Source organism: Lipophrys pholis (genome assembly GCF_963383615.2).
Source record: "Lipophrys pholis genome assembly, chromosome: 15".
Lineage (NCBI taxonomy): Eukaryota > Metazoa > Chordata > Actinopteri > Blenniiformes > Blenniidae > Lipophrys > Lipophrys pholis.
This window is the reverse complement of record NC_137642.1, coordinates 6,724,612-6,796,700: the sequence shown is the minus strand read 5'-3', so window position 1 is coordinate 6,796,700 and position 72,089 is coordinate 6,724,612. Positions and strand designations below refer to the sequence as shown.

Here is a 72,089-nt window from a genome sequence, read left to right as displayed (position 1 = left end):
ATACAGAGAATAGAAAAAGTCTAAGATGAAGGTCTCTGACTGCGTGAATAAGAGGGAGCTGATGCAAGAAGGAGCTCAGATATCAATTATCTACATGTTGGGAAATGCTGTTGATTTCAGGCTGTAAAAGACTCTCAGATGAATGTAGATAATAATAGTGGAGCTGGGGGAATAAAAGACTGGAAGGAAAGATTTCCCACTGAAAAGGAAAAGGATTCCGTAAAGGCAAACACACACAAAAACAAAAAAAAAGGCAAGGAGATGCAAATGAGCAAAAGTCACTCAAGCCCAATGTTCTATATGCTGTGAGTGTAAAGGCTCAATACTAAGCCTCTGGATGCTCTGGATTTAATGTCTATGGTGAACAGCAAGTAAACAATCACACTCAGGATTATATATTGAATAATTTTTTCTTTCATACCCTATGAAGAAATATCATTTTCTTTCCTTTTTACTGAAGATTTCTGCTGCATTTTGTATCGTGATGTGCTTAGTGTTGATCACCAAGTTGAACCTGGAGACTCCCACTCATTTCTCTTTAAGTATATCCTCTAAATGAAGTAGAAAAATTATCTGTGTTGAGCAAGGCTTTACATCCAGCATCACTTGTATATCTTTTTTTTTTTCTTTCTTTTTATTCTTCTTTCTTTCTTTTGCCTTGTATATCACTTGTATATCTGACATAATGTTTATTGGAATTCCAATGACTCGAGTCAAAACGGCTACTGAGTAGTATTTGTTCAGTGTTTCACTTTTCAGGGCAGGTTTGGGGCTTCTTTGTCCCTCAAGTTTGTTTGAACATATCTCTTGACCCCCAACTGCTCTTTAAGAACGGTTTGAATGCAGGGAAGAAATATTGTTGATCATTGTGTGCTTGACTAATAAAGCAGAATGATTCATTTATTCTGCCAAAACAAAGCAAATAATTCTCTGGTTGTGAAATATCTATTCTATTGGCATGTATATGCCTGAATGTTGTGCAGTACATACAGTTCCTATAGACAGAGTCTGCTGATATTTTCATTCAGAATTTAAGAATCTAAGGAGCCTGAACAAAATAGTTTAGGCTTGGTCAAAAATCATTGGTGCAGTAATGTGATATTAAACTATATGTGGAAGAATAGATTAGTCCAAAATGCAAAAAATATCAACAACCATCTAATGAGTGCCCAGCACAAGGACAAATGTTGTCATCTTTTATTCCTTTAAGCTACCTTATCATAAAGTATCTCCTCTTTGAAGGGGGATTTTACACCAATTTGTATACTTGCAGTGTCTTTATGTCTGAATTTATTGGGTTATGGACGTGTCTGATGGACTTTTGGGATAATTAAGGTCGTTTTTACTTCTGACGACTCAGTTCAGGCACTTTAATCCCTCAGGTGAAACCAAAAACTCCTGATGATGGAGGTTTGGACCATTCACTAGTAAATATCTGCATCTTTTGACAATTACTGCCTCTTGCCACAGCTACAGAAGTCACTGCTGCAGCTGAGTGCAAAAGCCTGCAGCCCATCTAAAGATGCATCTTTCCATCAGCATTTTGTAACTTCAGTGTGTATCTTCTTTTTTCTGATATTTTACCGATTGTCTCCTTTTTTCTTTTACTCTAAAGAAATCAATCACTTAGATCTACTCATAATTCAATATCTGGACAAACCACATGACAGGAAGGCTGGGTTTTGTAATGATTCTGAACCACAGCCACAAAACAGGGAGACACACATTGGACTTAATCATGATAAAAGGAGCTGAATATCTGCCAAGGTTGATTAAATTCATGGTCATCCAGATCGAACCTGGTCTCTGCTCACTGCTTTTATGGTTTAAACACCAAATTATTCTGGAAAAATCTCCCACAGAAATCATTTACAACAAGTCTGGTGACTTTTCTGTTTTCTGCTGCCCTTCAGGAAAGCAAGTATTTCTATTTTATGTAAAACTGTATCGTCTACTTCAGCTACTACTTTAATCTTTAAATTTTCATTTAAATTGCTTTGATATTTTTGTATCTGTGCTTTTCCTGTTTTAATGCGTGCATCTTTTTATCTCTTCTAGTTTTTAGGTTTTCGCTCCTGCAGCTGCTTGTTCATGGAAAGCTACTTGAATTGTATTGTTGTTGAAATGTGCTATACAAACAAACAGACAGTTGAAAACCTCTGAGAAGGACCTTTGAGATCAGACTTGGATCTGCATAGAAACCTCCTTGTGCTCCAGTGCATTGTGGTGGAATTAATGCACGGCTGCAATCCTCTGGATTCAACGCAGTGTGACCTCTTAACTTCAGCTGCGACGCAACAGCCTGTCAATGCAAATGCAGAAATACGACTGGAGAGCGTGTTGTTTATTTCCATGCATAGTTGTGATCTCTTGGCTGGTCGGGTTCGATGCCAATGACTCACGCTGAGAGTTGAGCTCCAACTCCACTTAACGCCGATAATGATCGTGAACACACGCCCAGAAGGTCAATAACCACATTAACAGTTGCACTAATGGTGGTAAGAGTGGAAGTAATCAAGAAAATATAAACAACAGTGGACAAAACTATCATTAACTTCAGTCTCAGCACGTAACACATTTATTTTTCCATTCTGTTCCGTCGTTGCTACTGATGTTGTTTCACACTAGAAAAATCCTTTTGAATAATGAATATGTCCAACTTTCTTGAGGAGTGAAAGTAAATGAGGAGGCTCATATCAGTTAAATAAATTATGCAAGTGGATCGCATGCACGTCACTCTACCTGCAATTACATTGTTTCCACATTGTCAGAGACGCTGTGAGATTTGAAACTCTGGCTCAAAGTGCAGAATTGTTTTTCAACACACAAAATAACCTTCCTAAAGCCAAACCTGTGGGGTGACAAATCTGTGTTTTCAACAAACATCTGAGGTAATACGTCAGCACTGGAAATCACTGAAATGATAGCAAATAAAAAAAAAAAAAGATGTGCGGTATATAAATTCATTTTAAAGAGACTTAAAATGTGATGTAGTTTACGCTCCTCGCTAGAATTGTTCTTTCTGATATTCAAAGCTGCTGATCCGGCATGTTTTTTTCCCTGTTAATAAAAGAAAAGAGGTGTGCGCACGTACTATTCATCAGCTTCACATCCACATTTCATTAAAGTAGCAGCAGTGTTTCAATTCCACTTTCTCCTGAAAAGACAAGATACCGTAGCCATAGTGTCTTTCAACTCCTCTCTCTGGCTGTAATATCACTACCAGTGTGGGAAGTATTTCAACTAGGTCATTTACCTATATATGTTCTGCATGTCGCTAGAAACAAACATTAACCCTCATAGAGTTTGATGGAAGGTAATTATTATTGCACTTTTGGCAAAAAAAAGATTATTCTTAGATTTACATGCAACAACAAACATGTTTTTTGGAGATGGCTAGAAACATGAAACAGAAAAGAAAGAGAGTGAGATGAGGGCCAACAGGTAATGGACGGGGGGGGGGGGGGGGGGGGGGGGGGGCATTGTTTTTTATTGACGTATTTCATCCTTGGAGAGACAGACATGAGTGTAACCAAGGAAACCAATAACGGTATGAGGTATGAGTCATGAATAGTAACACTGTGGCAGGAGAATGTATGACGTTCCAGTTATTATCAAATGCAACATAAAACCAGCCGGGGGGAGTGATTGTCATATGAACCGCTGACGCAGGCTGAATTATTTTTTTCGTGATTGTGTCATTAGAATTAATTATGTTTTGCTTGTGGTTACTTGAGAGATAAATGTGATTCGGTAAAAAGTTGTGTCGCATGAAGGACTCCTCCTGGTGAAGTGAAGGGGTCTGGAGCTCCGCTTACTGTGGACAAAACAGATGATAACCTCCTCAAATACACAATTTAAAGAAACTATGTAAATATCAACTCTACAATTTTACCAGTGAGAGAAATAACTTGTGCCAATAACATACAAAGTTAAATAACTATTTGGATCAAGTCTGTTACAGACTTCATAAAAATCATGGTGCGCAAACTACTATATCGCATACCATATATATTATATATCATATAATATATGGTATTTAACAGTCGTGGCAAGCAAGCCATTTGTTTTTATTGGCATAATCAAATATCATGAATCATAAATCTGTTACAAAAAACTTAAATCTACACTTACAAATCAAGAATATATGATATAACAATATTAGTATTTAATATTATATTCTTATAAATATTAGTAAGTATTCAGATTTAAGGAGACGACATAAGTCTGTGGCAGTACAAACATATACTATCATTATTGCCTGTATTTGAGTCTGTTTATTGTGCATCAAAAAAATAAATAAATAAATAAATAAATAAATAAATAAATAAGTAAATAAATAAATAAATAAATGCTGGTAAATAAAATGCAACTGCAGTTATTGATTTAATTCTCTCACATTTAAAAAAAAAAACTACAAAAAACAACATCTTAGAAACAATATGTATCTGGCATCTTTTTGTAGATTGATGCCCTCAGATCCTCTTTTTTAAGGAAACAGTGATAAAAGGTTTTTCTACAATCTATAACGTCACAGCAGACAGTTCAAGCGCAGCATATTGAGCAAAGATTGACTCTCATGTCGTTGCTATGACGGGTTTGTAAGTGTCGGTCGTGGCACACACTTGCTCAATGTTGAGCTGACATTTAAGATAAAAAGGATGAAGGAAATGTCACCGATAAACACATGCACAGCCACAACAAAGTTGAATATTATATTTGTCATGATAAAAACATGCAGCAAGCACATGTACACTTCTCCATTTTGTCTCTGACAAAGATATTGTATTGTATTCTATTCTATTCTATTTCAGATCAATGACCCTGTTTCTGCATCATGCAGCTGAAATACATATATGATAAGGAAGGCTTTACTGCTGATTCTATCAGCAGTAAAGTCATTCTAACACCAGAACTGACTGTTTTGCAGAGGTAAAGACCTCAACATCAATGCTCCTTCAGTAATTTCTGATGACAAAATGTTACACATGAACCCTTAAATAACTCTTGTTCCTCCTAGTGAAGCTCACGTTGCTGAATTTCAAATACAAACTGGCAGCATTGCTGATTTTTCATGCACTGTATATTTTTTTCAGCATTCACTCGAATCAAAAAAAATAATAAACATCCATATGCTGAAAGACGACCTTTCACATTGTGTACTTTAGCGGGAAGGTGCTCCGCAGGCCCGTCTATCCTCAGGAGGAAGAAAAGTAAAGTGCACAAAAACAACAGAATTTGAAAACATTTACGTTTGGAGTTATGTAAGATTTAGATTTAGATTCCTTTCATGGGTCATCATAAAGAAATGTTTCTATTTTAAGCAACTGATCCGTGCTCCCTGTCGTCTCCTGATTTCCGTCGATCACTGTCTGGTGTGTCTCGTCAGCCCTGCCTACCAGTGTGGCCATTTAAGCTCTCAGCCTGTCCCTGTGTCTTCTTGGTCTGTCTTCGTATTGATGCCACAAGGATAAGAAAAAATGCTTCTGTTCTGGTGGTTAATACCAGTTATTAAATAATATTGTTTATGGAAAATAATGCCCTTAAGGGCCCGTTTACATGTAGCAGAAATTTTGATATTTCAGTGCGTTTGAGCCTTTTGTTTACACGTAAACAAAGCAACACGTCAAAGGAATATCTGAAAACTCAGGCCCCGGGTGATTACAGTTTGGCTGATGTGGCAACAATGGATGCTGTTAAAGCAGCGCTTGTTTTGATGTTTGCGCAAAGAATGTTTGCTTTTTACTCCACATGTAGGAAGGAACTCTGCTTATCTTCTGCTTATTGGTCCAAACAACAATCTGCTTATTACTCCAAGCAAACAACTTTTGCACCATTGCACTAATTTTATTCAGTCAATCGCACATTACATTCAGAAATAACCACGCTACACTAATGCTTTTCTTTATAGCTTTCTATTCCCAACTCACCTGTTGTCTCCAGTAGCGCCATTTAGGTTTGAGACTCGCAGCTTAAGAATAGAGATTAAAATATTAGTTTAGTGTTGTGGCAGCGAGAAATTACCGCAAAAGTAAAGATAGTCCTTTTAAACAGAAGAATGAGATAGATAGATAGATAGATAGATAGATAGATAGATAGCACTTTATTAATCATTGAAGGGAAATTTCACTGTCCAGCAGCTCATCAGAAGAAAAATGTAAAAACATCCACCACACTTCCATTCATACACCACTGTTTCATAGATGTGAATCGAATAAGTTAAAGTGCAGAATAGTAGGTTTAAAATATACATAAAATTAGTTAAAATGAGATATGAAAAAAATGAAAATAGTGATAAAAAAAGATGATGATCGTGGTGTGTGTGAGAGTTCAGGAGGCATTAAAAAGTGGGACGAAGGATCTCCTGGATCTCTCCGTTCTGCAGCGCAGTGACAGGAGCCGACCACTGGAGCTGCTTCTCTGTCGCTCCAGGAGGCTGTGGAGGGGGTGTCTGCTATTGTCCATTATAGCTTTGAGTTTGTTCAGAGTGCCCCTCTCCACCACAGTTCTAAGTGGGTCCAGTCCCCTGCCGAGCACTGAGCCCACTTCTGTGATCAGCTTGTCCAGTCTTTTGTTGTTTTTATTTGTGAGGCTCCTCCAGGTAGGTGTAGACCCCATGCAGCAGGTACAGGATCGCATCCTCAACTCCCAGATGCTCCTGATAAGCAAACTGGAGTGGGTCTATTGCCTCTGTGACTTCAGGAAATGAAGGACCAAGCGTTAGAATGTCTTAATTTTATGAGATGTTAGTGCCACAGGTCTGTAGTCACTTAACTCTGCAGGGCACCCCACCTTGGGCACCGGTACCAGACAGGATGTCTTCCAAAGTTCTGGTACTTTGCCTGTCGAAGATCCACTGGAGGGGCTCTGCCAGTTGAGCTGCACAGTCTTTCAGTAGCCTTGGAAACACTCCATCTGAGCCTGCAGCCTTCCCTGTAAAGGACAGTGGAAGTCGGCCTTCAGGAGAGGATTTTGTAGTAGTGGGGGAGGCAGAGGGGAAAGGGAGGGAGAGGAAGAGGAGGAGGAGGAACTGTCTTTATTAGTCAGTGTTACAGGAGCATCAGCGTCAGCTGACATCACCGTGGGTGGAGGTGGGGTGAACACAGCCCCCTCCATTAAGCCTGTTGAAAAACTGGTTGATGTTGTTGGCTCTGTCCACATCACCATCCATTCTTACTTGAATAACCGGTGATGTTCCTCATTCCCTTCCACACATCTCGGTGCTGTTCTGCTGCAGCTTATTCTCCACCTTTCTTTTGTAATCCAGCTTTGCTTGTCTCAGTGTCCCCTTTAGCTCATGCTGGGCCTCCCTGACCCTCACCTTGTTCCCCTCAATGAATTCTTTTTCTGGTTGAGCAGCTACTTAATGGAGCTATTAACCCAGGTTTTGTTATTGGGGTAACAGTGCATATTCCTGATTGGCACCACAATGTCCCTACAGAAACTGATGTCTCCTGTGATGGTGTCCCCCTACTGTCCATGTCCATGTTGTTGTCCTGTTCTCCAGTATTACAGACCAGTTAGTACATTCAAAACAGTCCTGAAGAGCTGCGCTGGTCTCCAGGGACCATTTCCTGACTGAGCAGGTGATAACTTTAAGTCACAGGGCTTGTATGAGGGCCTGAAGCCGGACCAGATTATGGTCAGATCTTCTAAGAGGTGGTAGGGCGGTAGCAGTGTAGGATTCCTTGGTATTTACAAAGAACAAGTCCAGTGTTGCGTTCTCCCTCGTGGGACAGTGCACAAACCCTGTCAGGTGGGAGGCGGGGATAATGTTGTTCGAATCCCCTGCTATTGCAATAAATGCACAATGGTGCTTGTTCTGAATGTCAGCCACAGTTTCTTGAATGACTTCACATGCCATGTCATCCGCGGGTGAATGTAAACAATAATGGGGACGAAGTGGGAAAACTCCCTCGGTACGTAGTCTCAGACTGACTGCCAAGAGTTCAATATCCTGACAGCAGGTCTAGTCCTTCACAGTAATTGTTCACCAGCAGCATCAGTCCCCCAGCTTTTTTTTTTCCGGTCGCCCTGGAGTCCCTGTCCACACAGATGAGAAGCCCGGCAGATTCACACAGGAGCCAGGCATGTTGTTATTTAGCCACGTCTCCGTGACCCACATGAAGCTGCACTCCTTGTCGAGTCCCTGGTTCCTCACTAATGCCAAGAGCTCATCAAACTTGTTGGGGAGCGAATAGACATTTCCCATGACGACCGACGGCAGAAAAGACTTGTACCTCCACCTCCGAGCCTTCAGCTGAGCCCCAGCTCTGCAGCCCCTGAACCGCTTCTGCAGCTCAGTCGGGATCAGCTGTCGTAATCCATTATCAGTCTTTTTCGCTTTCAGAAGATCATGTCTCGTGTACACAACTTTACCCAAAACTGTGTCCATAGTGGGAATTAGTAATGACAACTCCAAACACTCGATAACAAAACAAACAGCCAAGGCTCAGCTGCTAGGACTTGCGGCCACTCTCGTCGGCACTCTCGAATGATGTGTCTTATCCTCTTTATTCTGATGGTTATCTACATTTCATACATTCTTATTTAGATGACCTTGATGTTAAGGTGGAGATCTTTGATGACAATCATTTATTAAGTCTAAGCAATTTAAAAAAAATTTAACTTGCAGCATGATTCAAGTCGGAGCGATGCCTTTCTGTGCAGTTTCCACGTTCTCTATGTGCATTTTTCACCAGTTGCTCCTCTAAGAAACAGGCATTTGAGGTTAATATGTGATGTTAAGTTGTTTGCATGTGAGTGTGTGACTGTTTGTTTCTTTGTCAAAATCCAAACAAATGAGCTGTTCAACTAGAAAAACAGAAGAGGAGATGACAGCTGAGTGTGTGTGCGCAGAAACTTAATGAGTCGATCAACAGACACAATTAAAAGATGACAAATGTTCATAACATCCTCTGTGCATCCTGCCGCTCCCTCCTCTCATGCGTTTGGTTTCCAGACTGAATATTGATAAACGGTGTGATTGATTCAGGTAAAGAGCACTGTGGATGTAAGTGATGAATGGCTCGTCCATATTGTTAGTCCAACAGAAATTTAATAACGTCCTGTAAAAAGTGAAATGTTGGCGAAATGTTTGGAAGAATCTGAACGATTTTTATAGGTGCCCTAATGGATAAAGCAGTGCTGTCAGATTAATCAAGTTAGATAGATGTAGTCCAAAAAGTTTGCCTCGGAGGGTTGTGCAATCTGTTCCACCTTTAACATCCTTCTGCAGACACCATCCACGGCGAATCAAGGGAAAGCTGCTTTGATGAGAATGAAATGATCTGACAGCGTCCAAACTGTGAGAGCATCTGTTGCCAAGAGGTTGCGGATATGTGCGTGACTGGAAGGCACACTGTTAACCTTTTTCATCAATCACAAGAATATTTTAAGATTATTCTGAAGAGTTTGAGGATTTCGGAACCCTGACTGTATTATTTCCAGTATCTTGATAATGTTCAGCGTCCTCCAGGATGTCGCCTAATAATATATTCTTTTAAAATCAAACAAGTTGCCACAAAAGTGTCATTTTGTATTCTGATTTGAATTATCACTTGTCAAAAAGCAGTCATTTCTAAAATAAATTAAGCATGCAGAGAAATGTAAAGACGTTGAAAGAAGTGGAGAAGAGGTTATGGTAATATATTTATCTTTAAAGAAGTTGAGCAATAACAATTGGAAAATAAAACATTGAGGAAGACTATTTCGTCCTCTAATAAAGACATATCCTTCAGAAATTAACGAATCCGACATTTCCCGTCTATTTCAATCACAGAAATAGAGATGTTTACCTCAAATGATTGTCTTCTAAATTTGGTAATCAGCCATCGGCAGATGGAAAGCCTCATCGACTTGGAAAACAGCTGGCCGATGTTTTCTAGTGTCTCATGGCAGACTCCATGAATGATGAATTTCAGGCACAGCTCTGCCGCAATGAAGATGAATTATTTATTGTCTTTTTAAAAGAAGGTTTGACGGAGAGGCTAAAATGTGCATCTGCGTGTGTGTTGTTGTCGTTGTTGTTGCAGGTTTGACATTTTAACTCTAAATGATGACAGACGACAGCCCCGCAAGACCGACCCTCTATGATTTTCTGCAGGTTTCATATCATTGCTGTCAAATAAAACGTTTTCCATCTTCAGAATGTCATGCTATTAAAAAAAAAAAAAAAGACGTTTCATTAAGATGATTGCTTAAATGTCATCTGTACGCACTTTACAGGGAAATGTAGTGTTATTGGTTATTGGTTACACACTCTGGGATGTATGGGAGTTTATCAGTGTAGCCCACATGTATTTAGTGGATTTAGAGATTGGCATTAAATCAGACTCAATCCAGGTGGTTGTGGGACTTTGCCCAGTTTATGTAAATATAAACAGAAAACATCTTTTTGCAGGTAATTTTGCCCTTTCAGTGCCTCCAGCAATTACCGCAAATGGTGCTTTTTAGTATGCATGTCTGCACCTCCAAGTCTGAGTTTATGGTTTAAAGAAGAAGATGACGTGACCTTTTCTGGTGGGAGGACAAAACCTCTCTGAGGTGGAGGGGTTTGGGGTCTTAGGCTCCAAGTCATGAGTGGCAGTTTAGAGATTGTCTGCTAATTCGCTGGAGAAAAACAGTGAACGTATTGGGTCTATGATTTTAAACTTAGTTCATTCATTTAAGAGGCTCCTGAACTACACAGGTGTGCTCACCGGCAGCACTTTCAGAACAGAGTGGTGGAAAATTGGCAACCTGTCCATACTTTCATCTGGATTCTAAAAAATAAAGCCAAAGAAGCATGTGGGTTGTGTCACAAAACAAAACTGTTGTATATCACTCCACTGGACCAACACAAAAACACATCAACTCAAGCATTTGGACATTAATCTGCATGGAACAACGGCTGTTTGGAGCTTTTGTCACATTACAACCACAAAAGTAAACACATTTTAGAATGCTTTGATGTGAAACACCAGCACATAACTGCATTATTGCGCTGCGGAGGGAAAATGATTCATGGTTTTTCTTTTTTCTTTTTTTTTACAAATTAAAAAACAGAAAAGCATGCTGTGTCACATGGAATCCCAATTAAATGCATTTTACATTTGTGGTTGTAATGTGGAAAAGTTCAAAAGGCAGCAATACTTTGCCCAACAAGATGAAAGCATGGCACAGATATGATTCCACTGAAGTTTTTCAAGACTTCAAGAAGATAATATGACACATTGAGCCAGCATACACAGGGACGTGAAATCCTAACATCCAGAGCGATGTGCAGTACAAAGTGCAATCCAACTTCAGCAGGATTGAAGTCTGATATGGTTATTGAAGATTCCGTCTAAAGGCTTCAGGATGACCATTAATACACAACAAATCAAGCTTAACTATAAATTCTGTTTGAAATTCTGTTTGAAAATTAAGTCATAACTGAAAACAATTGATTTTCTTATCCATCGACCAAAACCAGCTTGTTTTCTCCACTGACAATACTCAACCTGTGACAGTCAGGTTGTAGAAGCATTTCAAGATGTGACACATCCTGCTCACAAGGTCCTAATGTTGGGTCAAGAGCTGCTGGCTAACATGTGACTGGTGACAGAGATGCTTGAGCTTTTTTGCTTAAGGTGCAGAGTAAGCCGGAAAAAAAAGTTTGGATTAATGGCTGACAGTTTGTGTCACAGAATTTTGGTTTTAGATATTTGACAAGCAATAATCCATGATTAAATAAACCTTGATTCCTTAAAAACTTCCCAATGATTTTGGATGTAGAAGCGCCCCTTATGTTGACTATTATATGAATAAATTAATTTACATCCACTGGATAAGAATCCAACAATATGTGCTTTATCTGCAGAAATTCCCCGTGTGTGTGTCTCTAAAGGTTTTATCAACAGGTCACATTCCTGATTGTTATAAAGTTATTACAGAAGAGAGCAGCACTTCATTTCAGGCTAGTTGAGCGCAAGCAGCAGTCCTGTGCCTCCGAGAGTGAACCTTTGGACAAATGTGCCCAATTAAAGGAGAACCTCAGCGCAGGCAAGGATTTATTTCCAAACAATCGGCACTCGAGGAGCATTTTTTTTAAAGCAGCTGAGGTCGACTCGCACACAATCTCATTTCAGATACTCACGTTGCAGTCGGGGTTGTTTTTTTTTGTTTTTTTTCTACCTTTCCTTCACTTACAAATCGGAGTGACAAATGTTGCAATCTTCCTGGAAGTCTCTCGGAGGCAAATCTATTCTACTGTGGGCAATATGCTGTGACCGAGCCACAACTTAATGGTCCCAGTTTAATTTATTTTAGTTTAACCTTGCGCGCTAAAAAGGTCTCTTACATATTATAAAATAAGTTTCCAATTTGGAGACCGATTAACTTTCCTACTTATGGGTTTGCCATTTTATTGGGAAATGAGATTCCTGAACATCAGACTAATAGTAATAATAAGCTTCAATTTTATCATCGTAAAAAAAACAACAAAAGTAATAATGGCTCGTCTCTGCCTCCACATCAGGGTTTTCATTTGATGGAGATTAAGTACGGTATTGCAATCCATGCATAAACAATTTCTACTGCTTTTGTGTTTCTTTCCTTGTAATACTGTAAGATTGCAGGATGCCATGGCTCAGCGGACAATAAGTTGACTTGTGAACATGAGACGTCGTTGTCAAGCTGTAACTGATGCTAAAGGGCCTCATGACAAGTTATTGAGACGTTGATATTTTTCTGTTGTTGCATACCGTCCATTAGGAAGTCACCATTGCACACTGCCCTCATGATATATCCCTTTTACCTTAACTTTTTTATGTTTTCCATAAATTTCACCCAAAAGCCAAATATCCCTAACTTATTGTGAGAAGTAGGCTGGAAATATTTTTCTGTTTGCAGTTTTCAGATCCACTATGCTTTTTATCTTCATTTGACAATCTTTTCCTGGGAAAACTCTACAGGATCATCCATAATAGAATATAGTCATTAAGGCCTCCTGCTATATGAGGATGAAAAAGCATAGGAATATGTGGTGTGAAAAAAAAAGAAAAAAGAATTGGCTTTGCCTCTATACAAGCCAGAGATCCATTAATGTGTCTTTCATACATCCCTGGTGAATACCTCAGCAGCTATGCCAACCCTCTCCTATACAGTAATAATAGCCTTGTAGTAATTAAGGAGGCTGTCTGTGCTGATGGAAAGCATGAAATTGATGAATTCAAAGCCAAACTGTGACCCAGAGGAATTTGGGGTTGTTTCTGTCAAAGGATCAAATGCCTGTCTGTCAGTATTGTGTTGTGAAATGAAAGAGATGTCACAGACTCCAGGCAGTAATAGAAATATTTGATCTTCATTATCATCTGCAGCATCGCGACACGATCGTGCGAAGACTGTGAAATACTAATAACACTCCACCTGTAGCCTGACCTGTTGTGACGAACCAGCTTTGACAGTCGGGCCTCGGGGCGTCAGTGTGCAGAGGCTCGCTGGGAAGCTTGCGGTGAAACTCTGTGAAAGGGCAATCTCAGGGCTGTCACGTCGCCTCAAAGAGAAGATCTCTGCCAGGTATCCCAAACTATTCTGACTGAATCCAGCTCAGGACCATTGTTACTTCCCTCTCAAAAAAGATACCATGGAAACCATTTATAAGAGGACTTTCAATAATTTTTCAATTTCCTTTCTCAAATGAATCTGATAAACTGAAGCTATGACAGATATGTAACAGGCAGCACATGTAATTTCAAAGCTGGATCTCACAATGTTGCACATTACAGATGATAAATGACGTGAGATTGCAGTTGCAATCATTATTAGAACCAATCATTGAGGTGCATTTCTCTGATAGGGTCAAAATGTAGTTTTCATGTCATTTGAGAGAAAGAAGATCTTCCTTGATGCAGCACTGTGTAACTCTGGTCCTCTACATCTCAACATCACAAAGTCTAATAATAACTCACTCACCACTGGACAACATCTCATTACTGCACAAGGAGGAAATGTTACCGCTTGTGTTCCGCCAGATTTCTGCCAGTAATTGTTATTGTTTCATATGTTTGATCCATTGGGAGAAAATACAGCAGATTCTAAAGATTCCAAAGTCTTAAGTAAATATTTCAAATCACCACATTTAACTTCTGAAAGGGTCACAGAGGAACAGGACAGGAACATAAGCTTTCCTACATGGATTTGTCACTGCAGTGCAAGTGTCACAAATTGCATGGCAGTGTGCATGAGAAAACCTTTGGAGATATAAGATATCCTCTGTGCTTGTCACATTTCTGATGCTGACTGCCCACTGAGCTTCACTGAATCAAGATCCACGTGTTGTACTCATTCAGTGAGAACCACAGGGCACATCTCCTCACCCAGTGTCCCCCTTTGAAACTCTCTCTCTGTGGATCTGCAAATACCTGCAGCTCAAGCACAGAGAAAATCTCCACAGATGTTCTACAGATATGAGGAGCAGAACATGTTGTGTACATATTGTACATTTAACAAAAAGGAGACTCGGAACATTATCAGCTTATGTGTTACTGTCAATGATAAAGATTAAATTGAACTGTCATGCTTGAAGGCATGGCTGTGAGGCGTGAGCTGCTTGTACAAAGCTGCGTATGCGATCTCGTCCACCCTGCACCCGTGTTGTTTCCTGTTTGTGTTGATGAACGGCTTTTCGATTTACGATGGCCACAATTACACAAATATGATGAGAGCAGGAACGGAAACAGCCAAAAGATGCTCAGACTTTCATTGTAACCTGCTAGTAAGTAACTGAAAAAGCAAACAAGTCCATTTTATGTTCAGCTGGAGAGACACTCCCTTATATCGTTCGAGTTTAAACATGCAGGCTCGCAAACGCACAGGATTTATTGACAAATATTGGTAATTTTATACATTTTTAACAATGCTTTGAAGCATGCAGTTAAAAAACAATTACCACAAGGACAACAGGTTTACAATGCTTCATCCATTAGGCTTTTCTTATTCATCTTGAATGGAAGCATTTTTATAAGAATCTATAACCAAGAACAATCAAAACCGTTGCTTTAAAGCCACAATTCATCCCAAAAATAAAATAAAAACTAAAGAAGTCCAGTGACTGTGCAAAATGGAACGGCAGTTCATGTTACTGCTGCGACCTCCTTGAACCAAAGAGCTAATGCAGGAAAAAACAAAAAAGCACAAACATAAAAGCTAGAATTAGGCTATTTGTTGAATGCTCTCTCTGACAGTAAAAAGAAGAAGAAGAAAAACACACTTTCTTAAAAATTGAAGGTTTTTTGAGGAAAACAACTCCGACTGAATACAAGTTGATTGTCCTGGAGCCTGACTGGGACGTGTCTGTTCACATGTCAAAAGATGAACTCAACAGTTCAAGAGGCAACAGCCAATGAATAATTCAATGTGTGAAGCTAGCAGGAAAATTAAATCAAAGTTAGTCTGTTGCCAGAGTGTTAAGTGCTAACGTCTATAAAGCTGTTTAAAAGAGTGTCTCCAGACTTTGCAAGTATATGCTTCAAACCCATCAGCAAAACAATAAAGCTTCATGGAACTACGATCTCTGGATGGAAGAGACACGGTGTGAGGCTGCTCTCCTCTTTATCCATCTAATTTCTTTTTCATGAACAGTTTATTGTGTACCATCGCCAGTTGGAGCTGTTGAAGATGAAGAGCAGCTTTAAAATACACAGTGAATATAATCAATGTGCAATAAATACACTAAAAATATAGTTCATGTGAATTTCTTAATAGGTTAGGATTATTGACATCTGACTGCATTTGAACATTTGACTTTTTCTTTGAAGGATATAGCTGTATTACTTTATTTCCCAGTGTGGCCCAAGAAGTGCACACATGCGGAAAGCAGCAGACACTCTCTGCTGAGGGGGAAGTATTGATTGGTCCAACCTGTGCAGCTCTAATAAGCGTGTTCGGCCCTCGTCACTTCTCTGAGACTTTTAAACAACCTGACGGGGAACATAAGTGTGACCATGGGCTCCAGTTACCACATCTGCCTTTCTGTGTTTGTGCATCTGTCGTTCACCTCCCGTCCCCTCTCTCTTCCTGTCTGCATCCCGCTGACCCTCACATATGTTTGTGAACAGCAGTCAAACGAATTGATTCCAGAAAGCCCCCAGAGGCTGTCTGGGCTGAGCTCAATAAACCAAGCAAACAGCGACCAAAAGGTGAGAGATAACTCTTGGAGTAAAAATTATATAGTTTTCTTTCTTTCCTTTTCTTTTCTGCATGTTAGAGTCTGATTGAGGACTTGCAAATCCTCCCTTCCCATTTCTTATGAAAATCATGTCAGGTCATCTCCACTGTCAAAGCACAAGAAGACCAAATTCTGCTCAGAAGAGCACCATAAAGAAAAAAATAGAGCAAAAAAAAAAAAAACATTTATGTAAATTAAATTAAATAAGATCCTCTAGACATTAGAACATAACGTAGCAGAGGTTTTCAGTTGATTATGACAGAAAATCAATTGTTTGCATCCAAATATTTTCCTAGCGTGTGACCACAGTGGTTATTATAAGCTTCATGATACGATCATGGATCATAATGTTTGATGATATATGTACAATCTCTGCATCTGTACTTCTGACCCACCTCAGCAGCAGCAGAAGTACATCGGAGTGGTTTCAGTTCAGTTCGCCAAATCATTTTTTCTCATCTTTTTTCAATTTCACTCCACTATGGTCACATCATATCGTACCAAGTCTGTTTAGATCCTCTTTCCAGTGTTGGAATCACTGGAACCAGTCCTGCCTTAACAAAACACACATTGTGTCCTGGTAATATTGAAACTCAACCGCTGCATTTCACTGGCCTTCCTAAATCACCTTAATTATGATAATAACCAACCTTTAAAAACATAGTGGTCTAATTCTGCTTCTGATTTTGATAAACAGTTATTTCTCAGTGTCCATCAAACATGAAAAACATGTTGTTCTTTTTCCAGCTTCCTGTCACACAGAGAATTAATACCTACAATTTATTCTTTTCCTCCACAGCCATCGCACGTCTGCCTTCACTCAGTTCTGCCCTTTATTGTCCACCAGCAGCTCAACCTCAGCGTGAAGGCTGCCGCAAGTCTTTTTCCTTCTCCACCTGAACTCTTTCCCCCCTCACACACTGGACTCACAATCAAATTTAAGTCTATATATTGGGTTTTAAGGCATTTCATTTGTTTTTGGTTTTGTTTTAATGTTTCTAACTATGTTTTTAATGTCGGCTAATCTTGATTGTCAATAAAGCCAACTCTGATATTGGGGAGAAAGATCGATCTATCTATCTATCTATCTATCTATCTATCTATCTATCTATCTATCTATCTATCTATCTATCTATCTATCTATCTATCTTAATTTAATTAAATTTATAAATTTATTGATTTATTAATTTATTAATTTATTAATTTATTAATTTATTAATTTATTAATTTATTAATTTATTAATTTATTAATTTATTAATTTATTAATTTATTGATTTATTGATTTATTAATTTGTTTGTTTATTTATTTATTTAATTAATTAATTAAAATGCCAAATACCAAACCAAATTTGGTGAGTATTTATTTATTTGTTTATTTGTTTATTAGAAACAAGCCAGTTGCAGCCGTAGCTTCTCTGCAAACTACCTTCATTAACATCAAGCGAACAAAAGCACGATGAGAAAAACCAGATGAAGTCAAATGATCAGCGTCTGAATAAGTCGAAGAGACTGAACAGCGACAACTGTATTTGGATGCAAAATAATTCAGTTGTTGTTGTTTTGGGTTTTTTTTTGTGATGAAACATATACCAGTTGATTTTTCCCTTATCTGGGATTTTCTCATTTCTCATTTTCTCTCTCTCTCTCTCTCTTTCTCGAGCAATATTGATATCTACAGTTTAGATGAGAGGCTTTGGAGTCAGAGGAATGTTCTGCTTGGATAATTTTAAAACCATCTTTTCACCAGTCAGTGTGGACAGGTTAGTACACTGATGTTGGCATTAATTGTAATTATAAGTTCATTCTAATTATATTTAGTCATATAATCCAGCCTCACAAAGCTGCTGTTATAAACTCTGTTCTAAATGCCCATGAGACGCATAAACCAAACATGTATATTATAAGAGGGATTTCTATTTCTTCCTAACATTGGAAGCCATCCAGGAAAACATGCGAATTGTTTAAGAGTGCTGATAATGGTGAATATTTTTACAACTTAGAAGTGACAAACACTGTGTGAAGAATGGAGAAAAAGGCCTTTTGGAGGAGATTTTAATAATAATTCCTCCGTTCTCACATCCTTATGCCTGACCTGTCATCACATGATGTTTGGTTTTTGGCAAACTTCATTTAAAAACCTACACAACTAGACAGATAACAGTGTTATTCTCTCGAGTAGAAATAATAATAGGACTTCATTTACATACAGTTGAATAATGTGTCTGTTCACACACACACATTTGTGTGTAGACAGGGAGACAAACTATCTACACTGGGATTGAAAAATGGCCAAAATCTCTACATGACGCAGAGCTTCACCAAAAGGATAAAAAAGAAAAAAAAAATGCTTCAATGCGAAACAGAGAGTTAATAAGACAGGTAGCACCATGGTGTCACAGGTCATGTTTGTGATTACGGAGCCAATATCAACATTCTTGGGTAATGCTACGGTTTTCTGGTTGAGTCCCTGTTTGTCCGGTTTTTCTCAGCTTTTCCCTTTAATTTTGATTCCAGAAAGGAGCAAGTCTGCAAGCTGACAAACAACTCCACAAGCATGTCACTTTCAGGAATAACACAACTGTCAGTATTGATTTCCTGATCGGCACACACAACACAGATCTAGGAGACGTTTTCATCTCCTAGATGTGCACACCAGTCTTGGATCGGCCATGTTTCACTGTCCTCTGTGCCGGAGAATTTACGACTGCATGTTTGACAGCCATGGATGAAGCGGAGAAGTGCTTTTGTCGCCCCTGACCTTTTCAAATGCAAATCCGTGTGATCGCCCCCAGCGTGTGAAGAAAACAGGAGTTGATCCAGGCCACTTCAGATCCTTATTAATGAGTCCACAATGTCAAGGAACATACATATGTTCCATCTTGGCTTCTCTCTTCTGACCGTTTTGTAAATCCTCTGGCTGGAGAGTCCCAGTGCCTCATGTCTAAACACTGAGTGCTTCAGATGCATAAAGATGGACGACTGCCAGAAAGTGTATCAATAAATTAACTGCATCTATTCTGGTGTGATATATACACAGAGTGCTCTCTCTTTAATGCTTCTCCTGTGTTCACTGGACTCTGTTATTTGGGGAATATAGCGGGCTATTTAACGGCTATGGGCCTCTAATTGTCACCGGTGCGGCAATAATGTCTGGGTTGATTGCAAAGTTAACAAGTGGACAGACACACACACACACACCACACAGTGTGTGTGTGTGTGTGTGTGTGTGTGTGTGTGTTAGAGGGAGAGCATGCAGAGTTTTGGTGCCCCCCTGTGTTAACACCAGGAAAATATAGTTTTCAACAATCTCCAAGGGTTTTAATGTGCAGATGAAACAATTGCCTATTAATTGGACACAAAGAATAATGATCTATTCCTTACCACGTGACTAGACACAAACAACAGAAAGGTTTCGGAAATGGAAATGTCCTGACACTTTGATGCGGAAATTAATAGAATGACTGGATGGATTTAATAATTGGTCTTTCAAAAGTCAAACACAGTGTACAAGGTTCGAAAATAAACCTCATCTGCCAAACTATTTAGGGAAGAAACTAGAATATCCGTCTGTATTAATATTCTAATTGCATCCAAATGTCCAAAAACGTCTCGTAAAAGTTTTCCTTTGTGATAATACAGAGTTAAACAGTGGGCAGTTTGTCTGGTTGTTTTTTTTCTCTCATTTTTTTCTCATTTCTCACAATCAGAGAAAAACCTACCGCAATGACACAATTCATAACTATGTTGTGGAACTATTTCATTTGAATGTATTTTTCATTTCAGAGTTTACTGCATGTCATTTTGAATGCTGTTTTGTTAAATTGTGCGATATAATGTGGGGAAACCTAATTTTCTACACATTTCCTTTTTCTAATTTTGTTTAGTATGTATATATTTTCATTTTATGTTCATTTAAATGATAATAACCGGAGGACACTTCTTCCGGAACAGTGCGTCTTTAACTTTATTTCACTTTAACCGAGTGTGTGTGTGTGTGTGTGTGTGTGTGTGTGTGTGTGTGTGTGTGTGTGTGTGTGTGTGTGTGTGTGTGTGTGTGTCTGGTTGTGGGACTGCTTGTTTGTGCGGCAGGGAGATGTAGAGATTCTGCGCGCGGAGCCTCGTCGGCGGCGCATCATCTCCTTCTCCCCCGGCTGCAGCCACGGAACGGCGGCGGCGGCAGCGCGCCTGCGCAGTGCATCCAGGGGCTCGGCGGCGATCGGTGCTGAAGTGGGGCGGATGGCAGGAAAAACGGCGGCGATGGACATTACACCGCGGGATTCCCATCCGCGATGTCGCTAAACGAGCATCGGGACGTCGCGCGCACGTGCCCACCGGCCTAGGACACTGACAGCCCGACGCGAAGCGGTAAGACGCCGGTTGTTCGCTCCACTCGGGGGGCAGCTAGCAGCCGTTAGCCACGGCGCTAGCCGCCGTTCCGCTGCCGCCGCCTCCTCTACAAGATAGCGGATCTGTCGGCTAAAGCTAGCACACCAGAAAGTGGGTGGTGTTTGATTTGTGGGAGAAAAAAAAATGTCTGTGCGACAAGTCAGCATCGTGCAGTCATTCCTCTCACTCACACACTCACACACACACACACACACACACACACACACACACACACACACACACACACACACACACACACACACACACGCATACATACACACACACACACACACGCGCGTGCGCGCGCGCACTGCGGTGGTGACAGCTCGGGGAGGGGACCCCCGTCTTCCCCCGGCTGCTGCTGGACGAACCCTGCAAAAAAAAAAAAAAAAAAAAAGCAAAAGCAGCGCCCGGAGCCGCCAGCAGCGCAGCTACTGCACCGATCAGCCGGGACCTTTCTTCCTCGCAGGCCTCCAGATGCAACAGATCCACTGCTGCGACACCATAAACTGTCCTGTCAACTTTCACCCAGCCTCTCCCCTCCAGTGTCACGCACGCAGATCATGGAGGGAAGAGCGCGGCACGGCACGGCACGGCACGGCACGGCTCGCTGCGGCTTCCTCTGGGTGTGTTGAGTCAGACGAAGCCCAGGTTGTGTAGCAGCTCACATCCTGTAAGACTTCCTCATAAATCTCATTATGCCTGCACTCTGTCTCTCGTTGAGCTTCCACAGAATGCCAGCTGTCGCGCAAAACATTGATCTTATTTGCTTGCAGGGTGGAGATATTTATCTTGAAGATGTACACACACACACACACACACACACACTCACACAGGAACCATGAATCTCAGTCTCACGTGAAGGTTCAAGTATTTAAGGATGAAGTTTAGACCTGCAGTAGTCTCAACTGTACCAGGCTTTTTGTAATCCTCGCCGTTTATTTGAGGAACCAGATTGTGGAAGTTTTCTTCCTCAGATCAAACGCTGTCTAATCTCACGGCTACAATGCAAACATCTTCACATTTTCTGATTTCCTCTGACTAAGGTTGTTTTCTTTTTGTTTGAGTACTATACTGAGGTGGCATCAGATGGATTGTGGCGACACGTACGTCTCAGAATATCAGAAGAGCAGAAATAAGATATTATACAAATCTAACAGTCGTTACCTCTGCTCTAAATAAATGAGTTTGTACAGTAGTTGTTTGTAAAGGTTCCTTTCTCCGTTCTTGTGTTGCTCGGCTGCTCATCTCAACCTCTCAAGTTGCAACAGACGAGATAATTCACAGCATAAAGAGTCTCCAGTGTTGAGGTCAACATGTGAACGCTTCTGAGCTGCTGTTATGAGTAAACATGTTGTTGGAACACTAATTCCTGTACGAAGAGCATGCAGCATGAGGGCAGGCGAGGAGGCTCCGCCGCCTTCAGGCCTGCTTCAGGGACACAATCCAGAGTGCCCGCTTTCAGACTGGGATCCAGCGACGTGTTTGCAGAACCGATGATAAACCCCGTCCCCCACAAGACAAATCGTTCAAGTAATGCAATGAGGATGACGGCGGCATCAGTCATTTTGCTGCGTTTGGTTCATTATTTAGTGGATTACGTTGATCCTGAATGGCACTCTCATGAACAAGTCTTTTTCTTAGATGTTCCTACAAGTCAGTCAGAAGCCTTATTGGTTCTTTGATATTTCAGGAAGGTTTTCCAAAGTTTGAGAGTAGTATAAATGCAATTGATTCAATATAATGATCAGATATTGTTTTACAAGTGTAATACCTTCAGGTGAAAAAAGGTCCTCTTCCAAACTATATTGAAATAACTTTACATAACTAATAATTGTTTTACACTGTATAGTAAAACTCCAGAATCATCTTCTTCTTTTTTTTCCAGGACATGTAATAAAATTATTTTGAATATTTACCCATTGACCAAACGGAACTGTCGCTTGATTGACAACAAGTTAAGTTCTGATCAGTGCTGAGTTTGTCTTCTAGGTAGAAGCAGTTTTTATCTGAACATCAGAACTCGACGTCATCGCACCATTGACTCAGCTCCTTCTTAACCATGTGAAGACTCAAAACATTGCAGCAGGGAAACGCCCCACAAATCAAACGTTTTGCAAATCACCTTCGAGAAAAAACAATGAAAAGCCAACATTGGCTTATTTATTCATTTTTTTTAACCTAAAAATTTATTTTTCAATCTATCATAATCTTTTTGAAAATGTCCTACTATAGTCATTTAATTTATTAAATAGTCATATCAACTTAAAATGATTTTTTTCCCCAAAATTGTATTTTTTTAATTTCAAATGTTTGTTTTATTATAGGTTGATTACACATAAACAGATATTTGAAAATGTTTAAAAAAAAAAAAAAACAACATACAATGGTAAAGTGTTCCATAAAGCTCATAAAATCAACAGAAGCCGTGTCTTATTTGAATATATTGAAGGATCAGAAACAGACTCCATAGTGTCTGTGGGGTTTAGGTCAGGACAGTTGAATGGAGCTCAGTATTACCACAGTGAATAAACCCATTCTGAGTCCTTTTGGCATTTTGGAAAAGAACATCAGGATATCCATCAAGCTTGTGAGTAGAAAGAAACATATAGTTGTTGGTTGCACAAAGTGGACCAGCAGCAGCAGTTATCATTGGACCCCGAATTCTCATTTAAACCAACCTGGATTGGGAACGTCTAGACTCTATTTTCCAAAAGCTGTGAACTAGAATGCTGGATAGTTCAAATCTTCTCCAGGCTGCCATCTTTCCTGTTTCTTGATCACCTTCCTCATTAATGATCATTGGTGGCGAGAACCCAACCAAGTTTGTATCACAATTAATATCAATTTACTTCAAATACTTCAAATTTCTTAGTTGATGTTTCCAAACATGAGTATTATTTCAAAACAAGGTTTATTCTGATCTCTGATTTGGTGATATGCTCCATTTGGACTGGACTGGACTGGCTCCGCCCACACATGTCCATCTTGAGAAGAGGAGGAAGTACTTCCTCTCGTGGCGCCATGTGCCGGAGCAGAGCTGCCTAATTGTGGGAGGGTCAAAGGGAGGGCCTACCTTGATTGGGATTGGCTGAACCCCCGATGACACTATATAGGGTTTGATTTCTGATTGGCTCGTTGGAGCAACACATTTTTTAAAAATTTAAACAAGCCAGGGAGCGAGAGGACAGACTTTCTTCTCTTCTGGGACGTCCTTTCCAAATATATGGACGCATAATATTGTTGGAAAACCATTAGAAAATGCACCCCTTTAATATAACCACGTCACATAATTATGTCATGGAGTGGCTGTGGCTCTCAGTCGGAAGGTTGCAGGTGTCGGAGTGTCTTTGATCTAAATTGGAGGAACTGAGCGCCTTGCATGGTGGCCTCCTCCACTGGTGTGAATGTGCGTGTGAATGGGTGAATGTGATTATCAGTGGAAAGCGACACACGGGTGAAATCCATTTCTCATTCTCGAGCAAGGGGGACATTTACTGTATTTCTATACTGTTGGCTCTGCGTGTTTTCTCACCCTTTTCCTCATCGACGTGTTCCAGATGCTGCACTTCCTCTGCCTCCTGCACCGTCCACTCCATCAATGACCCTTTCACCGAGCTGCGAGGACGCCTAGGAGGCAACGGCGAGAGAAGGGAAGGAAACAAGTCGGAGGACGCGACCCCACCTCAGCCCTCGTGTCCCTTCACGTGCCGCTCGGTCAGGGATGGTAACACCAGTAACCTCTCTCTCCTGTGGTGATACGACGCTCCCGGCCTCACCCTCATCTCCAGCAGACCAAACAGCCGATCGGTTCGCCGGGCAGACTCTCGACACGTCACGCCAACAACCAGCCTGCTCTCCCCCAGCAACCTGTTACCTCACGCCATGACCGCTCCGTCTCACCTGTGTTTAGGAAATCACTAATTCATGGTAAGTTCCGGTGAACGGCATCGGGAGGCAAGCGGTCTGTGTGGGATGTTTCTCAGAAATGTGCAAAATTCCTCTTAATGTCAAACGGATGGCTGGAAAACAAAAGTCAGTAATGGTGACAGCAGCAGGATCTTTGAGACAGCCTTGTTTCACCATAGTGTCTGATCTTGTGTGATAATATTCTTCCCTCGAGAAACTTTGCTCCAACAAAACATGACTATTTTTACATCCCCGCTACACACTGATGGCACTAACTTTGAATTAAATAGCTGCTTTTCGGTTTTGAAATGGACACAAATCCAAATGACAATGTCTCTCGTCGCCTCATTAACGCAGACGCCACATTAAAACACGCTCTTCTTGCCAATTCCTGCGCCGCCACAGTCCTTCACGAAACAAGCTCACCTCCTCTTTTTAACTTATACTATTTTCAGCATATAAACACTCCGTCTCATGTTGCATAATGTGTAAAATATGATGCCTTACATCATTTGAATTCTTGTGGAAACCACCGCTGGAGACGCAGGTCTAGCAGCCCCTCTTTCATTTTGCTGTATTTGTATTTTAAGTCCACATTTGCATGTTGTCTTCGGCAGTGGAACAAAAAGCCGGATCCCCGCCGTCGTTTACATCTGGCGGACCGTTTTCACCACAGGTGCCGCCTTGTTCGCTGAATAAGTGACGGGCGCCTTGCCGGTCACATTTGCATCCCGGGCTGGTTGCTTTAGCTCCACCTGCCTTGTATAATCATTATCGTGGCGTATATCACATGTGTGCAGGCACAGCGGAGGGAAGCAGGCGATAGTTTGATCATTTTAAATGTTTGATGAGAGTTTGTTTTGGATCATGACTTTACAGGTAAGAGTTGTGTTTTGTGAGTCGGATAAGTTGCCTTTTTCTCTCTGTACGTCTCGATGTAAAGAAGTTTAAATGCCTCGACTGTTGAGTTGGATTCCCTGGTAAAAAAGACTTATTTCATATGTAGTGTCTTTGTTTTAGCGCATTTCCTGGTGTAGAGCTTATCTGTTACTGGCTTTGTGCTCGTGGCTTAATAATCTCACGAGAAACTCACTGAAAACTTGGTAAAGAGCATCACTTGATGGTACAGTATGGTCTTATATCAGGCAGTTTCTGAATTCCTAGAAAGTGCTAATTTTATTTCGACCCTCGAGGGTTTAAAGGCGCTCTGCTCGCCCATAAAGGCCGTTGTGCTGTAAAAGTGACTCCTCTGGTCTCACCCCTGCACTTTCGAGTGACAAAGGCACTTTCAACACAAAGCCACAGGAAACCTCAGGCAGTAGTGCGCCTTTGCTTCATTACAGAAGTACCAATGGAATGAGCCACGGATATAACTCTTACCTGTTCAGTGGGAGGTTTTGTTTGACATTACACAGTTTATAAAAAATGTATTACATTTTTTGGGGACTAGCTGATTGTGAAAACAAATATGGAACCACCTCAACAAGGTTTTCAGTTTTTAGCATTGACGTTATAGAAGCACACAGTGTGAAGTAAAAAAGGATTTCACTAAAACAGGATTTACCAATTCTACCTATCAAATGATCATTTCTGTCATTTCCCACCTGAACTACCACATAAAACTTAGTGAATTCCTTTTGAAAGATTGTAAAAGCGATTTCCTTTTACCATTTTTACACATTTTTGACTCAAAATAATTGCTGAAGCTGCTCCTGTGTGAATAACAAAGACTTTTTTTTTATTGGGAAAGGACAACATATATAAAGACTTGAACCCTTGGACATGTATGTGACGTCGAAGAGCTTTTCATTTGAAATGCTGGAGTTTTAGTTTGAAATCTTTCTTTCATTGCATTGTGATGGTCTGTTTACACGACAACGGTGCTTGGAGCCACTGATCGCACAACTTTTTGAAAAATCTCCATGTGCACCATGTCACGTTATACTTGTGGTCTGCAGTGGTGCAGTGGTTAGCCGCTCAGTGAAAATGCCCCCAGAGTCCCGTACTACGACGCTGGATTTTTCTCTTTATCGAGATAACTTCAAGGATTAACCCTGGGTTTTCCGTACCACGACGCTCGTTCACTTGTCACCGGGATAAATCACCCCGACAACTTACGCTGAATGTCTGACCTGCTCTGGAGCAGGTTCCGTTCTCGATAAACGGTCAGAGCTCCGCCTCCTGACCAATCCGATCTCTTGAGAAATGACCCGCCCTTTTTTAAATGATGGTGATTGGTGTGCGGGTTCGGCGCTGAGTGGAGAGGAGAAATTAATTTAGATATCTTTTTGACATAATAAGATAAATCCTGCTCACTGAGGCTTTCAAGGATGTTTTTGTTCTTAACTTGTTCCGAGTCTGTTTATCTCCACGAGGGCTGATCTGGAATGATGAGGTCAATGGTCACACCTGACACAACTGCAGAAATATGAATTTATAGAACGCAGAACTACTAATGCCGTCGCGTTGATGAATTAATATTCCAACACAAAACACAAGAGAAACTCAGCCGCAAAACAACTGAATGGAAAATATACACTAAAAGAAGATCAGTGAGGAAGTTCAGCCTGAAACGTTTCTGCTGTAATAAAGTGACACAGAGTGATCAGAGTGCCGTGCCGTCCGTTGATATTGTCCAATGAATTAATATTGTATAATCTCACAAAGTCACACATTAACAAATCAGGAATGTTCTGGCTTTGGCTCCAGCAGCAGTGTTGCTTTTAGCCTGGAGGATGTGTTTTTAATTCTTCATATTGTCAGAGAAGAACTGCTCCTTCACTAATCTGCAAACTGCTTGTGATTGGTCGGACGCTGCAAACCCCGCCCCTTTCATGTGAACGCACACACGTAGGTCTGGGTTGAACCAGCGGGTTGATAACCTCGCATCTGGATCAGTCAACCCAGGAAACAGAGAGAGATCCTGGCTATGTTGAACGTGGGTCGTAGTACAGGCCTCGGGTTTCAATCCTAATATAGGGGCTTTCTGTTTCAGGATAGGTGGTGTGAATGGTGACGTAGCGTGACCATCAGTTTGAATAAGTAACGTGTCTAATAGTTTCTATTATAATCAAACATCTGTAAAGGTTAGACTCAACCTGCCCTGGTAAAAACCCAAAGGAACGTCATGTTGGGATTGAAGGGTATGGTGATAGCCCGGATGGTTTGCACTGAAGGTGTATGAATTGCTGTGTTTACCTCTGTTGTGGGTTGTGGGTCGTGTCGAGTCTGTTTGCATGCATTGAAATTCATGTGTAGTATCTGTCAAAGCCGAGCAAAGCCTGGACTAATGCCAGAAAACCCTCGTACCGTAGAAGGAAGGGAATCCTCTCTGTCCTGCCTGACTTCTCTCTCTTACACACACACACACACACACACACACACTCACACACTTTCTTAGATTTTTTTTATTTTTTTCTCGTGGCTCTAATATAATTTACTGCTGTAGAGCAAAAAGTAAAAAAAAAAAAAAAAAGACCAAGCACCAAATTTTGAAACTGTCATTTCTGATCAGTGGTTCTACATTTGAAAAGTGTTTAACTGTGTTTTGTCTTTTGCACGAAGCCCCGAAGTGTGAGTGGAGTGGAGATGAGAAAAAGGCAGGCGGCGCACATCGAGGCCCCCCCCCAGGCCCCTGGACAGCCCCGACCCAACACCTGCTGCCTGTGCTGGTGCGGCTGCTGCAAGTGTCTCTGGTACTGTACACGCTCGCTTTGTCTTTTACTCTCAGTCCTTCACGTGAAGCTAAAGCTTTTACTTTGCATCATTGACGAGTGAGCTGCCACATGGGTGTGCTGCTCAGTAGAGAGGATGACACACGCAAGCTTGAGCAAAGCAAGTCCCAATTGGTTTTTTCACCAGTCACGTGACTCGTAATGGCAAAATCCTGAAATGTCTGATGTTCAATTGTTGTTGAGTTCGCGAAACTCCTGAGTAATTATTGACTTGACACCCAAACCCAAACCAGGACCAGTGAATCCACAAAGTTCGACTTATTTATGCAACGTTCTTCAAGAAAAAACGGAAGACTTTGGTTGCATTTCGGGTGTCCGTCTCCACGACAACGGCGCTCAGAGCCACTGAACAATGCTGCTACTCATGGCACCACAGCCGCAGTAAACACGGCCACTGCACACGCGCGAGTGGATGGACAATAACAACAATGGCGGCTTCCAGAGCGTCGTGACTCCCAGTCCATAGTCTCCTGGGACTGGATAGTTTAGTGGTTGACTGTCACGGTAATGGCAATCCAACTTCCTCCTCTGTCAATACGGATGTTCTTGTGCTCGTTATAGTTAGTTTATAGCGTATTGTTCTCCGAACCCATGTGTGTGTGATTTCATTAGAACAGCAACAACGAGAAACACTAACAATGGCGAGTACACAGACCTCTGCATGGACAGACTACAGAGTTGAAGCATTTTCGAAAAGTTCCACCTTTGGAGCAATCTTCAAAAAGGCTGTGAGCACCGTTGTCGTGGAAACAGACACCTAAAAACGCAACATAAATTTTGTGTTTTCGCTTCAAAACGTCAAGTAAACGGGGCCTTAAACTGTGGTGCATTACCGGCAGTTCATTGAGTGCTCTCCATCATGGTACTTTTAAAATAAGTACTATTTGCAAAATAGTGGAGTTTTTTGTCATGATAAAAACAAACTGTGTGTGAATTGTACGACAGTATTCTGGTATGGTAACTTTCATCTAAAATATAGATTTCAAGCTGAGTGGTTCATATCTATAGTTATTAAAATAGTCCGAGATGTCGATATGAAACGGTTGCTCCACCACGGTGCCCCTGAGCAAGGCACCGGAGCTGGTTCTTGGCTCCTGAAGCTGGCCTCACTGCAGCTCCCCTCTCGCAGTGAATGAAACATTGTTTTCAGGCAGTGAATGGTGAATGTGCTGCTTCTTTCACACCACTTCATCTGAAGTGGTGGCAGCTTGTAGACTGTGACTCCGCTGTGTGTTTCTCAGGCCGATCCCGGTGTCGGATCTCCAGAACCGGCCTGGAAAACTGTGTCTTCATTACCTTGCGTGCGTTTGTTTATTTTAAGGCAGGCAAAGATTGCTTTTTTTCTTCTTTTTTTTTCTTTCAAGCTTTCTGCAGCACAGCAGAGATCTTTGTGTGAGGAAACATGTGAATTACTTTCAGTGTCACTTCATGTCTCGTTAAGTAGAGATGAGAGTAAATCATAAGGGAGTCTTTTTTTTTTTTTTTTTTTTGGATTAAGTTTTACAGATGAGGTCTTTATGTAATAATGTTCATCAGCCATTTACAGTTCCTTCTCTACATTCTGACCCCCTCCAGCCCCACACCCTCTAATCCCTCCTCACCCGCCCATTACACAAGGCCCTTATCTGACTGGGGTGCCTTCTATTTCCATCCACGCATCACATGCAAAACAGCTGTGAAGAACAGTATATTTAGCTGTATTGTGAGGGCGCCGGGGGGCTGCGGCCAGCTTAGCCCATTACTGCAGCACAAAAGGGACTTTGACAAGAGACGGAGAGAGGAAGGAAAGATCCTCCATGGTGGGACCGAAATAGACGGCGCAATGTGTGTGTCGCTTTGTGGACTCAGTAAGTGTGACTGAGCTACGGTTAGCCTCTTGAGTCTACCCTGCGTGCGTGCGTGCGTGCGTGCGTGCGTGCGTGCGTGCGTGCGTGCGTGCGTGCGTGCGTGCGTGCGTGCGTGCGTGCGTGCGTGCGTGCGTGCGTGCGTGCGTGCGTGCGTGCGTGCGTGTGTGTGTGTGTGTTTTTACTTGTGGTTTTCATTTTACATCCCTGCTGAAAGAAACTAAGTCTAATGGAGGCAACAGTCTTTTCTATACTATCTTCATCTACTGTAAAGCACCGTAAAGAATAACAAATGATAACAAAATTCTGCCAAATGCCACCAACTAATGAATGAATGTTACAAAAAGTGTCAAATCATGACTAACATTACATAAAGTTACAATAAATAAACCAAAAAAGCTAATGTTACTGAGAAAGTAGCTTTTTTTTTAAACCAAAAAAAAACACAAAAAGCAAGCAACAGTTAGAAAAAAATCACCAAATATTATCCCAAAAATAAGCAAATGTTACTGCAAAAAAAAAAAAAAAAAAGCATTAGCCAAAAAAAGCCCCCTCAAATACGCTGTATTTTTCCATAAGAATTCCAAACAAGATGAAATTGAACCAACAAAGCAAGCAAAAGCTACAAAACCTATTATTCCAAAACAATAACCACATTTTACCAGAAAGAAAATGCAAAAAAGGTCAGAATTTTCTTTATGTGACCAAAAATAAACAAAAAAGCAATCGATGTGTTATAAAAAAGTACATTTCACCCCCATGAAAATGCTCCTGACATACTGCAAATATTACAAAAAAAGTAAACAATCATTTACCAGAAATGACCAAATATTACAAAGAGCTCTGAAAAAGTTCCCTTGAATGACTTTGTTGTTTTTGCCACTATATAAATTAAGTTGAATTGAATTGAATTGAAAAATAGCAAATGTCACCAAAAAAGTAACTAAATATTAAGTATTAAAGTAATAATACCAAAATACCATAACCAGGAACTGGCACAAAGTGGAAACAGCAAGCATGGAGCAATGATTCAAACTCAAGGATATACTCAATAGAAAAGATGACTCATTACTTAAAACTCAAGGGACAAACATTTGAGAGAAACTGGAAGAAATGGAACACCTGCAAGGAACGTGACACCAACAACTAAATGGACTAATCTGACTGACTGGAGATGCTCCATTGTATTTCTGTTTAGCACGGTTTGTGATTGTTATTGTTTAAAAAAATGAAAAGAAAAAAAGTGAAGAAAAAAAATAATACCAAAATAACGAAATGTGATCAAAGAAATAACAAACTTTTACCACAAAATTATTCAATTTTGCCAAAAACAGTAACGAATCATGACGCCCCCAAAAAACCGGTATACTATATATGAATCCTATTCAGCATCTCAGGGGACTGAATCTGATCCCAGGTGATTATTGGTCGAGTCTCTCACAGGGAAAAAACACAAACACACACACACACACACAGGTTCAAACCTGTTGGCAATTTAAAGTCATCAATTAACCTCAAACCCATGTCTGCGGGAGGAAACCGGGGTAACCAGAGGACACACACACACACACACACACACACACACACACACACACACACACACACACACACACACACACACACACACACACACACACACACACACACACACACACACACACTAAGGGATGCAAACTCCATACAGAGCGGCCTGGCCCAGACCCGTAACCTCGATCTCGTCGTCGTGAGGCCATGACGCCAAATACTTTCCATGTGTGGGATGAAAAAATTCAAATTTTACATAAAAGGTAACCAATAAATAAATAACCCAAAATATAGTATATGTATGTTACAGAAAACAAAACGGCAGCAGACTAAAACACATTTACACTTCGGCCTTTAAACATACTGTAAATACATACAATTAGAAATAGAAGGTCTGATAGTGTTCGGTTTAAAGGAGAAAATATCTAAAGGTATAAATGCTTCAGATTTCATTATATTAAAGAGTAATTTATAAAAAAAAAAAAGACAGAAAACAATAAGTTATTACTAAAACAGGAAAAAAAAATGTTTGTAACATTTGTAAAAATGTCTTTCTGTCCCTTGTTGTGATCAATGTCATGAGGAATGACTACATATCCAGTATATATAGCCTTTATCTGTCCTCCTCTACTCTTCTACCGTCACACTTGATATTTGGTTTGTGCAGCTCTGCTTGAGAAGGCTCGGACTGGGATGGGATGAACTGTTCATCAACTCTCTGACAGTCACTGGCTCTCGCTGTCAGATGAGATATGAATGATTGAAGGTCCTGGCAGCCGTTTATTTGCCCGTCCAGCTCTGCCGGTGATCCGCTCATGATGCCGAGGACGAAGAAGCAGCTCCGGGGTGTTAACAGGCTGCTGGTGTTCCGGCTGCTGTGAAAGGAAACAACAAGGAAACAAATCCAGCTGATTGATCAGTTAATTCAACTTTAACGGCTGGATGGACGAGACTCTGCAGAATTGTCAATGATATACATTGAGTGAGTTTTCAGCCCCTTTCTTCCAAGACAACTTGGGAAAATCTGAGGGCCAATATCATGCGGAAAGTATGAGCCCTAACACAGAACCCTGTGGGACTCCGTGGTTAGCTGTCGCTTCAGCTGAAGAGTCACATTATCAGCGTAAAGCTTTATTTCTCTTCTTTCTGGTGGCTTTTACTTGATATCATCGGTTATGGTTGAGTATTTGTTTATCAGCTCTGTTACTGATCGCTTTGGTCATTTTCTACACTGTTATTGGACACAATCTATTATTTCTATGAATTTCCCAGGATTGCTTCACATCCCATAAGACATGTGTCCGTCCACTGGTTTGCTTTGCCCGATGCACCCGACCAAACCTGTTCTTTTGCCTACTTAAGGGTATATGTGTTCCTTTGGCCAGCCTTGTAATCATTTCTTGTCGTTGCAGGAATGAAGACAGGATGGAGAGGAGTGAACGACAGACCTGCACCAAGCTGGACAGTATTGAAGCTGCTGAAGAACAGTAAGTCCCAGCTCCTCCACTCATCCCTGGTTCTGTCTTGTGTGAATCTGTGCGTTCCACTCCCGCGTCTCCGTCCCGCTGCAGACACCCCAGTCTGGACGAGGCGCTGTCCTGGGCGCGGAGTTTTGAGATGATGCTGCGCTCGCTGGAGGGTCGGGAGATCTTCCGGGAGTTCCTGCGGTCCGAGTACAGCGAGGACAACCTGCTGTTCTGGCTGGCCTGCGAAGAGATGAAGAAAGAGACCAGCCCGCCGGTGGTAGACGAGAAGGCCAGGATCATATACGAAGATTACGTGTCCATATTATCACCCAAAGAAGTGAGTGACTGCAGCAAGGTCACATGACCCCATTAGTCCAGACCAGTGGGGTCATGTGATCACCTGATTAACTCTCAGAGTATGACACTTTGTAGTTCCTTGTGCAACTCGTCAAAACCAGTTTTCTTTTTTTTTTTCTCTCTCTTTTTTTTTTTTTAAATAGCACTGCTTTCCACACTTGTATTAAGAAAGATTTGGCCAGATATTTTCTTCACATATTTGCATCATTCTTGCATTTTCGTTTCAGAAAAGTCTCATGTTTGCACGGCAACGTTTTGAAATGAACGTACGGTTACACGAAACGTCTTGTTTTCATGCTGGGACAGTTGTTATTAGACTTTGTCTCCATGGAAACCGGGAAAGCGCTGCGACTGTGCTTGCGCGCCACGGGGTTATTAAAAGTTGTTCTGCACGTGTGAGTAGATGGACAATAACACCAATGGCCGCCTCATGATCATAACGTTTTGAAACAACCAACAGTGGCCCCTTGTGGATTGACATGCGATCTACATTGTATTCAGCGTTTCTGCCGTTTCCGGGGAAACGGGCCATGGTTTCCCAAACTTTTGGTGCCGAAAAGCTTTAAAAAAAAATAAAATAAATTTCTGAATCGTGTAAACGAGGCCTCAGATTCCACACAGAAATGACAAACGGTTCACAGGAATAACGTTCTGTCACATCTTGTCTTTCTATCTCAGGGCAGCGGGCAGATCAGGTAGTTTGATCAGGACAGCCGTGATAGAAGCGTTTTGTTCTTGTGACCTCAGGTGAGTCTGGACTCCAGGGTCAGAGAAGGAATCAACCTGAGCCTGGCGGAGCCGAGCAACCTGATGTACGAGGAGGCCCAGCTCCAGATCTACACCCTGATGCACCGCGACTCCTACCCCCGGTTCCTCAACTCCTCCGTTTACAGAGATCTCCTGGCCAGCAGGAGGCGCACCTGCCTCGACACCTAGACCCCTCCACAGCGCGTCGCCGCCGCCATCGGATGCCAACAAGACTACTACTTAAACGTCAAATACTACTATGGTACCAGAAGCTGGGTTTGGAAAAAAAATCTCTCCCTCTGTTTCGATTGAACAGACTGAATGACATCCATGATAGCTGGTTGTTTTCTTTTTTTTCTTTTTTTATTTATATTTTTTTAAGCAATTTGTATCCAGTTCTCCACTGGAGCCAGGTCAGCCTTTGCTGGTTGATTATTGGTCAGTTTGAGACCATTAACGCTGGCCAGTGATTGTTTTGATAGCAAATTGTGCTGTATGTGCGGTTGACCGGCCGGCCCATGTCATTAGCTATCAGTGGAACCTGATGACCAGCTGTTTGGGTAACTGTGGACAAAAAGCTCCTCAGGCGGTGTGGACAGGAAGCGAGAGACACAAGAAGGACAAGCCTACTGTTCCTGTACTGTAATATTTAGACCTCATGCTTTTTTTCTTGCTTTTTTTTTACCTTTTATTTTTTTTATTTTTTTTATTCCCTGTCCTTATTCATTCCTTAATTTTTATCCCATTCCTCAGATTTTGTCCAAACATGACACTTAGTTGTTGTTGGTGGGAGTTGAAGCTCTCTCTCTCTCTCTCTCTCTCTCTCTCTCTCTCTCTCTCTCTCTCTCTCTCTCTCTCTCTCTCTCTCTCTCTCTCTCTCTCTCTCTCTCTCTCTCACTCTCTCTCTCCAGTAGCTTGACAATTATAAGCCGCGGACTGCAACCGTTTAGTTTTTTTTTGTTTGTATTTTTGACTATGGAGAAGGATTAAGGCAGGGGGAGCTGTCTCTCTTTGTGGCTGTGAAGCGAGAAAAAAAAAGAAGAAGAAAGTTGACTTCTGCCAATTTTAAGCTTAGTGCAGTTTTTTTATTGACTGTGGCAGAAGCAGCAGCAGCAGCCATCCCTCCATCCCTCCATCTTACCTGTCCGTCCATCCGTACGTCCTTCTGAGCACTTTCCTTCTTTGGAGTTCTTTAACTGGGAGAAGTAAGGGCTACAATTGTGGTTGGGCAGCTACATCTATTGTTACTCATGAACTTTAAACAAAAAACAGAATAATCTCTTGGCTGAGATAAATCACAATGCCTTTACGTGTGAGAAAAGGCAGCACAAGTGCTGCTGGAGCTTTGTTTAGTTTTTTTTCTGGAAAGCAACCACAGTTTGTCCAACAATCCCTACCTCCCATCTTCTCCTCCTCCTCCTCTTCCTCCCTCCAGTGCAAATCTTCACAGCCTGACAAGCACAGGTGACCAGTGTGGTTGGGAAATCGCACCACTGGAGAAAATAAGAAAGAAACTCCAAATAGTCATCTACATTTTGAAGTGTTTTATTTTGCAGAGAAGGAGGGCAGTAGCAGAGAGATGACAGGCTCTGATCTGGTCCGCGGGCCTACTGAGCCCCGGAACGTCGTCTGTCAGGCTTCAGCTTTAGATGCTGTAGATAACCCGGCGGCCCTCGTGGCTGGACGTCCAATAATCAGCAGATATGTGCCAAACGTGGTGCCAGAGATATTTCACGCCGGCCGCGGGGTCTCGGTCATTCCTCAAGTCGGCCGCCGCCCACTCGAGTCGCGCTCTCTCCACTGGAGCTGGTGAGGAGGGTTGGTGTTAAAGCAACGTGCTGTCACGCTACAAAACTAGCCTCTTTCAACGAAGCCAACGGGGTTGTCAGCATGTTAGTCCCATGTTCCCACTGCCAGCCCTCACACACTCCGGTTTCTAATCTGACTCTGACCGCATGCCGCGATACCGACTGTTTGGACACAGTCATTGAGAAAAAAAAAAGAAGAAGAAGATGATTCAGGAGGTCTTGCCAAATGTCCAATTAACATTTTTAATCAATTAAAAAAAAAAAAAAGTACTTTTCTTTTTTAAAATGATGTGAATATTTTGTTCCTGGCCTGTGGATAGAAAGTGCATGAGAGCGGAATGTGCTTTTTCTTTTTTCTTTTTTTTTAAATTAACTGAGCCTCAGTTTATTCATCAAGCCACTTGATGGATGGCTGACCTCCTGGTTGGTTGGCTGGCTGGCTGGCTGGCGGGCGGGCGGGCGGGCGCAGTCTTAAAAAAAAAAGTGTCAATGAAACAGTGCCACTCCTCGTCCGGGTCGCCGCCTGCTTCAGCGGCCTGGAGCTCACGTGCCAAGCTTCGCTCTCCACTCATTTTCAAAGGGCGTGTCGACGTCTCGCCGACTGTCGAAGTGCAATTGGATGCAGTTTGCGATGATGAGAATGGATTTGAGGCCGCGTCTCACTATGTTAGATTGGCTTTGAACACTTGACAGAGAATTTTAAAAAACAGACAAACAGCTTTCAGACAGATGTGGAGCCATTTCACTGTCAGGTTATTGAGAAAGTTGTTTTGTTTAAAAAAAGAGACTGAAACGTGACATTTTATCTTTTATTCCTTCTTCAGACTTGCAGAGTGACGAACGCCAACGAGATAAAAGTGCCAGCTCAGTTCAAACCGATCACCCACACACACACACACACACACACACACACACACACACACACACACACACACACACACACACACACACACACACTCACACACAGTTTGAGCAATGTTTGTTAGGGAACTATTTAACCTTTGGCAATACAGTACTCAACATGCAGACTCCATTAATCTCCATAAGGGCTTCTGACCGATGTTGCTTGGCTGCTTGACTGACGAGCTGTGCATGCATGCGCCCAGTCGAGAACAGGAGGAGAGGACGACAGAATAACCAGACCCTCACACCGTCTCCGAGCATTTCAGACGTTTTTTGCATTTTGAGCAACTCTTGAGACTTTTTTCTCCCTTCGGCTCAGCGGAGAATCGCTCGCGACGCTTTCGAGTCTGCGCAGTAAACGGCGACGTTTTCTCGAGTCGGTCTAGTAATTACCACAAGAATGTTTCACCAAGAACCAGATGTTAAAAGAATAAATAAACGGTGCAATCAAACCAAGTTTACATTTATAAATCGTGAGATGTGTGTACCTTATCGGGGTTCGACGCCGCGTCGAGTCGCGAGTCTTTTGAGTTTTAAGGGCGGGAGCGTTTCTTTTACGGGGCGGACGGACGCGGCGGGCTTCCCGCTCGCGTCCTTCCTCCCCCCACTCTTAATTTATTGTGACTTTTACACAGTGGGGAGAAGTACACGGTTGTTTATTTTTAATCACTTTTACAGGCAATGATGATGATGTGAAGTGATGTAGTGTCATCGCCGCCTTTAGATTCTCTGTCTTTTACGATTTCGATGGATTCCAAGTGAGTGGGTCTCTGCTTTTACTGACTGCAAAAAAAAAAAAAGTATGAACTAATTGTTGAGAGCTGAAGTGTCCTGACGCGGTGGAGGAGGTTTGCGAAGCTTTGGCCTTACTGACACGTTTTCTTTTTTTTTATTTCTTTTTTTATTTTTGTTCCCTTTGTATTAAAAACAAAAAAAAAGAAAAGACAAACGTCTCTGTAGGCTTTTCACTACCTCTCATGTCGGTTAATTTATTTCACATCTAGTTGTCAATGTACGAGTTGTTTTTAGATCTACTTGAAGCCTAACACTGTAAACAAAAATGTGCACAGAAAATGTATACGAGAGGGGGTTAAAGAAGGCTCGGCCTAGTCGACATTATATATATATGATTATATCTATATCTATATATATATACTGTTTGTATGTTTGTTTTTAAATTGTGTTGAGCTGAACTAGATTTTGCATCTCTATACCGATTTCAGGAATCCACTGTCTAAAGGGCTAATCCCATTTTTGCCTATGCAAATCTGTTACTGTGGCTGAGTTTGGAAAGGGCGAGCTCCTTTCACCTGTTTTAGATGGACCATGGTTTACATTGCCCTTTGCTGATGTTCTTCAATCTTATTCAGCAAAAATGTATGCTTATATATATATATTTTTTTTTTTTCATTTCTCTATGATTAGATAAATATGATCTATATATATCTATATATATAGATATACACACAGAGAAAATAGTATATGCCTTCGTGATGATATATATATATATATATATATATATTAAAAAGAAGAAGAAACCTTGCTGAAAACAAATAAATGTGTTGTATGACATTATGTGGCTGTGTGCTGGAATTTTGGTAAAGATAGACTGCGAATCACTGACTGTCGAGAAAATGTAATTATTAAAAAAAAAAAAAGGAACTTCCTGTGAGGCTTCCAGCCTGTGGGGGCAAATCCTGTATTGAGGCCACCCAGGACTTGCCCCTGTGTCAGTCCTCCTTGTTTCTTTTGTTTGTTGCCACAGTGAGGGAGCTCGCTGTGAGCTGGGGGGGACGAGACATTGTGGAAGTAGCACAAGTGGTGGTCCCACCGAAACCTGGCGTGATGATCAGCTCAACTTGTCCTTGTCAGACTGTCGTTTCTTCATTTTAACGTCCCACTCGAAGGGCTGAGTTGAAGCTGGGAACCCCCCCCCCCCCCCCCCCCCAAAAAAAACAACAACACCTGAGTCAAAAATCTGCCTTTGAGGTGAATCTATTACCACAATGAAGAAAATCAATAAAAACAAATTTGTCATGAGATCATTTCCATGTTATCCAGGTTTACGTGGTTCGGTGTACCGCGGTGTGGATTCGTACCGAGCTGAAGCGATGGCGGCGGCGGCTTATTTTTCTATCCGTGTTTGTTGTTTTTTGTTTTTGTAGCTACATCCAGTCAGACTATCACTGTGTTATGATGCAGTAGCGTTGACGTGAAGCAGAAGTTGGGAAAAAAAAATATATAAGTCTCCACCAGGACCGCTGACTCAGTTCCCTTGAGCCACTTTCAGCACAGGGCTGAGGCTTTTGATTTCAAGGTCTAATAAAGAGATTGTTGTATAGATTTTATTATTGGGAGGGAGGGGGGGTAAAGAAAGTCGGGTTTATCTCCTCTTGTTGGTTTCTGCGTGTTTCCCTCAGTTGGATTCGGTGCCTCTTTTATGCGTCACAACACACCTCAAGATCTCTTTCTCTTGTTCTGTCTCGCCCTCCCGAGCGGCGGCGGCCCTTTGACAGCAAAAATCGCAGTTTCCCATGTTGATTATCATCCCTCCTAAATGAACAGATACCTTCACATCCTCTCTTTCGTGCCTCCCCTCTCCCCCTCCCCCCCGGAGGCGTTTGTGCTACTTTGGGAACGAGACGCGTGTTTGTGCAGGAAGGTGGTTTTTAAAACAGTTTTAGGCAATCACTTTTCTCTTTATTGATTTCGATGCCTAAGCCTCCTGGTTTCTGTCATGCCTTTGTAGATAGAACGCGGTCATAAATGAACTGCGGGAGAAAATTAAAAAAAAAAAAAAGGATTTTACAGTCACTTTAGACGATTAAAAGACAAGTGACACTTTTTCTATTCAGCATGCTTTGTGCTAAATAAATGAAATAATTCAGTTATTTGCTATAAACGATACTGTATGAGTATGTATTCAAGTACTGCAGTATGCAGACAATTAAAAAAATATGAGAAACTCTTTTGAGGGGTTCATATTTTTCTTCTAGTATGTTTGACTAATATCGATGGTTATGGGTACTTAATTCTTGTCTCTCGAGTGTCTCATGAATCGCCAGAATGACTAAATGACCCTCTTTGTATTAACAAATATAGACTATGGTTGGTTATTTCAACGTGCATGATTTGCAGAGACATTTTACCAGAACAGTGCTTTTTAAAGGAAGGCTTGGGGTCAATCGAGCTCACCGTTTTCTTTTGGTTTGGGGTTTATTTTCCCCACCGGTTACTTGACAACTTTTGACCAAACGTGGATCATTTTTTGGTCACTATGGAAACGCGTTCGCCGCGCAGACGCGACCTCCAACCTTCAGATTTCTTAACGCAGAGATTGCGAAAATGACCATTGAGCTTTAAAAGCGTAGCCAGTCCGAGGAGCGCTGAGTTCCTGTTTTCTGGGATTGTGGCAGCCCAAAGTGTGCGATTGGTTTTCATCCCGATTTCGAGTTTTATCAGAGATGAAATGAACCGTCAGACCTGAACTGTAGCATTAACAAGACGTTTTGATCTTTTTGTTTTGTTTTGTTTTGTTTTATTATAGAAACACTCGTGTCACCCTCACCTGTCATCTCACACCGAGGAATCTGTACTACAAGGCAGGGCGAGAACAAAGTTCTACTCACTTGTTCCGTGTCATTACTGGCAATGTCGGTGCAACACAAATATCAATGTTTGATTTTTTTTGCACCTTCAAACAATGTGGACAATTTGAGCTTAGAGAAATTTTCAGGAACTTGCTTTTTTTTTTTTTTTTTTTAAATAGATTTAAAAGAATATGAAAGGAGCGAAATCAAGATGGTCAGTGCAAAACAAGAAAACAAAAATGTGCCAAATTCACAATCGACTGATTGTTTCAGATCTCTTGTTCCCGATGAGACTCGTTTTGTTATCCGTCTTCTTCACGTTGCTGTCGTGGTTTTTTTTTTTTTCTTCCTTTCATCTCTGCATCATCCTCACGTAATCTACTTCTCAAAAAAAAACGACGACAACCCAGCAGATCTCTCAACAATTTAGCAGCGAGAATTTGTGTGGATTACAGGAAAATACATTTCCGCCACTTGGTGGTTCATTTCTGTCTGTTTCTTTTAATTCCATTTTGTTTCTGTGACGCAGCAATCGTCAGCTTTTTGAACTTCTCTGGAGTTAGCGTCACGGGTCGTGGTACATTTCGATCTACAGTTCTGTCTCTGTCTTTGTTTACACGACGACATCTTGCATTAAAAGAAAACTCCGATCTATGGTGACTGCCCTTGAATATCTGTAATTTAAATAGTGCTGCTAGAGAAAGAAACCTAAATGTAACAAGTTACAATAAATACTTAATAGATTTTTGCCAAACGTGTTGGTGTCTTTCTTTGGCCCGTGGAATACTTTATGTGCTTTAAAGCCACGATGTGTAAAAAGTCGTGCTTTTGCTGTCCACCGGGTGGCAGTGTTGAGTCACAGAGTTTGGTAGTTTTAGGGGTCGCGAATTCCTGCTTATCTGCTTACCTGGCTCTAAATACGTGGATAAAGACGTCAGTAGGTGAGTAATTTGTCGAGATTGCAAACGTGTATGTGCTGTTATTTGTTTTTAAGGCTCAGTTTTACTGCTGTGAAGCTTTACTTCTCATACGCCAGGGGAAGTATTAGTATGCAGAATGTCAGTATTTACTTTATTTAGTAGCACATTGAACTTCAATAACAACAAGTAGCATTTATTTAGTCTGAAAGCATGTGTCTCTTTCCTGGTTGCTAAAACTTTACTGCAAAAAAACAGGAGCGTAATATACAATATAAACACTACATTTGAGAAGAAAAGTACCTAAAACCATCTGTCCATGCAGCAGGGAAATTTTACTTCATAAGAAATTGAATTTAGTTTTAAAATCTATATTTAAGATTATACTGTAAAATCAAGGACTAAAATAAGTTTTTTTAAAAAAAGGTGGTTTTTTTGGGGTTTTTTTTAAGTAAAATGTCTAGAAATAAGATTTTAAATAATGGCAAGTGCCAAATAATTTGCAGTGTTGGATTTGATTCCTCAGTGCACATGGAGTCAATTTATAAGGGACGATCTCAGCGGACGAGTCTTCCCGTCTCAGGGTGTTTATAGCACAGAGACAAACAGACGCACATCTCTGGACTTGAAGGAATAGTGAGAACATGCAAACTGTACAAGGAACTTAACCTGGGATATAAACCACTTCTTCCCAAAGGAATAAGTTCAGCTCTCTTTATAAAGCACCGCACTGTGCAAACTGGAGGAAGACCTGCCGAACTGTGCATCTTAACCAACTTCTAACCAAATCAAGTTCAACACGCTGCAGTTGGTTTGAACAGTCTCGAGTCTGGAAGCCTGCAGGAAAATTCATTACATTCTGTACTTTAAGCAATTCATTACACTTGTTTTAAACGCAGTAAAGTCATCCTCCAGAGACTGAAAACTAAACCTCACAGCACAATGAGAGATTACTTTAACTGAAATCTTTTTATTTACAATCTTCTAAACTGGATAAACCCAAGAATAAGAAGTATGTTGTTGTCAAGACGTCGCCGAGTTTAAGTGTGAACCACACACACACACACACACACACAGATTTAAAAATGTCGGATCTCATTTAAAAACGTCTTTATTTTTCATCGGCCGGACCCAGGACCATGTTTTCAGACTCGTTTACATTCAGACGACGGGGAGAGACCACATGCTGAGGACGAGAGAGGAGGCAGGTTCATGTGCATGGGTGCTCTTTGCGTACGGTCCTTCGTATGTATGTATGTTGACATGAGTAGCTTTTTCATACGGTCCTCTTTGTATACGGGCACACTTGTCTGTGTGTGTGTGTATGTGTGTGTGTATCTGTGTGTGTGTGTGTGTTCTTTCTCTCAGACTGTCTGCTGATCCGTTGGTTCTGGAGGCGTGGAGGCCGATGCAGACTCCTCCTGGGTCTTGTCTAATGCCTGGCTGCAGACTTGCTCGCTGGACTGCGTCCCTTCCTTCACCGTGATGGCCAGGTTGGAGTTGGTGGCGTCGATGCTCTCGTATGGCTCTGATGTCCACTGAGGGGGAGGAGTAAGCGAGAAGGAGGAGTCAGGCTGCTGCCTCTCAATGCACCCTCTTGTTGTGCAAACGTGTATTGCAAGACTAAATGTTGTTGAACTTACGGATTTTTGGTCGTTGTGACAGCAGAACGTCGCAAAACAGTGTTTATGATGACATTGGGACTTTTTTTTATGTTGAATTACTTAGTAAAGTAAAGATATGTTTTTGACATTACACAAGTATTATCTATATTATCTGCGATTACAATCTTCACTCATTCCAATTATTCACACTATTAAGTATTATTTTGGGGGGTAATTCTTCCTACACATAGTTTTCTTTACAGATACTAAGTGTATTTTAGACCTTTTATGCTTTTATTAACAAATTAACACAGGAATAGTTTAACTTTAATAGTTTAACCCAGGCATTAACTTTATTACATTCCTGCTTTTTGTCCACATTTGTTGTTTCTAAATGTATTGTCTATTGTCTGAGAAATGCGTTTTTTTCCATAGACAATGTAATTAAATATGAATATTTCTTCAAAAAAATAAGTTTTACTTGAGTACTGCAGTGTAAAATTGCAGCAATTTATTGTTCCGAAACGATCCAAAAAGCAGCCCCAAAGCCCAACTTTTTAACTTTTAACCTGTACGGTTTTGCACTTTCACTGTCTTTGGATGTTCCGATACAACAACTGATAAAATACCTGATATGAGCCAAAAAGAAGTCAAAATGAAAGTGAAGCTTGGAGTCGTTTTAATCTAAAGAATGTGAAGATCTGATCAAGTCGTGACGGTGAGAAGCAAAAAGGCCAAGAAAAGATGATCTGTCAAATGAAAGCATCTGTTCATTGCCGTCCTGCTGTGGAGGCTCTATTCTAGAAGCTGAAAAAGATGCCGCACACTGCCGAGCTCACCTGTGTGGCTCTGCTGCTGGACCGGTGCGACGGTCCGATGGCGATGTTGACGCTGGATGACGACTGCGTATCGGTCGTGTTGCCTCCCTCCGCGGCCGACAGTCCGGAGATGACCAGGCCGCTGGAGAAACTTCGCTTCCCGAACAGCAGACTGAGAGTGGACGAGGACGAGGAGACCTGGCAACAACGGTAAGAATAACGTGGCGCTTTTCTGTCCTGAATATTCGCTGGTTAGTGACGTGAGGAGGAGCTACCTGGCTGGAGCGCTGCTGATGCTGCGCCGCCTGGAGCTGCGAGCTGATTCCCCCCGCACCCGAGAGACGGGGGACCTGAACACACGCACACACATCAGGATCACACTCATAAAGGCATGCTGAAGAGTGTGTGTGAGCGTGAGTGAGTGTGTGTGTGTGTACCTGGGAGAAAATGGAGGCTATGGAGGTGTTAAAGGACAGCTGACTGTTCGAGAGGCGCTGGACCAGGCCGTGGGTGGACCCCGAGTCCAGGATGGGCCCTGATTGGCTGCTGACGGGGGGCCGCTGACTCTGGGGCTGCACTGAGCGGCTGCGGTACTCTCGGCGGGCTGAACGCGCAAAAAAACAAAACAAGAAACAAAAGGTCAACGACAACACAATTTTTAAAAAAATAACTGAAACTGAGCTGCAAACAACCACCAACACCTCCGATTGTTTGACTTTCTGTTATGATTTCAACAAACTTCACTGTGTGTGTGTGTGTGTGTGTGTGTGTGTGTGTGTGTGTGTGTGTGTGTGTGTGTGTGTGTGTGTGTGTGTGTGTGTGTGTGTGTGTGTGTGTGTGTGTGTGTGTGTGTGTGTGTGTGTGTGTGTGCGCGTGCGCACAGACAACTCGTCCACGACAAATTTTTTCCTGCATTATCGATTTGAAGGATTTCAAAGTATATTTGACACTAAAACATGCTGGTGTTTTAAGGTCGACAATGTCGTGTATTTTTAGCGTGGTTGATTTGGCAAACAGTGAATTCGTTGGAGCGTAATTATAATAATCAGCTTGATTTATGAGTCTTCTTCTGAAGTAAAATAATAGGATCAATGTTTGTTTTATAATTATTTCCCCATATTTCCACACCACAACTCAGATATGGAAGAATGAGGCAGTTCTATAATAAGTTGAGTGAATTTTGATCTAATACTAATCTGATTTTAAACATTATTCCAATATTTGTTTGTTAATTTTGACTTCAGGCTATTTATATGTGGCTTCCAACTGAGCTTTTCATCAAATGTAATACCTCAAAATGTATTTATAGGCACTTGTTCGGGTTGTTTACCATTAAGAGAATGGTAAACAAAGAGAAACAAAGCCAGATACTATACTAAATATATATATATGGACTTATAGTACTGTAGATATATGAAAATATATAGAATATCAAATAGAAATAACAATATGTAAAAGTACATTGTACATGATTCATTTTCTCCAAAAGAATTCAGAGGTCCCATCCGTGGACGAGTCGTCCAGGGTTGCAGTTTTGTGGACGAGTCGCCCTGCTCTGGTGTGTACCTGCGTTGTGGTGTCGGCGGCTGTGCGTGGCTCGGGCCCTGTGCTGGTACAGGCTCAGGCTGTTGGACGTGACGGAGGACGGGCGGTTGTGGCTCAGCGAGGATGAGCCGCCGGCGCCGCAGTCCACGTCCTCCATGTTGACGCCGCTGTTGCAGCTGGTCAGATTGTCCTTACGCACCCTGCAGAACACAAGCGCACCGCTCGGGTTCATTTATTCATGGCGAGCATCAGGAGGAGGACGCAAAGCGGGACACGGGACCATCAAAAATTTAGCGAGCATCGACTCCCGCAGCTGGATAAACACACACACACACACACACACACACACACACACTCAGGACGTTATGTAACTGTGAAAGCATATGTGACACACACCAGTGCACCCGTCCTCTTAAATTAGTTTAATGTGTTTTGGCTGACGAGGCACAATCCATCGCCACAGCTCCACAGTTACTTTGTGAAATTAAGACAACACCCTTAACTCAAGGCCGCTGAAACAGGATTAGCAATCTAATCTAATCTAAAAGGAAAACTCGGCCTCTAAGAAGCTTAACAGAGAGACACTAAGACGCACATTAACTGAGTTTGATGCACGGCTGATGGGATTTTTTTATTTTTTTAAAAAGGTATTGTTTGAAAGAGGAAGTCAGGACAGAAGGGTGGATGAAGCGTTAAAGAAGATTGATAAAAAGGGACGGAGGCACTGACCGTAACCATTTCGAACACAGCCAGGAACGAATAACATCCAGACTTAAAGCCCCTCCTCCAATGCTGCGCAGAGTGCGGTGGGTTCCTGCGTATGAGGTCGTCAGTGGCGACACGTACCTTTAAAAGTGGGACCAAAAAAAACCCATTTGTATAAAACACCTGGAATACAATGTGGAGACTGTCCTCTGCGCCTCTCGGAGCTGGAACGAAGACCTACATGGGGTATCCGAGCGGCTGGTCACAGGATGAGTTGACCATGTTCCTCAGAGCTTGCTTTGAGTTCTGGATGCTTCCGCGCTCCGGGTTTCGGTTCCGTAGAAACACCAGCTCCTGTTGCTGGCCGGCCCAGAGACCTCGGACACACTCTTTATTGATCTGGACAGAGAGGAATGGTGAAGTATAAACTTCCACGGCGAAAAAACGAGAAGGAAGGAGCCAGACTGTCCTAGACAATCACCCATAGGTTCACCAATAACCTGCCAAGCACTTCAGACCCACACACACACACACACACACACACACACACACACACACACACACACACACACACACACACACACACACACACACACACACACACACACACACACACACACACACACACACACACACACACACACACACACACACACACACACACACACACAGGGAGAACATGTAGCCTCCAAGAAACTTCACTGTTCTGTGTGGTTGGAAAGTAAATAGTAAGAAGTAAATACTAAAAAACTGATGGTTTAATGACGTAGGAAGATTTGAACGGCTGTAAATCAAGTGCATTGAATTAAATAAACTTACATTTTGATGATTTCTACCTGAAAATGTCTTTCAACGAGCTTAAGACACGTAATCGATCGATATTCGCTTCAAATGCGGTTAATTGATCTTCATGTCTGCTCGCGACCCATCATGAAAAGGAGGAGGATTTTTGTCCTCGCGTCCATACTTTAATGTCACATTATGTTCAGCATAAATGTCAGTGGCGCTGGGTAAACAGTGGTTTACAGGCTGGCACTCGCATCCCACCGGTAAAAGACTCATTATTGATCACAGGCCTTTTAATGGAGTTTTGGCAGTTCTTTGCGATTGTTGTGCAAATGGCTTGGCGAATCGTTAACAAAGGTCAAAGCACACTATTCCTGAATTCTTAGTGCGTTTTGATTGAAACTGAAGTATTGAAACTGCAGATACTTTACGATCAAACGCATGTTTGTTGGTGTTTTCACTTCCGGGGTTTGTTCCCTCCGCTGCGTTACCTTGATGACCTTGAAGCTGAGGTGGCGCTTGTACAGCATGATGATCTTATACTCGTCCGTGCCGTCGTCGATCATGTGCCTCAGCGTGAGCAGCGTGTCGCGGCTGGACAGCACGGCCTTACGCCAGGCGGGGTCACTCTCGTGACAGATGACCAGGCTGCTGCGGTAGTTTGTGATGGCTTCGTACAAGATGGACGCCTCCTCGGTCTCCTCCAGACAAGTGAAGTGATCCTGAAAGGAGGCAAAGTAGAGATCTACTCTGAGGAAGCACCGTGACCATCGAGGACATGTTCATGTATTAATTACGGAGCAGAAAAAAAGTGGATTTCTACGAGTCTGGCCACGCCGTCCTCCTTTACCTGGTGTAATTTGAGGCTCATTCTGACCGCAGGAGCCACGACCTTCTGCAGGAGGTCCAGATCAGCAAAAACCCACTCGTCCTTTGTGGCAATGCGAAAGTCGCCTTTAAACAGGGTGTTGAAACCATAGAGAAATGACTCCAGACTTTATGGTGGGGGGGGGTGGGGGGAGGGGGGTATGGGGACAGAGAGAGAGAGAGAGAGAGAGCGAGAGAGAGAGATCACAGAGATAGAGAAATAGAGGGGAGATTATGAAACTGGGAGGTATTTTTAGAACACAAACCACATCAAGATAACAAGTCATTTGATTGCTGAGAGAGAAAATATGTTCAAGTCGTGTGGATGTTGTAGGATTTAGTTGCTGGTGCCCTCTTCTGGTGTTTTGATTGAGCTGCAGGTAAATTTGTACTGTTCTTATTCTGCTATTTATTTGTATTTCTGAACAGCCCTTTTAGTATAACTGACAAATAAAGAGGCATACAAACAATCCAGGCACGCAAATCTGAATGAGCCATGCATAAACTGTCCAAAATAAGTGATTGGATGTATAATTTTAGTAGCTTTTACACATTTTAATTGTGTTATGAATTAATTCAAAATCATGATAAATAATTTTTTAAAAGGCCTCCTTTCATTCCAGCTCGATTTATCTGAATTTTTGAGGTTGTTTTAGTTATTCATGGACTCATTCACCTAAAAATGCGGTAAAATAACTCTTCCTTCCAGATTAAAAGGATTGCTTGCACATATTCCAAGCACACAAACACATCTTAATCCCACATGATTACGACTAAGCGCGTATTAATAAGCTGCAACTCCACATTTCTCACTCCAGATATCTTAACCAGGGTTACCTGTTGGACATGTTGTGTGACGCCGTGCCGAGAGATCGCCTCCCCAGGACGGAGAGCGCGTAAGACAGAGTCACCAGAGGAGAGTCTTCATCGCTGTCCACAGGCTGAACACAAACACAAAGATGAAGATGAAGAGGGAAGTCTTTGCGACAATGAGAAATTATTAACCCCCAAAAAAGGAGACATTCGACTGTGTGATCTTTTGGAGCGGCGTACCGCCTCCATCTTCCCGGCGCAGTACTGGATCCACTCCAGGTAGACGTTGCAGAAGCTGGCTCGCGTCACTCCCTGCAGGCAGTGCACGTAGTCTTCATCGATCTTCACGCTGAAGACCTGGGGGTCGCGCTCGATGTGGTGCCACTTGGTGTAGGACTGCAGCGCCTCCTGAACGCTGGCGTCTTTCAGCCACGTGGACAGTTTCGGGGAGTGGACCAGGTAGTAGATGATACTCTGGGGAGGAGGTCAGAGGTCAGATCGATGCAACAACATTAGACGTTTGTCTATAAAGCTGCCTTTTGTAAACACGATTAACGCAGAAGATGCTGGTATATTACCGGCAGTCAATTATTGTGATTAAACTTGTAATAGAAAATCTTTAAGAGCTTCTCGGTCCAGCACTGAAAAACAGCTGATTGAATGCAAAAGAGGAAGTGTTCATGAAACTGCTCCAGATTCCTTCCATTTATCCTAGTTTATTTTGAATCCTCATAATTTAAAATTTTCTGGTTTTATTCGCAGATATTCTACCAAATGTTTCAGTGATTTTGACTAAATATAGCCTCTTATATTTTGAATTATGGGACAACTGAATACCTGACAAAAAAAAAAATTATAATAAAGAAACCAACACATTTGCAGGAGGAAAAGACGGCAACTCTGCATAGAAAGATCACACATCCTGGATTGGCAGGGTGGATACTCAAAATAACCAAAACTTATGTCCAAAAAAATCTAAATGTGCTCCACATGATCAAGTGTTTGACTTTGCTGTGCTGAAACATAAGATTGGTCTCTTACGGTAAAGTCTCAAATCTGTGCAAAGTTGTTTTCCTGAATAGACACTTAATGCAGGTTTTGAGTTTTTCTCCACTTGGACTCAAGGTTTTAATACTTTAACAGAGTTTGAACAATTTTATCATCCAAACGTTGTTAAGAGTGATATTTATGGTGTTTCACAAAATAGAATATCATTGATATCAAAAATGTGTTTATCACTGCAATGTGGTTTCTTTGCACTGTGTCTTTAAACTCCCATGATGCATCACTTGCAGAAGATTTGAAATGGGCGGCCAGGTCAGATTTCTTCTCTTTTTTTTCACATTATAAAAAAATCAATCAAACGAGGTTGTTTATTTTTGAGAATGTGAGAATAATATGATAAAAATGACATAATAAATAAATATAAAACAAAGCTACAAATGTCCAGCAGTAGTCTTTTCTATGATTATCTGAGGAACCTCCGTCCACACATATATTCTTCACGTCTTGCTGTTCCAGACTGTAACTGTACCTTCAGGTAATAGGTGATGAGCAGCTTCCGAAGGTCGTACACTTGCAGCATGGTGGCGGCGTTATTCTCGCTGATGCTGTAGCCCTCCAGCAGGTACTTGGTGGCCATGACCTCCCAGGCCAGCCAGCGCAGGTTGAAAGCGGCGTTGCACGACAGCATGTGAGGGAGGTGGCCCGGCTCGCAGCAGCAGCAGGCATCGTCCTCCTCCACGCCCTCCGTGATGGCCTCCACCTCTCGCTGTTGACAGTACGTCCCTGGCAAAGCCAGACGGGGCAGTTATTAGTTATTCTGACGGTGGGGGGAGGGGTTAAAGACGGGTGGTCCAACACTGACCTCTGAACTCCAGCCCCCTGAGCTGGAAGGTGACCAACCCGTTTCCGATCTCGATGAGGTGAACCAGGGCGTTGAGGTAGTCAGAAGCCAGAATGAAACAATCCCCGGCACTGTAGTTGCCCCATCGGCCCAACATGAGGTCGCCGCACAGTGAGTTCTGCAGCGAGCGGGTCAGGTACTCGTAAAAGATGGAGTTCAGGTTGTTGTCGTCACAGCCTGCGAGAGACGATGTTCAAAGGTCAGCTTATTGGGGTTCAGTAAATATTATACTCCTGCTTATCATGTAGACTACACCACTGAATAACAGCAGGAACTTCAACACATTGTTATGTTAATTTGTCCTCCTGCTGCTTCTGTATGTGACTCAATGCACCATCTGGTGGTGCAAACTGGTACTGCAAGACTGTGCCGACTGAAGTGGAAAACATCCCAACAGCATTTCACAAAACTGTCTTCAATATAATCACAACTGTTGTTTTGATACATTTCGTTTATTACTTAAGTTTAGACTGATGTACACATTTTAAAAAAAAAAATGCATAGACCACGTTTAAAGCTTCAACAGACATTCGTAACATAGTTTTCTTGTCTGATGTTTTGTTGATATAAATTATTTATACTATATATAAATTTATAAATGTGACTAGAATTTTTCACATTATTTTTTTCATAACTTTTTGCATTTTTGTCATGTAAGAGGTTGATTTGGGGCCATGTGAACCAAAGCAACCTGTTGTAAGCCATTAATAAAGGTCTATTCTATTCTATTCTACTCTGCTAAACATAATATATATGGTCAATCTGTGGCTGAACTGAGAGACTGAATGAATTGTGTAAATTGGTTGTGTTGTTTTAAACGACGGTATCTATTCTCACTACATCAGATCTCTTATCGTGATGCAGCAGCTGATTCTTTCTGTGTAATATTGATGATTGAATTTTTTTTCACAATGATCATAATTAAGCCCATTTGTCCAGTAAGAGGGACAGAATGGCTCAGACACTGGAAATGCAGTCTGTGAGGACCTCAGATGTCCCTGGACATTAAGAACTGACCTATAACAGCAGGCAAAGCCTCACATGTGACACTGGTTGATGGAGAAGAGGAAAGACGAAACAAAGCGGCAGCATGTGAATGTCACGAGTCAAGTACCAAAGCGCTCACCTGTCTCTTTGTCCACCTGGGACACCAGTCGGCTGTTGGAGTTGTCGATACGTTTTGTGCTGCCAAAACAAAGAGCAGTGTGAAAAAATGTATAAACTGATTATTTCAGGTTTTGAAACGTTTCATGACGGCGAGTCCGGCTGCCCGGACGACGCTGTCAGGGATTTCAGTGTGAGTCTAAATATATCCGCTGGCTGAGTTTTTCCACAACAAAGCTGCGGGGATATTTTTGGAGAGCTTTTAGCTTCTCACATCAATAAATAAGAGAGCGGCGAGGGCACGTTGTGTAAGAGTTACAGGGATAAACTCAGCTGAGTTGATCTCCTCCATTAAATAAACAGAGGTAAACAACACAAACTTCTTAAACGTCAGTTATCAAACTGCATTAAACATGAATATTTCTATTATCTGCTTTCAATTTTAACTAAGAGGATCATTTTGAAAGCAAAAGCTTATACACTTTTTACTCATCTGAGCTTTAGATTTAGATTTAACCATAAAATACTGCAGTATGTAACTTATTGTCCACTTTAAAAACACATTAGTATTGAAACGTAATAAACATGAGTGTCCCTTATTGAAGAAAAACATCTGTCGGTACGACTCCTTAATTCGTTTGTGCAGAAAAATACACTACATGAGTAGTAGTACATGGTGGGGTTCACATGGAATGGATCTTAAAGGGGGTAGTATGGAAGATTACATTAGGTACATTAGATGGCACTGTTGAGTAACTCTGCACCTTTCAGAGTTTTTGGTTCTTTGGCTCTCGTCTGAGTCCAGACGGGGTAATGGGTTTGTAATCTGCCCCGAGTCTTGCGGTGCAAATTCATACTGCACTTAAATCAGCAGGAGTGATTTGAAAGTTTACTCTCCTGGTGCACATCAACACATGCAAACTTATTTGGGAATAGCGTGAGTTTGGTTAACGAGCCGTTTCCGCTTTGTCTTTTTCTCTCTGGACTTTGCTATTTGACGCTAAGTGTTGTTGGAGACAACGTTTCCCTGCCTTACTTGTAATTTCGCTCCCAGAACTTGATGGGCCTTGGATAAGAAGAAATGAAGACGGCGCTGCCCAGGAAGGGAGCCAGCGGTGTGTAGAAGACGGTGGTGAGCAGAGTCTGGAGCAGCAGCATGGCGGAGTCTGGACACACACGCCGGTCAAGGACAGAAAAACAGGAACAAATGTACTTCTACACACACACACACACACACACACACACACACACACGCACACACGCACGCACATATCTTAAAAGGATACGAGGCACGGCAAAAGGCTGAGCAAAGGCATGGAACGCGCTGCCCCAGGCAATTTGCCAGGGAGCGATGTAAACCAGGATAAAATGGAGTTTCAGCAACAACTCGCGCATCTGGACAGAAAAGGAAACAAACACACAGTCAGTCCGCCAGGTGTATATTGGAAGGATCATGAATTACTCATGACTCATTTTTTTGTTTTCCTTGGGAGAAATTTGTTTTGGTTTAATGTGTAGCTGCATAGACAGTAAAAAAAACATCGAAGACAATAAACACGTGATTTTACCCAACATGGGGTTGCAAGGTGCTGGAGATGACAGCAGCTGGCGATGCGCATGCTTGTTTTTGGACTATGAGATTAAACCCAATCATTTAAAGACACAGTGAAACTGGACTCGAATCACAATATGACACTACGCTTCTAACACAACATCCAAGCCGTGACTCGAGGAAACAGGCCTGTTAGAACCCGATATGTATTAATGATCCAAAATGTAACAAGGACCCAAATTGTTATGAAATATTATGTCATAAAACCGGAATTGTAATAACTGGTCAATATTGTAAAACAGATTTAACAAGAATTTAAATGTGATCTGTTTAATGTTATTTATTATTCTGCACTGATGATCGTAGAAAGAGATTACAGACTATAGAGAGCAGAAGAGTATAATTGACTTGGGCGACAGCAATCATACATAAATACCAGAAACTGTATGTAGATATACGTATAAACAAATAGTCTTAGAATTCATTCTTTCAGTGTTTTTCAAATTGAAGCAGTTCAAGTTCAAACCATAAATCATTGACTCGCTTTATAATGTAGTACAATTATTACACAATTAGGGGGGAAATATTTGTGCTGCCCCATAATGTAATATTAAAAGTTTTTAAGTTTTGGACTCAGCATCTTTTTACATTATTGACCAGTTGTTACATTTTGGGTTGTACGACATTTCTTTTTAAATCACATTTTGGACTCAGCCCTTCTGTTACATTATCGAGCCAGTCATTACATTTCTGGTTTCATTACATTATATTTTATAACATTTCGGGCCGTTGTTACATTTTGAGTGGTTTTTTACATACCGGGCTCTAACACGGCTCCTCTCATGTGAAAGAAGCTCCTAGTTTCAGTTCGGGAGGCTGACACAGTCTCTACTTTTAACGGTTAAGATTAAAACGTTTGTATTTGATGAAGCTTAGAGCTGGGGCTGGTTCAGGTCACGCTGGATGGTTTCCTGGGTAAGCTACTATAGGTTAAGACTCCTGCCCTCATCATGTCTGCAGCCAGTGGATTTAAGGCTGTTTTTTGCTTGTTGCTCTGAGTCTCTGTCCTTTATTCCTCTTCTGCCCCCTAAAAACAACCACAACAGCAGGAAGTCGTCACTTCTGGTGCCTGGTTCTGCAGGTTCCTTTGCCTATGCTTGCTCATGTGGAAAAGTTGAATTTTTCTTTCTAAAGGTGCCTTGAAATGATGTATTGAAAAGTTGCATTCAGTGCTATATAAATAGATTAAAAGGAATTGAATTGAAATGAACAATGTGAAAACAGAAAGTCAAAGGAATTTAATTCTAAAGACCAAATACGTGAGATGAATCAATACATTGACTGGATCTATGCTCACGCAGGGCAAATCAAAGTGTGCCTCCTTTACCTTATGGAAGATGATGGACATGATGAAGAAGTCCAATAAGAAGCTCTCGGAGGCGTGCGGACAGTCGAAGTGGAAGAACACCAGGGTGAAGAGCAGGGTGAGGAACTGGAAGCTGGGGTCGCAGAAGGACGAACGGAGGAGTTTCAACCCGGCAATGGTCGTCAGGAAAACATCGCAGCTGGAGGCACAGGGGGGGGGGGGCATGGGTGAACGGTCAGTCACAGCACTCACACCGCAGATATGTAGAAGTGAAGTGTTCTTGTGTCCGCTCACTGGATTCCCAGCTTCTTGCGGTGGCTGAGGGCGAAGCCGTCGTTTGTGAGCGCGCTCAGCACGATGGCAGGGTACACCACGTACTTCTCAAAGCACAGGAGTCCCACGTACAGGCGCTCGAACCACATGAGCACGGCATCCTCTGAGACACACACACACACACACACACACACAAGAGCAACGAGCTGATAGAAGCAGAGACCTTTGAGGCGAGATGATGGCATAATGATTTGTCTTCTAGCAACAACACCAAACTTTATTAATGTAGATTCTATTAATCTGTGGCTCTGGAGACACATTTGTCTCTTCAGGTAAACTTTTTTTTTTTTTTTTTTTAACTGCACATCAAAAGAACTCTTATCTCATAAAAAGGGCAAAAAGGTGAATAACTAAAATAGCTCAAAACTGAAAATTTGACAAATGGAAAACTGCTCAAAACAGCTTTATCAGCTAAATTAGAAATTCTATAAATGGCTCAAGACAGCCAAATATTCTATAGAAAATTCAACAACAGCTATGAGAAAATATGAAAAGAAAAAAATGGTCAAAATATTTAAAAGATATACCAACCATAAATGAACACACTTAAACAGCAACGGTCAAAGGTCAAAAACAAACAAATGGCAAACACAGGTAGCATGGCTGATATAGCTAAAAGAATAAATCCACTAAAATAACTAAAACATTGTAAATATGTTGAAAAGTGTTTAAAAAAAAGATAAAACGTGTGTTTCAAATTCTGGTTATGAAACTTCTATCTACCACTTCATGAGCCGTGTTACCTCGTTTTAATGGACTGAGTCTTCAGTAAGGTCTGATGGAGAACGTTTTCAAATCCAATCATGAACTATTGTCAGTTATTCTTAAAGGAAAAGCCTGCTGACCTCTGGGTTCAAACTGGTGGTACTCTTTGGTCTTGAGGACCGGATGTGAGATCCACAGCCACGGGTGGTGCTTCCTCAGCTGGGGTATCAGGTAGTGAGTGACAAACCCCACCGTCCCCGCCAGAGCGTAAAGCACGATGGTCACAAAGGGCTGCGCACAAGATGGAATTATAATAGTGTTCCCGGGGTCTGCAATGAAAAAGAGAGCGGCGAGTGTCTCACCTTGAGAGACAGAAAGACGGTACTCGCTGTGATGGCGAAGGTCAGGATGTAGGCCACAGAGCACACGACGACGTCCGACAGCAGAATCTCCTTCTGCAGAACAAAGAGGGAGGGAAAGCTGCAATCATTCACCGTGGCTCATTTGGGTGTGGGATTTCTTTCTGTCTAATCGATCGGAGCTTAGGGGAGGGGAGTGGGGGGTAACACACGAGACGGCCTGAGGTGAGCGTAAGCATCACAATCCCCGTTAATACTGTAAGACGCCACGGGAGTCTTGTGTTCTCTGCGGCATAATTCCCTGTAATCACACACGATGATCGACGGCAAGCCGCTCGTTATCTCACTTGCGGAGAGCGCTTTGAATGGAGTCGGGCTTCTCACACGGCGTGAGCATGAATTCACAGGTGCACCAAGCTCATTAGAATCGATTGTCTGATGAATAATTAGAGGAGACACTGGAAAGTCTGTTATAATCCAGAGCCTGACCATGAAAAATCCATCATTCTCCACCCGGACAACAGCAATGAGGCAAAGCTGCAAACGCACATTGTTTAGTTCAGCATATTCACTTATGTTTACCATGGAGGTCTGCAGTTTCTCGGGCAGCGGGTCTTTAATGTCTGCATCCTCCTCCTCCTCTTCCTCACTCTCCACCAGCGCCGGCATTATTTTTGACTTGATCAGAGACCTGTCGATGTTGCATGATGGGACAAACTCACAGTCACATGTCAGGTGGAGGGAAAAGCTGCTCCGCAAACAAGCAAAGTGAGAAGGGTTAGGGTTTAGCCTAACCCTAACCCTTTCTGGATGTAGTGATCCAGTATCTGACCGCTCTCATAGTTTTTCACTCGTCTCGGTTTGATTATTTCAGGCACGTGTGGGTACTCACAGCAGCACAGAGGGGTCGCTGCTCTGCCTGCTGAGGTGATAGGAAAACACCACCAAAAGGCCACAGAAGCTGGAGAACAGCGCTGGAGTGTGCTGCTCATCCCACGGCTCCTGTAAACACACACACACACACACACACACACACACACACACACACACACACACACACACACACACACACACACACACTTACATCATTGTTACTCTCTGTCCAGCTTCATGTTTCCGTTTTTTACCAGTTGAATTGAAACACTTCAAACTCTGCCTGCAGCCCAGCGAAGCTCCCTCACCGAAGCCTACTTCCAGATAAACTTCACTCCTTCCACGAACAAAATTCCATTCGAATACTGAAGGTAAAATGAAGTCACGCATAAACGTCGCTTTGTTTCCTACCTTGAGAGCGCCAAAGCAGAAGCCGTAGAGCAGAGCGAGGGCGATCAGACTGCGGAGGAGGCTGTAGATCGCAGAGATGAGACTCGTAGCGGCTGAGAGCAGAAATCACAGTCGAGATGAAAATGATGTTGTGGTGTTTAATATAGATAAAACTCGGCAGACATTTGTAGATTTCATAAGACGTGTAGGAAGTATAGCGGACTGGTTATTATCAAGTATTAGCTCCTGAAAAAGGAATTAATAAGAACGACTTTCGTTTTATCAATTAACAATCTTTGTTACTTTCTTTTTTTACATACTAAGACGTACATTAACTAATAGTAACTGTAATGTAACTTTCTGTATCGTAACTTTTTCCCCTGATATTTACAAACCTAAAGTATCAATCAAGAAATTAAGAGGTCCTAAAAAAAACCTACTGTCTACGTTTGCCCTGCTATTAAAATATAAACACACGATTGTCAATGAAACAAGCTATCCTGTAATAATCATATCGTTTCGCTGTGAATTACAACTAATAGAATCACACCCACTCACAAACAGATTAAGTAGAAAACATGAAAAAATACATTTAATCATGTTTAAATCCGAGGATTCAGGGACTTTCAGCTCGGAATTTATTCAGGCATCAAACCAACCAGATTCACACAAATAAATAGAACTAAAGCCAGAAATGAAAGGTTACAGTAAAGAACCGTCCAAAATCTCAATTTCATGAATATGAGCTAAAACGAAAGAAATATTCTGAATCCACCTGTTCCTCCAAAAAAGTGCATGTCAATCTGCTCCAGGAGATAAATGGTGAACGTGTTGATCTGCGGGAAAAGGCCCACCAGGAAGGTAATTGGGAAACAGTAGGTAAAACCTGTTCAACGCAGAAAAATAACACGTTTATTGATATAAACCAAGGTAAAGTCATTGCTTTGAAGGCGTCTCTGGACACCTGTTGTGTTATAATCAGCCTTACCCACGAGCAGGTCCCGTAAGAAGCTCAGCACGTCGTAGCAGACGATGGTGACCCCGTACAGCGTGGACACGGGGAGGTCCTTCACCCTCAGCAGCTGCTCCAGCAGCCAGATCAGAGCGCAGAAAATACAGAAGTAGGCCGCTCTGCTGTAGGCCACCAGCTGGTTGTGACCCTGGAGGAAACACATGAACTCACAAACTGCGACTGCAGAGGTTTGATTGTGAGTTCTATTATAGCAGGACGGAACGTAAAGCTGATGGGAGCACACATGCCCAATAAAGCAAGGATGTAGGATTGTATGCAGACGTTTTACATGATGAATAGAGGAGCACTAAATCAGTCAGAACAGAGGTCATTTGTCAATAGGGAAAAGGGAAGTTGTACGATTATATTATTGTCGTGTAAGAAAAACACACTCACATGTGTTGGTGAGGCTGCGTCTGGTTGAACACTCTGCAATGAAAGACACACCGAACAAGCCAAGTGTCATGAGGAAGTGAGCGAGTTGTGATTCTTTTTCATTTCAGGTCACATTCTTGGCTCCGGCTTTTAAATAATGTATGAATTTATCTAAGTTTGCTTCATCTGCTAAAAGCCAAGGGACTAACGTAACAGTTCCGAACTAAAGGCACTCATTATTTTTTACGCAAATATTGAGTTTCTGCATTCTTTTTTCTTTTACCTTGAGTAAGGAGTACTGGCAGCTCGCGATGACGAGACAGAACTGGAAGATCCAGAAGTCTTTGAAGCAGCCGTGGTTGAGAAGCACAAACCCCAGGAAGGAAACCAGGAAGGCCATGAACACTGCCACAAGATTCTCCAGAACATCCTGGTTCCTACACAATAAAACAATAAATAGCACACACGTCGACAGATGCAGGTCACGGCAGCTTCAAACCACACTGATGAAGATGCCTCCGAACCTTAAAGGAAATATGGGCATAGAGATAATGAGCTGATGATGAGAGGGAATAAACATGGAATTAACTAAAAAAAAAATCAATGCTTCCTCTGATTAAACAACAACTGAAGGAATAGACGGTGCTGCTTGAAATGTTTCAGATTCAAAACAAATCGTTTTGTACATTATTGTTGGGATCAAATCAGCTCATGCTCCAAAGAGTGTAAAGAAGTAGCGGATGTATTTTGAGTCTTACCTGTCTAGAAGAGCGAGCAGGGTCAGACGGTCGTACAAGATGTTGATCCACTTTCCCGGGAACAGTTTGAGTTTGTAATAAATCTTTCTGGTGGGCTTCTCCTGCGTGGACGTCTCTGACGAGTCATCCAAAGAGTCCTCCTCCTGAAACACACAAATGGTAGAAGCGTGATTTTATCAGGTGATAAACAGTTTCCTCGTGTTGTTTGAGTCGCAGCGCAGTCAACATCAGTGTAAGTGCCCCAAAGTTGCATCTTTCTGGTGATGTACAGCACACGCAGGCTGCTGCATTAATGATTCAGGAGGGAGTTTGTGTTGTTTGAGCCTCAACAACACGAGCGAGCTGGCTTCCGTCAGCCCGGGGGGAAACGCAGGCTGATTCAGCGCTGAGTTCATTGGGACTGTTTCAAACAGCAGCAATGAGTCACGTCAGTGTCCAGTCAGTGAATCACAATAAGGAGAGAAAACTAATTTGATTCAAAGTGATATTGATTAATCAATATGGGATGAGTAAAACGTAAGCTGGGGAAGAAACAGTGGGTAGTAGTAGCACGGGCGATCCCAGCTGAACACAGGTGAAGGCAGGGTGAGTACTGGACACAGTGTTCACGTCAGCAGCCCATCACAGAGCAAACACACCGACAGGTAATCCAGGGTCAGTAATTAAGCTCAAACACACATTTCTGGACTTAGAAGATGCAGAAAGTCTGAATTCTTTCAAATATTCAGATTAATTACCTACTGATTCCACTTTTTTCGAGTATTCGGTAGAACACCAGCTACTTACAAACAGTCTGCAGTGTTTTTTTATCTTCCTCCATTTGGAGCTCAGAGTAATGACGTGTCACTTTTCACTATCTTTACTTCCACAAATCATGCTGCAGCTCATCGATCCAGCGCACTCAAAGTGATGGCATGATATTAGGAATGCATTCATTATTATTGGATTTCGTTGCGTATTCTGCTTTTTGCCTTAAAGTGTCATGTCTAGAAGGTCCGAGGTGGGTTAAGTTTGCAGTAAAGAAAGACGAAGTGAAAGAGAGATGGACACCTGGAAGATCTCCGGGTGCGTCCTCCGCGGCCGAAGCCTGTGTGCAGGGATGATTCGTCTCTGAAATGGGCAGTCGGCGTGACCGGCAGCGAGACCATCCTGACACTCCGAGTTGGAAGAAGTCGACAGCAGGTCACTGAAGACACACACAGAGCAGGCGGAGGTCAATATGTTGAATAAACCTCAATGCACAGGCAGAGACTCCGTGCTGTGACGACAAATAAGAAAATTAACATAGTGAAGCGGTTGGAGAGACAAAAGGCTGGTAAGGCAACAGGGAATTTCAGTTTGTGAAGACAAACGGGAATTATCGCAGGTATTGGGAGAGCTGATGAAGAGGAAGGTACCACATGTTGCCTGTAATGAGCTCCGCTCCGAGAGGCAGGTTGAGCGCTCTTTCAGCGTAGAGTTTACGAGGCCTGTCTCCTGTCGAGACAGAAAGGAAACACATGGAGCTTGTGAGCCGTTATTTATTTATTTATTTTTTCTGGATTAGCAATCTGCGATCACAGATATGTGGGATTTATTTCGTGCTACGGCAGACCGAACAGCCGAACGTGTCTGAGCCGTTCCAGAAAGATGCCATTTTATCTGCCAGGTTTTCAGAGTGAAGCCACCAGCGTCTGGCTAGTGACTAGTCATCTGAAGGATTACCAAACCACACCAGTGGACCGCCTGAGTGTGTGTGACCGATGTTTCTTCAAACACATTTGCAAAGAAATCCTCTCACTTTTCAAAAACAATATCTCCTGCTTACTGTGTACAGTGTGGAAAGTGTAGGCCTCTTCTTTGTTGGTGGCCTCGGGCCTGCAGATGACCTGCAGCATGGAGCTCTCAGACTGGGATGTTTGCGAGGGCAAGGAATCGTAGTCTGGATCCTTCTCCCTGTCAGTCTGAGGACTGCAGACACTACACAAAATGAGATGATAATCTGTCCTGCTGGACGCTTTCATGTTCAAGTAAATGTGTGGATTAGAAAGAGTAACTCCCGCTGCATGCTTTTGCGAAACGTCCACAGGATATACTTACCTGTCAGGAGAGACTATGGGGATCTGTGTGGGCGGTATCGCCTGCAACGTGTTGGTAGGCAGACTGGTGGGCGGTTTTGGTCTCTCCGGCTTGCTGTCAGTGTTCGTCTCGGTTATCGTTTCATCTGGTTTGGAAGTTACACTCTGATTCTCTGTGCGCGGGTGAACCAAGGTATTACAAACAGAAATGTGCTTATAAAACAGAGTACTCACAGTGAAGCAACTTGTATTTTTTTCTTTGACTTAAAAATAGTGTGGCTGCAGTCCTGTCATTTTTATATTGAGAATAGATTGAATTATTCTGTTACTACTCGTAGTACAAAACCTGAGAGAAATGCAAACGTACTTCAGCATCTTTCATTATTTTGGTTTGGACAAGTCTCACAGAATTACAGCTACAGGATAACAGATTGTTCTTTTCATTTCTGGCGAACACGGATTGATCAGAGACAGAGATTTAAGTAAACGGAAATTAAGTTACATCCAAATTAATGACGTGTTACATTTTGCTTAACGATCAACAGAAAATGTGTTTTCAAAAGAGACACATTTTTCAGTCCTCAACAAGCATCGTAATAACGAGCCGTCTGGAGACAATCCAGGATTACATAAAACCCATGGTAAGAATCCGAAGTTAAAATATTAAGTTTATTCAATAACTTGCTGTCTGTAATAAAATAACCTGTCCTCAAACCTTTATCCTGAGAGACTGAGTGACGCAAACACAGCGAAGACAAACACTGACAGGCGCACAATCACAAAAGCAAGAGTCTAAAGACTCTTTCAGGTCTTTTTGTTGTTTTTAACAAATGCATGCTTTGTGCCTAAATTAGCCATTAGAATGTAGATGCATCCTTATCCACACAGTGAATCTCTCTGCACAATCCCTTAGAAAACATACAGAAGATCTGTTTACCGTCCTCTGCAGGTTCCACCTCCTCTTTGCACTCGGGCTCGCCCTCGTCCTGAGTGTTTGCAGCGGCACCTCTCGTACTGAGTGACCCCAACAACGAAACAAACTCCAAGAAGTTGGATTCATTTGGAATCTGGCCCTCCTTTGCCTCCAGGTCTGACTTGGAACTGGTCATAGTGTTCTGGCAGGGAGGAAAACATTGCGGTTGTGTGCGTATTTAGGCAGATAACAGAGACACAGATGTGAAAACCGTGCACATACTGTATGATGTGAGCGGTCTGACAGCAGGACGGCGTCTTTGCCGCTGTCCATGCTCAGCCCTCGGAGGTGAGTCCTCCCACCGGGCCCGCAGCGGCTCAGAGTCTGCGGCAGACGCAGGAAACCTTGTGAATCCACATTGGGTTCCAGTGGGTCCGTGTCATCCGGGTGCGAGTGGACGTCGATTCCCGACGAGCTGTTGTCATTCGTCAGCTGCGGACTCGGCGTGCTGTCGCCCGTCACCTGCGCCGCCCTGTCTGGATCTGGGCACTCCAGCAGGGTGGAATCAGAGCTGGTTGTTTCCCTGCATAAGTGGAACTCCTCACTTTGGCTCGTGGTCATCTGTTGTCTCGGCGTGGCGTCGTCCTCTGAGCCGGTCGTTTCCCCAACGTCTTCGGGCTCCTGTTTGTCGTCCTCGGGGGAGTCGAAGGTGATGACGGGGATCTTGACGTGACATTCGCCTGCGTCCTTCTGAGCCTTTTAGGGGAGCACACACACAGAGCAGTGCCACATGTACTTTACCTGTGAACGCAACTACAGCTCACACAGAAGACAATACTCAGGAGTCATTTGTCACCTGCAGCATCACAGACTTCAATACACACAATCCCCATTCATGTGTACGGCCAATTTAGAGTCAACCAGATTAGAAAGTCATGTCATTGTTCACTATTAAACAATTCAGCAAGTTCTTGAGTCTTATGATGCCTTTTTTTTCTCTTTTTGTCACTTGCTGTGCAAAGGAACAAATGCAACCTGAATGTTGATTCCATCTCATTATTAATGCATGAGAACAGTTTACGACAGGCAGTCTCTGCAGCAGAGTAGGACTGTATACATACAGCAACAAGAAATATTCACGTCTGCTCATTGAAATTTCCTAGTTTCTGCAAAGAAAAAAGTGCAGTCAAGTCACAGCAGAGACAAACTACGATGTGCTTAACAAGTAAATTCCACTATTAAACATTCACATTGCATCTGGAAAAACTTTTAGACTCAGCTATTTGTAGTCAGGAGAAATCTCAACTCCAGTCAGTGGAAGCAGATTTTAATCAGATTGATTTCCCCCCCCAAAAAAGCAGTCAAACTGTTTGAGGTTGCCTATTTGTGGGAACGAGCTCCAGCTGCTCAGTTATTCTGACCTGTGCATTCTCCAGAAGGCTCTGTTTGACACTTTCCTCCAGCTGGGCAGCGGTCTGAGGGTCGCAGCTCATTGTGATGATGATCTTCACTGTGTCACTGTCGTCCAGGTGAGCTGACACAGGCCCCGGACCGGAGTTATCAACCAGAACCACTTCAATCTCATCAGAACAATATGTCTCCTCCACTGGCTCAGCCTGAGAGACAACACACAGATGATATGTAAATATATTTCATGTAAACTTGTCACATTAAACATAAATGTGAATGTGTCTGTGTGGTGACCTGTGCAGGAGGCTGTGGGATGTCGATGAAGTCATCCTGGTCGTCCTGGGGAGTCTGCAGTGAGTTATTGTTGGCATCTGCGGGTTCTTTCTGCCCGTCACTGTCCTCCTCGCTCTCATCTCCGCTTCCCTTTGAAGGAGGCAAACCTTCATCGACCGTTTCCCTGTCAGTAGATTCTTTATCCTCGCACTCTTTGTCTTCTATCTTATAAAGCTCTGAGTCTTTTCCCCCTGATCTGTCCTGAGCCGACCCGTCTCTGTCGGGCCCAGCGCTGGAGCCCTGAGTGTCCGTCCCTCCGTCCTCGGCTCCGCCCTCACCTACGTCCACTCCCATTTTCCCACTCGCAGATCCAGGTCGCGTCTCCTCCCTCTCGGCTCGAGACGGAGGTCTCTGCTGGGCCTGCAGCAGCGGGGCGGCCTGGTCTGGATTGGGGCTGGAGAGATCATCTGGAGAAGGCTCTGGGCTCGGCTGCAGCCCTTCATCCATTGGCTTTTCCTCTGCAGCAGTCTCACCCACTTCTGGCAGGAATGCAAAGCAAAGTCATTTCCAAATCTGAAACTTATCTGTGCAAATATCTGACGCGGCACAGCACTATTTTTCCACTCATTTTCATCAATCAGCTGACTTTGCTCTGACTAATCACCAGTACATTAGTTCACATATTTCCTGGAAGCAGTCAGCTGGTCCTGCTGGCCGGACAACCGGCCGGCTTCTGATTCTTGTCCGAGCATCTCAACAACAGGGATGCGTTTGCAGAAAAAGAACCCCTCAATCTGAATCATCTAAGGAGCCATTAAGTGCATTAAAGAAAAGAAACACAAGTAGTTTCGAAAAAAAGATGATTTTGTCAATAAACCAAAAAGAACTCTTGTTCCACCAAAGGATATATTCACGTCTATCTATCACATCTAATGCTTTACTATTTTTTATCCTTTGACATTGTATTTGCCAGTCACATTCAAGGATTATTGTTTGCAAACAGATACTTCACGTAAAAAAACTGCTTTGTGATAATAATAATAATAATAATAATAATAATAATAATAATAATAATAATAATAATAATAATAATAATAATAATAATAATAATAATAACAATCTAATTTCTTAATTTACTTCTATTGTTTTGTCATTTTTATAGACATATCTGCCTTTGGCTGACAATCCAACCAATAACATTACAATTTAACTCATTTGACTGAATAGTCCTCACTACAATACAAAAACGCTTCTGTTCTATTCTCTCCATTCAACCTTCTTTACCATCCCACACAATATACTGGTTTGTTTACATCAGACTGGGCAGAGCGGAGTCCGCTGTGGGGAGGTCACCAGTCCATCACAGCAAATGCAAAGAGACAAACAGCCACACATTCACTATCACAAATACTGACAATTGAGAGCCACCCGTCAACCTGTACTGCTTGGTTTCTTTGGACGAGGAAAGAGACTGGAGGACCCAGAGAGAACCGACGCAATCACAGTGAGAACATGTAAACACAAAAGCCCTCAAGCAAAACTGGAAACATTAATGCTGTGAGGTGAGAATGCTAACCGCTGGAACACTGTGCAGCCCTCGATCGGCACAAAGACTCACACATGTAACAAGAAACTACAACACGACTTTCCTTACACACTTTCAGTATTCCTAACGTTCAAAATCGATAGAAGTAATGAAACAAATGCAATGAAATTAAATCTGATTTTTTAGAATTGTTTGCAATGTCAGCACTATTTTTGACTTTACTGTTAATGCAAGCGACACTTTAGGAAAGAAAATAAGCATGTATCCCCTAAAAAACCATCTAAGGTAAATACAACCAGCCAAACAACTAACCAAGCCATTTCCACAATGATAGATAGAAAGATTAATAGAAAAAGAGCAAAGCCTTGAAAATGTCTCGTAAAAAACAAATAATAATAATATAAAAATTAAGTTTCCAGCCTCACTTCATTCACAGAATATAGCATTTAAACTCTACATCATTTCTTTTTGCGCTGCTTTTAAATTATATTTATTTCTCAGAGCCTTTGAGAAATCCAGTGTGGACGTCCAGTCAGTCAGACGAAATGAAAATAATCAGATTCAATCAGAAATAGAGGAAGAATGTGTGGATCTCAGTGACGATAGAGAACATCCTGCTCATTCTAATCATAGACATTTGAGTTTGCAATCTGCAGCATAGATTCAGACTAGCCCCTGTAACGCAACATGTTTCTCACTCATTTCTCTCAGTAATGAACCAAGAAAGAGATCCACCTCACCTTCCACTGTTTTGCCCTCTTCCGACTTAGAGCAGTCCTGTGTGAGAGCGGAACACGAGTCAACATGTGGAAACAATGAAGGCCAACAGCATGTTTCACACACAGCAGGTGCCAATATATGGAAACTTTTACTCACCACGCCGATCAGTCCCGGGTCGGTTTCAGTCTGTTTTACCGTCACCTGGATGACTGGACTGGGACGTTTCCGGGCCAACATCGTCATGGCAACGCTGTCGGGCACCGTGCTGCTCTTCCTGTTGTACCGAGACGACAAATGGAAGAATAATTCAGTAATTCCGACAGCGAGGCCACGGGGTCGCTATCCTATAGAGACCTATACTGATGCTCGGTGTGAGTTAAACACCCAATATCAATGGAGAGCATCCTCTGACACTCGTACCTTCAGATTCATAGGGAGGTGGGTTGGAAAAACATGCTGGACTTGCTAGTTCATCTCCGTTAAGTTCCACAGAGAACAGGAAGTGATGGATTCTCTTTTATTAGTCGCTATCTGGCGTGTCACAGTGGACTGGCCGACCGACGATCAGCGACCTCCCCTCATTAACTCGCTCACACTGCAAAGCGACACTGAGTCTTTGAAAGGAAGTGAGAAATGCTGAATGCGACTCTGAGACGCTCAATCGTGAGAAAAGATGGGGGGAAATAACAAAGCAACACTAGGGGCAAAAAAGGAGGTTGAATCTTTTTTCTAAGTGTTATTATTAGGATAAGTTGATTCCAGGCCTAAATTATGAATTTTTTGTTTTATCATTAGGGATTTAGGCCTCTGACCTACATTTTCTAACCTGAAATGCTTTTTTTTTTTTTTTTTAAATACAAATATAATTTGTCCAGCTGAATTGTCAAGGATAATACGTGCTTTACCTGATGCTCGCGGGCAGGCAGGAGTCAGAAGCATTACTTTTCTTCTCCTGAGCCTTGCTGAGGTCTGACAGGCTGCTGCGGACCACCGCCTCGCCCTCATCGAACATCAGGTGCAGCCGGTAGTTGGCCATCTTGATGAGGATGAAGAAGACAGTGATGGAGCTGCAGTAGATGCTCAAAGCCATGGTGGTGGGAGGCAGGGCCTGCGGGACAAGAGAGCAAAGCAAATACATCTTGTTAAAATCAACATCTCTCTTGACTCCATCAGCGAGATGTTTGATTTAACACCGCCAGCTTCAGCACCCTCCATCTTTGTAAGTATTACAGACTCGATCAACCACAAAAATCTAATTCGATTTATTGGTAGAACAATAACGTGGACTCATTTCTTAGGGGAGGAGTGATTTATTGTAAATAACATGAAGACTAAAGACATCCACATCCCGCTGATACAATAAATTACAGAGTTTGTGTTGTTTTGGAGGTCAGCAGGGGGATATTCACAGCTCAGCAGGCATTTCATTACTTGAGCCAGGACGTGGTGTTATTATTAGTTTGGCGCTGTGAGAAACCTTCAGTGGAAATGCTAATAATCTTGAAATTTGAACGAAACACCCCCGAGAAAGCTTGTGTTGTCTGTGTGAGGAAAGCGGTGGATGTTTTCACACAGACAGGGAAACCGTCAACTGCAGCAAATTCAAACTCTTCAGAGTCAAAATCTCGTCGAACTCATCCAAATCTGTTACTTCGTCATCCTCAGTCTTATTGATGGACGGTAGATTTGAGTTGTTAAATAAGTAATCACATGAGGATGAGTTACTTTGTTTACATTTGATAGTAAAGAAGCTGTTTCAGTACTGGCTGCACAATTAGAACACATTCAATCTACTCTTACATGTACATCAAGAGTAAGAGTATATATATAGAACTGCTTGTTTGTGTTTTATTTAAACGTACACTCACTGGAAAAGTGAAGACTTATCTTTTGTACCTTTTATCTATTGTTTGACGTTTAATAGGCATTCATCCAGACTGCACCCACTCTGTTATTAGATGTTTATACTTAATAGTCCACATGTTTGAATCATAATCATAAACAAAACACAATGATATAGAAGAGAGCTGCTGCTTTACAACATGAACAATCAAGACTACACAAGCATGGGTGCTATCAAGTATTAGCCTTAAGCCTTCATTGTTTGTCTGAGTGTTATGTATACTTAATACAGAGCTACAATCTACACACGTGACCTATAACAGACAAGCTTAACTTTCCTGTTTCAGTCTTTGTAACATCAAAAATACAGACTGAATGTGAAACTTTTATTTTCTTTTTCTTTTTCATCTCTGCTCAGTAAGAAGGGAGCTGCTGATGTGCACAATCCGACCACACCCTCCCGTTTGTCAGCGAGACATGGCTGTTATGACACTTCATCCTCGGTTTATCAAAGACAGACAAATGATCAAACCGAAACTCTCTTACATGTAAAGAATGGATTTATTTCTTTATATTAAAGATCAGATAATCTACTGAAGTACTAAATGCGGACTCAGACGACACCATATATTTTTGTGATTATAAACATGACTGCCATCAGGGATGAGACTTGAGGGTCTTTAAGTTTAATACTCAATCATAACTAATGTCGAGATGTTTGACAGCACAGACATGGTTTACTTCCTGATTCAGTTTAGGAATATAAAAACACCAATGATGAAATTAGCTTTTGTTTCCCGGCTATTTTTCATCTATGTTCAAGAACAAGGGAGCTACGATGTGAACAATCAGATATCCTCACCCTTTTGTTAGATATAGATGGCTGCTATCAAATATAAACACTTGAGAATCCACTGTTTGGTTGTGTTTTATTTTGTATTTAATACTCAGACGTCAAGACATTTAACGGCTCCTCCTTCTTGACTACACCTTGCTATAATGAAAGACAAATATATAGAATGTTTCTGTTTATTTATAGAGAAGCTGCTGGTGTGAAAAGAGCGGAATCAGACTTCACACAACCAAACACGGTTGTTGTCAAGTATAACAGTTGACAGTTTGTGTGTTATTTATACTTGGTGCTCAGTCGCAGCTGCAGTCAAGATGTTTGACGTATACGAGATATGTTTCAGTTTCCTGATTCTACCTTGATGCTCAAGATACAGATACAACTTGGATTCAATAATAGAAGCGTTGTTACAGTTTGGGCACGATCAGACTACACCCAGCTTTTTGTTATCACACATGGCTGCTACCAAGTAGGACAGTTGAGAATTCCCTGTTTCTTTGTGTGCTATTAATTCTTCAATAGTGAATCAGATGAGCTGTTTACCCTTCACCGGCAGTTCTTTACTGTCCCGATCAACCTTCCTGCTGCAAACAATGACAAATAAAGGGAGCAGATTCACTTAGCTCTCCTCTTAGTTCTATGGTATCTGAGCAAATGCATTCTCTTCATCCTGATATACTCTGGTATGAGGAATGAACAGTGCGATGCACCTCTTTTGAGGAGCAGGGCATGAAGTACAGTAGCAGTTTGATGCTCAGTCCAGCTCAGTCTCATCCTGGAGCAGCCATGCGTCCTCTCACTGCATGCTGCGACAGTGCCCCCTTCTCTAGCTTTGTATTTCTGCCAGCAGCAGCCATCAAGCCCAGAATAACGTCAGCTCCTTCGGCATGGCATTGATTTCCTAACGAAGGGTGAACGGCCACATGGATAAAAACATATTCGGCGCCCAGAATAAAAACACACCGCACACCCCCTCAGCGGCCTTGGACGTCATGTTCCACCGTGGAAATAATAAAGACTCACCAGATGGAGAGACAGGGGCAACATGAGGAGGAATATCCACAGATAGAGGTGGCAGGAGTTGTTGAATTTGTTCTGGTCCGGGTCGTGGTACCAGCCCCCGGTCAGGGATGCCCAGACTCCCTGACGCAGGGTCTGCACAACCTGGGAGCCCATGTCCCCTGCTCCTCCTCCGCCTCCTCCACTCTCCTCCTCTCCGCTCAGGTTGGACGGACGGATGGTGGTGATGGTGCTGCTGCTGCTGCTGCTAGGCTACACAACGAAGATGATCTCCTCTAATGCATGGCAGTGTCGCTGCTACGCCTCCATGTTGGAGCGCTGCGGCGCGTCTCTTCATGCCTCATCGGCCCCGCTCGGTGCGCTCCTCCTCCCGGCCGCCTCGCTCCATCCCTGCGTCGATTCGTGCAGTGATGTTGCCGTGGTCCTCATCTTGTCCTGCTCGTCTCTCTCCTTCCTTCCCCCCTCTCTCTCTCTCTCTCTCTCTCCCTCTCTCTCTCTCTCTCTCTCTCTCCAGCAGCCTGTACAGATGCGCAGCTCCGACCGCCTCCTCCTCCTCCTCCTTCCTCCTGTCCATCCGGTGATTCACAAGGAAATACACCAATCTGCCTGAACTACATGCCAAACTGTGCCACACGATTTTGTTGATGCTTTTTTTTGTTTTTTTTTTAAATAAATCCACGAGACAAAACGCCTGTCAATGAGCATTATTACACCAGGTGACTCAAACATAAAGCCGGCGGGGCAAAACCAGGCCACCTGAGGGTCCAACGTGGAACAAAGAGGCCCTGTCCACACGGCAACGCAGTTTCACGAAACCACATCATTTTTCTGGGCCGATCATCCACATGGTGGGGCACAGGAGCCTGAAAACGTTATGTATTTATTCATTTTAACAGGGTCCAGAGTGGAGAAATTATAAAACGCCGCCTCGGCTTTAACATGTGGACGGACAAGATGCACATTTGCTGAAAGCGAAGATGTCATCGCTCCACCTCCCTTCCCTCTCCGTAACATCGCTTAACAACAACACCATGCTGCAGGTCCCGCTGCTGAAGCAACTGATGCTATTTGGCTTAATAATGCCAGATGTGGGATTTGTCGATTCCTCTGTCTTTGCATGCTTTATGTCGTCTCCATTTTTTTGGTGCATTTCTGTGGCAGCGTTAGAGCGCCACCTCGAGGCTTGGCATATGTACTAGTCTTCATGGTGGTAAGCGGAGATGATTGATGTGCATGGAATCTTTTTAAGAACGACTTGTAGAAGAATTATAGTTTTGGCTCTCGTACAAACAGGGCTTAAATCTTAACCTAGATTATATAAAACTGCTTTGTTTGGTTTATCTACAATAATTGGCTATTTGAGTATCAGAGTTTTCTTTTAATTCTTGACATTGTTGTTACTGCAATGGATGCTGCTTCAAGTCCTACCGAACTTCCGTCCACAGTGAGGTCTGTAGCTACCTGAACCAGGGTTTGAATTCCTCCCTACAACCTGTCAATATCCTTTTCTCTTCTCTATCTCCTCACACCAACCAGAAGAGCAGAGAGCCGCCACCCCAGTCTGGTTCTGCAGGTTTCTTCCTGTTAAAATTTTGTTTTTCTTTCCCCCTTTTTTATGCTCGCTCCCGGAATTGTCAGGTTTATGTCTGTAAACTGGACTGACTGTGTTTTATTTGGTGCTATAGGAATTGACTAGAACTGAATTGAATTGAATCGAAAGGAATTATTCACATTTCCGATCCAATTTTTAACTTTTATGTTTAAATTCTTATTGAGGTCTCTGTCTTGCCTGTATTCTCTATTTTCTTAGAACAGATAAACGTTGATTAAAAACATACGATGACAAAAACAAGTGGATCTCAAACAGCCAACCAAAATACTGATAACGTCTGAAATCTGACATTAAACCATAAATTACTCTTTAGCCTGAAACAAAACATCGAGGAGAGCTGGGGGTGGTGCTACAGGGTTCATTTCTCCCACATTTTGTTAAGCCTCAGGTAATAAACCAATATCTTGCAACACAAACGCTGATTCATTCATTTATCTCAACTACTGCAAATTGGTAAGACATGCACATAAAATGTTAGGCTTATCTAAATCACATGTAATAGTTGAAAGTATAACAAGGCCAGACATTTAACTCTCTTCTTTCTCAACATGAATCATTCTTGTGTGGAAGATCAGATTCAGGAAGTTTTTTTTTTTTTTT

General features: G+C 42.2%; 2 protein-coding genes across 2 annotated transcripts; one reads left to right on the top strand and one right to left on the bottom strand.

Annotated features, from left to right (window-relative positions):
• Positions 1 to 20,379: 20,379 nt before the first annotated feature.
• Positions 20,380 to 36,149, top strand: rgs17 (regulator of G protein signaling 17). The gene is made up of 6 exons (XM_080482146.1): positions 20,380 to 20,555; positions 24,137 to 24,506; positions 28,050 to 28,180; positions 33,000 to 33,074; positions 33,159 to 33,390; positions 34,158 to 36,149. The coding sequence occupies exons 2-6, from the start codon at positions 24,504 to 24,506 to the stop codon at positions 34,344 to 34,346; spliced, it is 630 nt and encodes a 209-aa protein (XP_080338272.1). The 5' UTR covers positions 20,380 to 20,555; positions 24,137 to 24,503; the 3' UTR covers positions 34,347 to 36,149.
• Positions 36,150 to 42,456: 6,307 nt separating this feature from the next.
• Positions 42,457 to 70,338, bottom strand: pcnx2 (pecanex 2). Its single transcript, XM_080482441.1, has 40 exons — positions 69,881 to 70,338; positions 67,071 to 67,273; positions 66,322 to 66,439; positions 66,186 to 66,222; positions 63,921 to 64,438; positions 63,638 to 63,832; positions 62,499 to 62,972; positions 62,241 to 62,418; positions 61,326 to 61,476; positions 61,054 to 61,196; positions 60,644 to 60,722; positions 60,297 to 60,432; positions 59,247 to 59,389; positions 58,772 to 58,925; positions 58,510 to 58,542; positions 58,090 to 58,261; positions 57,877 to 57,987; positions 57,123 to 57,214; positions 56,731 to 56,840; positions 56,421 to 56,529; positions 55,842 to 55,934; positions 55,620 to 55,770; positions 54,736 to 54,877; positions 54,463 to 54,640; positions 52,810 to 52,918; positions 52,560 to 52,689; positions 51,546 to 51,604; positions 50,381 to 50,596; positions 50,048 to 50,301; positions 48,754 to 48,987; positions 48,538 to 48,641; positions 47,684 to 47,828; positions 47,325 to 47,555; positions 46,289 to 46,446; positions 46,072 to 46,188; positions 45,364 to 45,542; positions 44,235 to 44,401; positions 44,073 to 44,147; positions 43,819 to 43,995; positions 42,457 to 42,913 (listed from the first exon to the last, which is right to left on the bottom strand). The coding sequence occupies exons 1-40, from the start codon at positions 70,031 to 70,033 to the stop codon at positions 42,740 to 42,742; spliced, it is 6,402 nt and encodes a 2,133-aa protein (XP_080338567.1). The 5' UTR covers positions 70,034 to 70,338; the 3' UTR covers positions 42,457 to 42,739.
• Between the last annotated feature and the right edge of the window lie 1,751 nt (positions 70,339 to 72,089).

Coding starts and splice junctions, on each gene's coding strand:
- pcnx2 (XM_080482441.1), bottom strand. CDS start 70,033: ATGGGCTCCCAGGTTGTGCAGACCCTGCGTCAGGGAGTCTGGGCATCC. Junction 60,723..61,053: donor CACTTTCCACACTGTACACA/GTAAGCAGGAGA, acceptor CTGTCTCGACAG/GAGACAGGCCTCGTAAACTC. Junction 46,189..46,288: donor CAGCCGCTCGGATACCCCAT/GTAGGTCTTCGT, acceptor CCACTTTTAAAG/GTACGTGTCGCCACTGACGA.
- rgs17 (XM_080482146.1), top strand. Junction 28,181..32,999: donor GGCTGCTGCAAGTGTCTCTG/GTACTGTACACG, acceptor TTGTCGTTGCAG/GAATGAAGACAGGATGGAGA. Junction 33,075..33,158: donor ATTGAAGCTGCTGAAGAACA/GTAAGTCCCAGC, acceptor GTCCCGCTGCAG/ACACCCCAGTCTGGACGAGG.